This window comes from Ornithorhynchus anatinus, chromosome 14 (assembly GCF_004115215.2).
Source record: "Ornithorhynchus anatinus isolate Pmale09 chromosome 14, mOrnAna1.pri.v4, whole genome shotgun sequence".
NCBI classification, from domain to species: Eukaryota; Metazoa; Chordata; class Mammalia; order Monotremata; family Ornithorhynchidae; genus Ornithorhynchus; species Ornithorhynchus anatinus.
The window spans coordinates 39,273,362-39,345,450 of record NC_041741.1 but is presented as its reverse complement, the minus strand read 5'-3'; the positions used below and the strand labels follow the sequence as shown (position 1 = coordinate 39,345,450).

Sequence of the window (72,089 nt, the reverse complement as noted above, 5' to 3'; positions counted from 1 at the left end):
TTTCTGGAACTTTCATAGTTTTATAATGAGCTCAAAGTTTAAATTCCTGAAATTTAGAGAGAGGCTTAAAAGCAAGCTAAGAACTGAGAGGTTAGAAAACTTTCTTTGTCTTGCAGAAGTAAAATATGTTGACTGTATACACACAACACACACAAAACATTACACATGGTACATAGTCTCTCAGGAGGACATATACACCATAAAATAATTGTAACCATCTGATTAGCAAGAATAGAAATCAGCAGTATTATTAAGTGTCATTGTGTCTTCCATAAATGGCACAAGGCACAGAAATTAGGACAATAATTTCATTTTTTTTCTCACCAATAAAAATAAAATGCTGATTTCATCAAGAAAACTGCTGACGTGTTTTTTTCCCCAGTTGCTAATGTTCTCTTTCTTGGTGATTTCAGCCGGGGTCCTGTGATTTTCCTGCAATGTGTGTATATATGTGTCCCTCTAGTAAATTAATATAAGTATGCATATGGAGAAGGTAGCCATGGCTAGTCCTCCTGTTGCCATGGAAGCCATTGCAGGTCTCACTGATTGTAGCTCTACTATGGCTTTGTTTAAACAAGCAAGACCTAGAGGGGAAAAAAAAAAACCCCTTTTCAGCTATCGCTGCAATTTACATTTTAACCATTCGGATTGTTCTCATTTCCTTCCTATTTTTCATGAAATGTTGCCTTCAGAGGTGACTACATCACTCTCCAGTATAATGAAGTCAAAAAGTCTCAATGCCGAATCCAAATCGGATATATTTCTCTTATGACTTCACCTGAGGCAGCTCAGAAATACATTCAGCAGGATTCACTGAATTCACAGGATTAACCACTGAAAAACTATCCACACTTTTGGTAATTGAAAAAGAGTAGTAGAGTTCACAGAAGTTCACACAAAAATAAGAATAATGATGGTATTTAATAAGTGCTAAGCACTGAGGCGGATACAAAACAAATCATATTGGACATAATCCCTATCCTACAACAGGGTTTACAGTTCAAGAGGGAAGACGAACAAGTATTTTAGCCCCATTTTACAGAGAAGTACATTGAGGCAAAAGAAGTTAGGTGATTTGTTCAAGGTCAAGCAGCAGCCAAGTGGTGGAGCCATAACTAGAACCTGGGTCTCCTGATTTCCGGTTTCATACTCTTCCCTAGGGCACATTGGCTTACGCTAAAATGTCATTATGATTTTACTGTTCTCTCTCCCTCTATAAAAAACAGAATTTTGCATTCTGAGTCATTGTCTCTGAACACTGTTTGGCGGGGGAATGCTCTTAGTCATCCTTGTATAAGGATCTGGAGCATTAAGAAAGCAGCTATTGACTTGCCCTGTTTCCCATTATACCGTCTTCCCATTTAATATTGATCTGCACCCAGCAGGAGCAGAACTGCAGTGGAAAGAGCCTTGGAGCATCAGGGGGTTGGGGCGGGGGGGCGGGGGGTGGTGATGCTGGAAAGGAGCCTGAGAAAGCAACAATCACCAACTTTCTCCCCCATTTCCTCCCAAATGGTTGCCTCAACACTGCTGCTCCGGTCTCATCTCCTGCAGAACTGGGCTCGGAGGAAGGGAAAGTGGGAGGGAGGGAGGTGGCTACCAGATTTCCCTATCTCATTTGCCCTTCTGGCCATTACTGACTTCTTGTGGTTTCTGGTGCAAAGCAAGTAGGAGCTAGCAAAGGTAGGAACTTGGAGCAGCCGATGGTGGTGGTGGCCGTGGTGGTGACGAACCCAGGGTCGATGCCCGCAGCAGCAGTAGAAACTTCAGCCACTGGAAAAGGAATCGCTTAAAAACCTGGCCTCCATTTGCTGCTCCTCCAGGCTTTTCCAGGTTCCACACAAGGAGCTCAGGGGAATCAGTACTGACTGCTGTGTTTCTTTATCTTCCGTCCCTGCTACTCCATTTTGGTCTGAAGAAATATGTCAGAGAGAGAGATGTGTATGTGTGTGTTGCCTCTGCCCATTCCCTCTGTCTCGCTGTGGGCAGAGAATGTAATGGTTTATTGTTGTATTGAACTCCCCAAGCAGTTAGTTCAGTACTCTGCACATAGTAAACACTCAATTAATGTGTTTGAATGAATGAGTGACTCTCTTTAGAAAAGGGTTCTTCTCTTATTCAGTGATCTGGGAGCAGAAAAGCACACAGAAACACCCTTCCCAACACACATCCATACTTCTCTTCTAGACAATAAACATATTAATTTTGCATCTTTTTCCCACAAAAATGGACCCACACTTTTTCCACATACACTCGCTACTTACATGCCTACACAGAAGAAACCATAGTCACAAACATAAATGCACAAAACATATGGAAACAATGATATAAGGACAAGAGACCACAATGTGAGCAACAGAAATCTAGGAAGAGTGAGGCAGTGGTAGGAAAACCTATGAGAAAAATGCAGAGGAAGAGAAAACATATAAGATGAATGAAAAATACAGTACTTATTTTACCTTAGGCAAAGTCTGGATATTTCTGCTAATACAGTACTTACCTTTCTTCATCGATCCTCGTCTTGTGTTTGGAAAGTGTGATTAACAATTCATCTTTTTCTCTCAAAGGTTCACACGAGAAGTATTTTTAAAAAATATACATCTTTAAATTGTGTGTTATCCAAGAGTTGTCAAAATGGTTGAGGTAGACAGATGAATGAGGCAAATTGGTGATAAACACATTTATCCTTCATATTATGCTGGTAGTTCTCGGGGGAATTGTTTCTCTCTGATCCCAGTGGAAAATGATATATCTTAAAATGAGATAGCAGGGAAACTAGCTACTGGGGTTACATGCAGCTTCCTTCATATCTTCTGAAATTTAGCAGTTAATGAGACTCTAGACCCTCCAAAAGTCTCATCTTCTTTGCAGGTGGAAGGGAATGGGATTCAAGCAAGCAGGTATTTTAAGATATTTTATATGAGAGTAATTTGGGAAATGGAGTGACTTCATAGTTCAGGGAGGAAGTGTGGACAATGGGCACGAGGCTCATGATGCACCTCTTCCAGTAGACCCATCTGGAAAACCAACCCCTGTTTATAATTATAATAATGGTGATATTTGCTAAGCGCTTACTATGTGCACAGCACTGTTCTAAGCGCTGGGGTAGATACAGGGTAATCAGGTTGTCCCATGTGAGGCTCACAGTCTTAATCCCCATTTTACAGATGAGGTAACTGAGGCACGGAGAAGTTAAGTGACTTGCCCACAGTCACACAGCTGACAAGTGGCGGAGCCGGGATTTGAACCCATGATCTCTGACTCCCAAGCCCGGGCTCTTTCCACTGAGCTACACTGCTTCTCTGATAATCAGTGGGTCAGAGGTCACTCTTCAACCTAGACAAAGCCCCAGTCTTGTCTTATGCGATCGAGTTGTCGCTGACCCAATGCGATACCATGTACACATCTCTCCCAGAATGCCCCACCTACATCTGCAATCATTCTGGTAATGTATTCAGAGACTTTTCTGGGTAAAATTATGGAAGTGGTTTACCATTGTCTCCTTCAATGCAGTCAACTTGAGTCTCTGCCCTCGACTCTTTCCCATGCTGCTGCTGCCCAACACAGGTGAGTTTTGACTTGTAGCAGGATGCCGTCCACTTGCTAGCCTCTGCCCAAGCTAGGAATGGACTGGACAGGCCTCTGCTTGACTCTCCCTCCCGTAGTCGAGACTGGTAGACTACTGGAAACTCTCCAGGTGCATCCCTGAGAGGAGGAAAGCTCCAGTACAAATGTTTATTTTGGCCAAGGCTCTTGAGGCATACTCAATTCTTCAGGGAAGATAGGACAAGTCTGTGATGGAAACTCATTCACCTTTTGTGAAATGTGAAACTGGCACAAAATTATAATTAGTTGACACCATATCCCATAGCAACAGCAAAACTTCATATCAGCAGGTCCAGGGGAGCCTACATCCCATCAGTGACTCTTGTGACCATGGGAAAATAACACCAGTATAATTTTTTCGGTATTTACAAAAGGGCAGGCTGAAATGATGATCAAAGTATTTTGCAGTGGCGGTGGTATCAGTTATCATGCCAAACTTACCTCCTTACCTCTAGGTAATTCTTCTAGATTTCATTGAAAAAAGTCACTGGATTTTTCTTGTAGCAAAGAACAGATACGATGACACCAGTGTGGTTATTTATCTCCTGTTAGAGTGTAAGATCCTCGTTGGTAGGGAACATGTTTATTATATTATTATAGAGCTGGAATCAGAGGCACTTATTTGCTCCTGTCATCAACCTCCCTCATCAGGTTAGTTCTCAGTTAATGCTACGAATACCACTATTATCACTTATGTGTCTTTGCCTATTATTAACACAAAAGAGATTTAGCTATTACCAAGAGAACTGGTATTATTATAGTGCTGGAACCAGTCAACCTTCCAATATAAGTCTGGCACTGTCAACTGCCACAAAGGTAAAACAGTGAAACTTTTAAAAATTTAATTATCCAGCCTCATTCTCCATTTCGCCCCTCTTGTCTCCCTATAACTAGGATGCTGGGGCTTTTTTGTCCTATCCCTACTGGGTTGGTTCTACACACCCATCCCATATGCCTTTAAGAAAACCCACAAAACTTGCCTCGGTCTCCTAAGCCATGAAGCCATGGCAGGTGACTTTTAAAAGAAGGCATGTGGATGGGTTTCTGAGAATGTGGTGACTCTGGTTGGGGATACAGGCAGGAATGGGGAGGTGGTTCAAGGCTGGGGGGATGGACCTGATCCCAGGGGGGAGAAACTACAAGTTTAAAGGAAGTCTGGGCTAGTGGTGGAAGGGAACAGAGAGAGAGCTGGTTACACAAAGAAAAAAAGAATATTTAAATGATTTACCTGGGCAACAGTTGGTGGGAACAAGGAGATTTACACTGCACTGGCTAGCGAGAGCTAGCAAATACATCCAGCTCCCATGGGACTTTATTGTATTCTTTAGTCACAACTCAGTGAAATTTAGTAGAAGAACATCAGGAGGGGAAGGGAGGTGAGAAGGTGAACAAGAAGGTGAACAACAGAGGTGAAAAGGTGTTTGAAGGAGTGTAAAGGGTTTTGGAGCTGGAATTGAATTAAAAAATTCAGAGGATTTGTGAAATTCAAAATTGGGTGTCTCCCTTTGAAGGTGAGTTGCAGGGTTTGGTGGCATCCTAGTGCACTTATGTACATATCCATAATTTATGTCTGTTTCCCCCTCTAGACTATAAGCTTGTTGTGGGCAGGGCATGTGTCTACCAACTCTCTTGTACTGTACTCTCCCCAAGCACTTAGTAGAATGGTTTTCAGTAAGTGTTCAATAAATACCATTGATCCTATAGGTATCAAAGAGGAGAAGGTGGGGCTCACCCAAGAGTCAACTTTGTCTGAGGAAGGTGTTCAGTCGCATTTATTGAGCGCTTACTGTGGGCAAAGCACTGTACTAAGTGCTTGGGAGAGTATAATATAACAATAAACAGACACATTCCCTGCCCACAACGACCTTACAGTCTAGAGGGGGAGACAGGCATTAATATGAATAAATAAATTACAGTGTGTGAGTGTGTGTGTATGTCTGTGGAGGAAGAGTCCCTGGAAAAACCACTGTGGGAATGACTTGACTTGTGTGGTCTAATTTAGGGGAAGAGGATACCTTTGGTGGAAAGATAAGCTTTTTTTTAAATTGTATTTGTTAACTGCCTACTACGTGCCAACTACTGTTCTAAGCACTGGGGTAGGTAAAAGGTTATCAGGTTGGATGCAGTCCTTGTTCTGCTTGGGGCTTATTGTCTAGTAGGTAAGAGGGAGTAGGATTTAATCCCCATTTTGCAGATGAGAAAAATGAGGTGCAGAGAAGTTAAGTGACTTGCCCAAGGTCACACAACAGACAAGTGGCAGAGCTGGGTTTAGAACCCAGGTCCTCCGACTCCCAGGCCTGTGTTCTTTCCACTAGGCCACTGCTTCTTGTTATTAAGGAAAGTGGGTTGTGTGTGTGTGTGCGTCCCAGAGTTGGAGGTTGCTAAGGAGATTGGAAAGTGGGTTGTAACATAATAATAGTGGTTTTCAAGTGCTTACTATGGGTCAAGCACTATACTAAGCACTGGGTAAACCCAAATTAATCAGGCGAGACCCAATACCTGTCCCCCTTGGAGCTCACAGTCTAGTATTGCAATGTCTTTAAGTTTTGAAAGATGTTCCTAAGTGAACGAGATGTATTCCACTAAGATAATAATAATAATATAGTTAAAACACTTGCTTTGGGCCAAGCACTGTGCTAAACTAAGAACTGGTACTGACACACTAGAAGCAGATCAGACACATTCCCCATTCCACAGGATGCCCACAGTCTTAATGGGGATGTCTGGGGATGGAGATGGTGTTCTGAGGAGGAAACCCCAAAGTAGGACAGAAGCCCATAAAAAGCTTCTTTTCTGCCTCCTGTTTTCCTTGCAGTTTCTCACCCCTTTTTCCCCCTATTTTCTAGGGAGTCTCTGGTGCCTTTAATTCTCATGTCAGTATTCAAGTTGGTTCTTTGGCACTATGTAGACTTAGAAAAATAGGCGTGGATATTCTTTGGAATATATGCACCCATGGGATGTCACCAATATTTCAATTAGAGGTAGGTTTTTGATTTTTAAACATTTTACAGGCAATTTGCCTGTAATTTCATTTGTTAATGAATAATTATATAAGTAGATCCATAAATTAATAGGTACTACCAAGTTATTATCCTAAAATGAATAATACATTTTAAAAATGAATGATTTGTTATGCACATTGCTCAAGGCCATACTATACACCAAATGGGAAGCAAAAGAAAAAGCAAGAAGAAAAAATAAAATTACTATTTTTAAATCTCCCTCCTCTCTTTGGATCAATTGCCTCCCTTTATACTTGTGTGAGTCTTTTCTGTATTAATTACTGACCCTGCCTCAAAGATGGGAGCCTAATAAATATTATTGATGATGATGATGATGACAACATTGAGTAGATACTGGTGATTTAATGCCTCGTGGCCTAGGCCAGCCTTGTGAATGTCAGTGACACTATATTTTAAATTCTAGTCCTTGGCAGTCCAATCCTCATGGCCCATCCTTAGAGTCGTAGTTCTAACCCTTAGTCTAGTCTGAATGAGGTTTTTCGATGACTATGGTTTGAAGTTTGATTTAAAATTTTGGAAAGAGCAACACTGGAACAAGTGGATGACTGGACCTTTGTCCTTTTGGCTTCAGAAGATTTCCCCTCCCTACCTACTCCTACACTCCCCCGTCATTAGTGGGTTTGGACATCCATCTCTGAATCACCCTATATTTGTTGTGGTATTGGTGTCTTTTCATTAGTGGTTTTTCCTTCCCTGCTCTGCCACGCCTTCCTCAGCTCCCACTGCTGTTTGGAAACCTCTTGGTTGCAGATCTGTTACGACAGTTTTCATTTTCCTTCTCTGCATTGGCAGTATTCCTGGAGCTTTCAAGACCCCGGGCCTGGAACTCTATTGTTGTAGTCATCTTTCTGGTGAAGAGAAAAATTGCTTGCAATTACTGATGAACCCATTCAAGCATCCTCATTTGGGTTAATGTGCAATTTTTTTTCATTTCTTCCTGGTGCTTTTCCTTCCATTAGGACACAGCATTGAAATTATGAGGATTTACTTATAATTGGTTCATGATTGGCATTCAACTTAATCAATCAAACATATTTACTGACCACTTACTATGTGCAGAGCATTGTACTTAAGAACCTGGGAGAGTACAGTATAAGAGAGTTGGTAAACATGTTCCTCACCCTCGGGGAGCTTACACCATTCAGAGTCTGTAAACTGCCAATCGCAACAGATAAATGGCAGGGTGAAATGGCACCTTAATCTTATATGCCTCTTCCCTTCTATCCTCAGTCCTCCCTCAACAATAATAATAATAATACTTCACTTCTTCTAGAGCACTTTAAAGCATTTTTTCAAAGCACTTTCCCTTCAGTAATGTCATTTTACTCTCACAGCATCCCTGCCGGATAAGGAGAGGAAGATATTACTTCCAATTTACAGATGAGGAAACTGAGGCCCAGAGAGGTTGTCACTTGTCCAAGGTCACAGAGCAGACCAAAGGAAGAAACAGGACTAGAATCCAGGTCTTTTAATTCCCAGGTCTGTGCTCTTTCCACTTATCCATACTGCTACCCAATTATTATTATTATTATTATTAGGCATTTGTTAAACACTAACTATATGCCAGACACTGTTCTAAGCACTGGGGTAGATACAAGTCTACACAATCCATGTCCAACTTGGGGCTCACAGTTTTAATCCCCATTTTACAGATGAGCTAGGATTAGAACCCAGGTCCTTCTCACTCCTAGGCCTGTGCTCTATCCACTAGGCACACTGTTTTTCATTGAGCACTTCCTGAATACAAGAGCATTTTTCTAAGCACTTGTCAAGACTCAAAAGAGTTAATAGAGAGAATCCCTGCCCTCAAGGAACAAGCAATCTAGCAGGAGTAGTAGACACTAAGATAAATTACAGATTGGCAGAAGTAGTAGAATATAATGAGAAGGAATGTGGGCTGGAGGAAAGAGCGTGGGCCTGAGAGTCAGAGGATTTGGGTTCGAATCCTCACTCCAACACATGTCTACTGTGTGCCTTAGGCAAGTCACTAAACTTCTCTGTGCCTCAATCCCCTCATCTGCAAAATGGGATTCACTGCCTGCTCTCCCTCCTACTTAGATTGTAAGCCCCATGTGGGGACCCGATCATCTTGCTTCTATCCCAGTGCTTAGTAGAGCGCGTGGCACATAGGAAGCTCATAAAATATTATTATTGTTATTATTTTTGTTATTATTATAAATGATATGTACTGGGTGCCATGAGGCATACAAAATGTGTCCCACCTGATAAGCCTATATCTATCCCAGCGTTCAGTACACTGCCTTGCACATATTAAGCCTCAAGGCAAAAAAAAAATTAGGAAGAAAGATGAAGAGTTCTGTTTTATACATGTTGAGCTTGAGATGGTGGCTGGATGCCCAACTGGAGATGTCCTGGAGGCAGGAGGAGAGACATCAGGGCTTGAAAGTAGAGTTGGGAGCCATTCATACAGAGATGGTAGTTGAAGACTTTGTATCACATGAACTCCCCAGTGAAGTGAATGAAAAGAGAGAAGGGGACACAGAACAGGTTCTTGAGGAGCAACTGCAATAGGGAATGGGAGGAAGAGGTGGCACAAGAGGCTGAAAAAGCTGGCAGGGAGGTCAGAGTAGAACAAGAAGAGAATTGTGTGAGAAAAAAAAAGTAAGAGTTTCTAGGAGAAGGAAGTGATCCACAGCGACAAGGTTGAGAAGGATTGGGATGAAATAAGAGTCCTTTAGATCTGGAAAGAAGGAGATCATTGGTAACCTTAGAGAAAGCAGTTTCAGTAGAGTGTAGAGGGCAGAAATCAGATTGTAATCTGTCAAGGAGGGAATTGGAGGAGAGAAACTGGAAGGAGGTGGGACAATAGCTGGATCTAGTGGGTCCAGAGACTTTTTAAATTTTAGATAAGGTGAGACTTGAGCACGTTTGAAGGCAGAAGGGAGGGAGCCATCAAAATAGATACAGTTGAAGGTGGCAGTTAGGGAGGGAAAAAGGGTGAATGCAAGTGTTTTTAGATAGTAAGAGGGGTTGGAGTCAGAACTTTAGATTTTTGAAAATAGGTGGGAGATTTCTTCTTGCGAGAGGGCTGAGAAGGATGAGAGTGGATTACTGGGGGTAGAGGGAGTGGTTGAGACAAGGGGGAGATTTGGGGGAAGTCACACCTGATGATTTCAATTCAGTTTTGTCAACTAAATAGTTGGTGAGGTCATCAGGGCAAAAAACTGGAGAGGTGGGTTAAGAGGCACAGAGAAGTTAAGTGACTGGGGAAGCAGTGTGGCTCAGTGGAAAGAGCCTGGGCTTGGGAGTCAGAGGTCTTGGGTTTGACTCCTGGCTCTGCCACTTGTCAGCTGTGTGACTGTGGGCGAGTCACTTCACTTCTCTGTGCCTCAGTTACCTCATCTGTAAAATGGGAATTAAGACTGTGAGTCTCACGTGGAACAACCTGATTACCCTGTATCTACCCCAGCGCTTAGAACAGTGCTCTGCACATAGCGCTTAACAAATACCAACATTATTATTATTATTATTAATAAAGGACTCAAGAGGGAGTTAAAAGTCTCAAATGGTTGTTGGGGAAGAAGTGTTGCTGAAAGGAAGAAAGGACAGAGTGAGGATGAAGTGAGTGAAGGGAGGCATACGAGTTGATAGGCCTGTAGCACAGTGCTCTGCAGAGGGAAGGTACTTAGTACTGTTACTACTAATTAGACAACAGGCACCTAATCAATAACAGTAATAATGGTACTTTTTAAGTACTTACTATGTGGCAAGCACTGTTCTAAGCACTAGGGAAGATACAAGTTAATCAGGTTAGACAAGAGTCTGTTCCTTTAAGAGCTCACGCTCTTAATCTCCATTTTACAGATGAGGTAACTGAGGCCCAGAGAAATGGGAGACCCAGACATATGGCAGGATTAGAACCTAGGTCCTTCTGACTCCCAGTCCCATGCTCTATTCTCTTAGCCACGTGTACACATAAGCACAGAGCCACATGGCAAATAGGGATGCCATGTTAAGCATTTACTATGTGTTGAGCACTGTTCTAAGCGCTGGGGTAGATGCAGGGTAAACAGGTTGTCCCACGTGAGGCTCCCAGTCTTAATCCCCATTTTACAGATGAGATAACTGAGGCACTGAGAAGTTAAGTGACTTGCCCAAAGTCTCACAGCTGACAGGGGGCGGGACAGGATTAGAACCCATGACCTCTGACACTGAGCCACGCTACTTCTCATGTTTGTCTTCAGTGTCACCCGGCTTCTAATCCCGGCTGTGCCGCTGGCTGTTTAGTAAGCTCAGGCATGTCACTTTGTTATTCTCTATTTCACAAAGCCCTACTACAGTGCAGCACCCCGATCGGACACTCAATAAAAGCTTCTGATCTAGCTCCCACTTTTACCACCCAGATGTGTTCTACTCCATTGAAGCCACGGGAAGGAAGGGAGGAAGCCTGACTGTCCCTCTGCATCTGCTGCCTCCAATTACTCCCCCAAATACTAGGCAGGATTAAAGGATAGATGAAAAGAGTTAAGAGGAGGAGAGGTTTCTCAGAGAGGGGATCATGGATGGGGTGAAAAGAGAGGGGGAGTGTTGGATGGGGTGGTGAGTGCTGGGTAGAAGGTGGAGAGAGTGTCAGTATCCAGGACCAGGGGATACAGTTGGGATTTCCTGGATGAGGGAGGAAGGGAAAGAGTCTGTGCAGAAAAGAAAGGTGATGATGGTATTTGTTAAGCGCTTACTATGTGCCAAGCCCTGTTCTAAATGCTGGGGTAGAGACAAGTTAATCGAGTTGGACACAGTCCCTGTCCCATAAGGGGCTCACAGTCTTAATCCCCATTTTACACATGAGGTAATTGAGGTAGAGAGAAGCGAAATGACTTACCCAAGGTCACCCAGCTGATAAGTGGCAGAGCTGGGATTGGAACCCAGGTCCTTCTTACTCTCAGACCCATGCTCTATCCAGACTGGGAAGGGAGCAAGACACTTAGTTGAGCTGCTCCGCTTCCTGCTACCTCCACCTGCAACATGGCCGCCAGGAGTGACGTGGGGCTGCTGGCTGTTGCTAGGCCCTCCTTCTGGGGTAGGTAAGCCTACTGGTTTTGGCACAGTGGCTGGATGGAACTGTTACCTGGGGTAATTGTTGCCCACCTTGTTCTCTTAGAGCACCTAGTTGGGGCAAGTAGGAAGCTCTTACAGCAGCCTGATTGAGCTCACCTATCAGGGCTCTTCATGGTGGTGCAAATGGAATTTGTTTTCTACCCTTCTCTCTTATAGAGAGAGATTAATGTTTCACCTATGATATAAGCCAACATGTATCTCAATGAAGACAGTGTATTTCGATTCATTACTCATCCTAAGCATAATTACTGTTTAACAATATTGAGGATTGATGATGAAAAGCAGGTGTTTAAACATACAGTGCCAATAGATTTGACATGGTAGTCAGTTTTCTCTTTGTATCTGTTTTTAAGGTTTCCATTCAAAAGGTGAAAACAATAAGGTTGAGTACAATGGTTGCTTAGAGTGTGTTTGCTTAAAACATAAAGTGAGCATTTGGTTAACTTTTCGATTTTGTGTTTTAAAAAGAGAATATTTTATGCAGCTATAAGTGTTTTGTTCTTCATTAATGTACACATTAGGTTATTAAGTGAGAATTTTACTAAGACAGGTGCTGGAAAAATGGTCTTGCAAAAACCAGCTGAAATTCAATGGGGACACGTGCAAGTGGTACACACTTGGGTACAAAAATGAACAGCAAAAATCAAGTGTGAAAAATAACCTGTCAGAAACACATGCAGTGAATCAGACTCCGAGGTGACAGTTGACGTCAAGCTGATTAGGATTCAATCAACTGTGTGTTGCCAATAAGAAGAACATAGGCAGTATGGTAGATTGGTGTACAAATGTAGGTTTGGCATTCCTGGGCTGGAAATGAACCTTCCCCTTCACTGTTGCATTTGTCAGGCCCTAGAGGAAAGTCCAGTTTTGATGTGGAGAAACTGAAGAGTGGAAAAAAGATAAAAGCACAGTAAACCCTCTGTAAATTGATTAAAGGGATGGAGAGTAGATCCTAAGAGGAAAAAAAACTCAAGAAATAGAGTTTGTTTAGCCCCGAGAAGAGGCTAAGAATGGAGGTGACCCAAGGGCTTTAAGTATCCAAAAGGTTTTCACGAGGAAGGGGCTAACCAGATTGGCAAACAAGAGGAAATAGGGCTAAATTGAAGAAAGGAGGATTCTAGATTAAAGAACGTCTTGACTGTGAAGTTGCTAAGACACTGGAGTAGGCCATTGAGAAAGGTGGAGTCACCATCCTAGGAGATCTTATAAACAAGAATAGAAAACTATCTGGATTCATCACGGCTCCTCCTTCTAAAGACTTCAATCATGCCCACTCGGCCTGCGTACTTCCATAAAGAAGACCTCTGCGTCTTTTATTTTGTCCTCCTAAAGGAGCTTCTATAATCCCCATTTTAACTTGGCTTTCCTTTCTCCAAACCATCATTAGCTTCCCAACTCCCTCTGCAACGGGCAAAAACTCTTCACCAGCTCTCCCCATTATATAAATGAACTCTCTTCAGCTGCTTCTCCCCACTTGATTCAGTTAACCTTCTAATGGTATCTTGTTCTCGATTTTCCCTCCTCCATCCTCCTGACCACTCTGGTTCCCCAGCCTGTAATTCTCTCCATACCCTATTCAAAAAACTGTTACTCTCCCTGTGTTCAAAGCCCTCCTAAAATCCTACTTCCTTCAATAAGCCTTCCCTGGTTAACTCCCACACCCTTAGTCATTAGCATTTATGTATTTAGCGACACTCTTCCTTAGCTAACGCTTGCGTAGAATGTGTATAATCAATTGTACAGCAATATACACCAATTGTGTGCATTTGTATAAAATATTTGTATGTGTCTCCATTAAAGTGTGAGCTCCTGTGGACAGGGAATATGTCTCACAATTCAGTTTAGTGCTTAGCATAATGCATTGCATGTGGTGAGTGAGTGCTCAGTATCTATCATTACCAGCACTCTGTCCGTCTTAAGATGCCAAGACTAGAACTCCATCCAGTATTCAAGGGATGAGTATCCCCAGAACCCATACCCCACAATACATCAACCCCTTCTTCAAAGGCCTTCTAAAACCCACCTCTTGCTTGACTCCTGCCTCTGCTTAGCCCATCTGTTAATCCGGTCATTCTATCCACTACAGCCATGTCAGCACCCGTGAACATAACTAATCCTTTATGTACAGTCCCACCCATTTTTAATCAGCTCTCTTAAGTACTCTTTGCTTGGACCCAGGGAATCCCCTTAGGACTCCACACATTTTTATGCTGATACAGGGTCTGTAGCCTCAGGTCCAGGGAGAAATAAACAAGGCTGACGGAAGGGAAGTTGAGTGGCAGCAGATCCCAGGACTGGGTGTGCTAGATTGAGCTGGTTGACTTCACTTGAGAGTGGAGAAAGATGATGCTTCATCAAGTTTCAAGAGACTTCATGGTGTGCGGTCCAGCCTTCTTTAGAGGGTTGCTAGAGCAGAACCCTCCAAAGGTATATCTGAATTCTGGGGAAGAGCCACCAATATTGCCTATGTGTCATATTCAACAATAATTGGAAATTCAATTCAACTGTATTTATTGAATGCTTACTATGTGCAAAGTACTGTACTAAGCGCTTGGAAGAGTACAGTTCAAGAGACACATTCCCTGCCCACAGTGAGCTCACAGTCTAGAGGGGGAGACAGACATTAATATACATAAATGAATACAGGACCCCACAGTGCCAGTCCACCCAGTAACACTGAGGTTCTATTTATTATTAATAATAGTATTGATTATTTTTATAGTAATAGTTCAGTGCTTACTGGGTGTCAAGCACTGTTCTCAGCTCTGGCATAGATACAACCTAATTAGATTGGAGACAATCTCGGCCCCATGTGGGGCTCGCAGTCTAAGAAGAAGGGAGAATAGATATTTCGTCTCCACTTTATAGATGAGGAAATGGAGGCACAAAGAAGCCAAGTCACATAGCAGGCAATTGGCAAAGTCAGGAGTAGAACCCAGGTCCTCTGACTCCCAGACCTGAGTATTTTTTAAATTGTATTTGTCACTTACTATATGCCAAGCTTTGTTCTAAGTGCTGGGATAGATATGTGATAACCACATTGGCCACTGTCCTTGTCCCACATGGGGCTCACAGTCTAAGTAGGAGGCAGGTTTTTAATCCCCATTTTCCAGGCAAGGAATCTGGGGCATAGAGAAGTTAAGTGACTTGCCTAAGGTCACACAGCAGACGAGCGGCAGAGTTGGAATTAGAACCCAAGTCCTTTGACTCCCAGGCCTGAACTCTTTCCACTAGGCCACGTTGCTTCTCTGTGTCAATATAGCTTCACTGACCGGGGCACGGAAGGAAGATTCGTGACAACAAGTTCAATGAGCAGTTGGAAAACGGGCAACTACAAACAAGGGAGGACTGGAGGCAGAGGAAAGACACTAAAGCACAGCCTTGGATAATGTAACCTCATGGCTGAGAGACACCTGTGGCTGGCAGGCAGACTCACTTGGATTGTTAGGAAGAAGAAAGGAGTGGCTCTTTCCGAGCAGAAGCTTCCAGATGGTCCCTCGGCCAGGAATCAAAACCAACGGGCCACGGATACAACGAACGGACAAGTTGTTAGGCCAACAGGGGGCAGTGTTTGTGTGCACAATTATTTTTAGGTCTAACTTTGCCTAGCAAGTGCTTTTAGCCAGGGTGGGCATCATCCTTAAATAGGAAGGACAGCTACATCTACCGTGTGCAAATCACTGAGCTAAGAGTTCATAAAACCAGTCAAACAGTGTATTTACTGAGTGCTAACTACGTGCAGAAAATCGTACTAAGCCCTTGGAAGAGTGCAGGGCAACAAAATTAGCAGACAAGTTCCCTGACCATAAAAAGCTCAAGGAAAAGCCAAGGTCCTGAGAGTGTAAGGGGAAAGGCAAGTAAATACAGAAATATGAATGCTAGAGAAGCAGCATGGCTTAGTGGAAAGTGCACGGGCTTGGGAGTCAGAGGTTGTAGGTTCTAATCCCGGCTCTGCCACTTGTCAGCTGTGTGCCACTTAACTTCTCTGTGCTTTTTAGGTACCTCATCTGTAAATGGGGGATTAAGACTGTGAGCCCCACGTGGGACAACTTGATTACCTTGTATCTGCCCCAGCGCTTAGAACAGTGCTTGGCACATAGTAAGTGCTTAACAAATACCATTATTATTATTATTATGATTAATAGAGAAATTTCCAGAGCATAAGTAACAGGAGGCAGCACATTTGTCTTCAGTGAAGTAGTTTTGCTTTCATTTCTTTTTGGGTGTTTATTAGTCCCAGGCTAGCGAAAAATAGCCATCTACAATATGTGCTTATTAACACTAGGCCTAAGGCAGCCATACAAGGTAACACTTGCCAAGATCTAAAATAGATCAGTCGGGCTGTTGAGAATGTTAATGCATTCTGCCTTTCTTCTCTCCTGCTCTTCTCCAAATGATTCCATACCTCAATTCAGCATTCTCCCCTTCCCAAGTCACTTTTCTTTTTGAATGCCTATGGGTGAGTTTTGAGCCTTTTTGCCTGTAAGAGAATAAGTGTGTTCTTCTGGAAAAGAGCAAGAGTAGTCTAGTGGTAGTTCCACTGTAGAGGTTCATTAAATACTGTGCTAACTGTGTGACTGACAAACTGAGTGATCAGCCAGTGGAGGGCTGTTATTGGTCAGGTGAATGCACTGGGGAACTTTTTACTGAGAGAGACACACAGGAGAGAGTGGGTTTGCAGATAGCTAACCTGCCAGTGAATGAGATTTTCTTCCTGTGTATGGGGGTAGAGAGTCACCTCAAAAGATAGATACGTGACATATATTTGAGAAGCAGCATGGCCTAGTGGAAAGAACAGGGGCTAGGAGTCAGAGGACACTTAACATAACTTCTCAGAGCTTATACCTTTCTCACCTCTATTTTATAATGGAGATTAAATACCTGTTCTCCCTCCCCTTTAGACTGCAAGCTCCCTGTGGAACCTGAATATTTTGTATTTATCCCAGTACCTCCTGTAGTGCTTGGCACAGAGTAAGTGCTTAACAAATACCACAATTATTTTTATTCTGCATTGGACATATATAAAGCTCATCCTTTGCTCACCGTTGCATTTGCTAGCTGCATTGTTTAGCACCATTTTTGAGTTTTTCATTCTCATTTTCTTCTAGTAATCTCTGTTCTAAGAAGGTCACCCAGGGCCTAATTAAGGAGGCTGGAGCAAGGCTGGATTGGAAGCCCTTCAGAGCTGCACTATCAATCAGTCAACAGTACTTATTGAGTGCTTTCCGTGTGCAGAGCACTGTACTAAACACTGTACTAATCCCAGGGCTAGGTGATTCGTAGTCAAGGCTATGTCAATCCAAGGTGACAGCAAAGAAGGAGGACATAAAGTATAATTCAACAAGGTTGGTAGGCACATTTTGTGCACACAAGGAGTTTACAGACTAGAGCACAGGGGCTACGAAGGAGATTTCTACTTCCTCTGTGCTCCTGATTTTCTACCTGGCTCTGACAAAGTACAGTACACACAGTAAAAGCTCAAAAAATATGACTGACTGAATAAGTGTTTAAATTGTAATTGATATATACATATCATATATACATCAATGGTATTTATTTTTTACTGTGTGCCGAGCACTGAACTTAATGCTTGGGAGAGTGCAATACAACAGAGTTTGCAGACACTTTCCCTGCCTCCAACAAACTTGCAGTTTAGAGGGAGAGACAGATGTGAATATACATAATCTGTAATATATAATTAGTGCTGTGGGGTCGAGGATGGGGTGAATTTCAAAATGCCCAAAGGTCACAGATCCAAATGCCTAGATACCACAGAAGGGGGAAGAAACTAAGGAAAAGAGAATTTAATGGGGGAAGGCCTCTTGGAGGAGATGTGACCTTAAAAATGCTTTAAAGGTCAGACAGAGTGGTGGTTCCAGCCTAGGGGGAGGACATGGACAAGGGGTCGGGAGTCAGATAGACAAGGTCAGGACACAGTGAGTAAGCTGGCACTGGAGGAGGGAACTGTGTAGCTGGGGTGTAGTAGATCAGCGAGGTAAGGTAGGAGGAGGTGAGATGATTGAGTGCTTTAAAGCCAATGATAAGGAGTTTGATGCATTTGTGGTTGGGCAACTACTGGAGAATCTTGAGATCTTGGGGAGAGATGGATTGAACTTTCCTTTAGAGAAATGATCCATGCAGCAGAGTGAAGTATGGACTGGAATGGGGAAGAGACAGGAGGCAGAGAGGTCAGCGAGGCGGCAGATGTAGTAGTCAAGGCGTGTGTTATATTGTTGTGTTGGACTCTTCCAAGCACTTAGTACGGTGCCCGACACACGAGAAATGCTCAGTGAGTACGATTGATTAATTGATTGATCAGCGTGGTAACAACTTGGATGGAGAGGAAAGGGTGGATTTTAGCATTGGTATGAACATATAACCAAGAGGATTTGGTGACAGACTGAGTATGTGGGTTGAATGAGAAAGATGAGTCAAGGACAACCCAACAACAATAGTAGTGTTGTCTACAGTGCAACTACCAGATGCTGAATTGGTAGTTGGAAGCAAATGAGTTGGGGAAATGTGAGGAGAACAGGAAAAAGCCTAAAGGTGGAAAGAGAGGTAGAAAGGAAAATGAAGACCAAAGAGGAGGAAGAGAAAAGGAGAAAAGAAAGGCGAGATGGAAGAGGGGAAGTGGTTACTCTCTGGTTAATGCTGCCATCTTCTGCTACCTACTGCCACCCCGACTCAAACAATAGGGGATACAATGACGTGGTCCAGAAAAGAGAAGCTTAGCTGGCAATATGAGCTGCTGCTATTTCTGCTTAAAGCTGGGGGGAAGCAGAGGATGACAGTGTTGGCCCAGTTTGTCTGCCCTGGGCTGGGTGACTGAAGTAGTCAAGGCTGCGTCAATCCAAGGTGGCAGCGAAGGCAGATGACTCAAATGAACCAGACTGTACCCTGTCAAAGGGGCTGGCACTGGCAGCTAAGCACCTCAGCCCAGGATCCTAGCCCACGATGGAGCGGGTGAGTCACTGTCGCCATCTTCCGCCTTCACCATCAGGCAGAAGGGGTCATAGTAGATGGAGGCGTTGGCCGACTCAGCCCGAGCCGCCAGCGATGCCTCGATCGCTGACACCGTCCGAGCGGAGTGGCTGTAACCAAGGGACAGCCCTGGCAGTTTCCGCTGTAGCAACTTGTGCATTCAAAGGGATGTTCTGGTATAGTTAGAGACACGTAGTGGGTAGAGTCAGAAGGTCACGGTTCTAATCCCGGTTCTGCCGCTTATCTGCTGTGTGACCTTAGGCAAGCCACTTAACTTCTCTGTACCTCCGTTACCTCATCTGTAAAATGAAGATTAAGACTTTGAGCCCCATGTGGGACAACCTGATTACCTTGTATCTGACCCAGGGCTTAGAACAGTGCTTGGCACATCGTAAGCACTTAACAAATACCATAATTATTATTACTATTATTAGGTAACTGTCCAAGCTAGACACTCTCGCTGATGCCTGACTTCCTGGAGACTGAAGAGCTTCCTCCTGCCATCCCAACTTAGCTTATTGAGTGGTGGGAGGAAACCACTCAAATTTGGGTGGCCTTGAATTTACAACAACTCCTCATCTAAGGAAAATCTGGGTGAATTATGAATTGTGCTTCTGTGAATTGCTTGGGAAACAATTTGGCCTAGTGACTACAACATGGACCTGGGAACCATGAGACTTGCATTCATTTCCCAGCTCAGTCACGGACTTGCTGCGTGACCTTGCTTAAGTCATTTAACCTCTGGGCCTCCGTTTCCTCATCTGTGAAATGGGGATGAGATGGTTAGTCTTCCTGCCTTTCAGATCGTAAACCTCAAGAAGGACAGGCAATGGGTCTGAAGTGATTGTCATGTACCTAGGCCAGTGCTTGGCAACTGTGCTCAATTGTTCTTTTAATGCAATTTGGTTTCTTAAGCAAAAAAAAATAATAACGCTGAGAATCACCATCCTGGTGGTAAAAAATATGTTCCAAATGAAATGAGCTGAGACCAATCTAAGCAGGATTGCTTCTTGGAGCAAAAATGTGGAAATGATTTGCAGTTTTGGCAGATTCAGAGCTGCCTACAGCTGCAAGACTAGATAAGTGAGGTCTAAATTCCCTTGTAGGGGAACCATTTTGGTTAGGGACTACTGCCTTCCACTATTACTGTGTTTCCAAGGACAAATAAAGGAGGGCCTTTATCACTAGATAAATAAGAAGCCAGCGGGGAGGAAAATGAAAGCATTTTAGATTGTAGTTTTCATTCCTTTAAAATGCAAATTAAACGCAGAAACGTTTTTAAGAAAACTTGGTAGAATGGAGGAATTCCCACAATCACTCAAGAAAAATGGAATTTCTCAGTGTTTTCTTAAACTCTCAATACCGTGAAAAGCCCTATCTGGATCACCGAATGTACTCTTCAGTATCTTAGCAGCGCCCTCTACCTCTGCTCCACATCTCATTTAACAGCATTTCCCAAAGGCTTTCGTGTTCCCCATTAACAGCCAAGAACCTGTCTTCTCTTCATTAGCCATTAATTGGGTGTGATCTCTCAGGACCTCAGATGTGCTCCACTCTCTGGTGAACTCAGGCAGGAAATGTGCCTGCCAACTCTGTAGCGTACTCTCTAAAGTGCTTAGTACAGTACTGTGCACTTAGTCAGCGCTCCGTAAATACCACTGATGATGATGAACTCAGAGTGAAGGAACTAGAAAACTTGCCTATTTGCTGATATTGGGAGAAATGGTCCAGTAAGTGTATTTTACTGTTAAAATCCTGCTCTTACCGGGCATTTACGACTCATTTCCTCTCAATTAAAGGACTTGGCCCAGGTGTTTGTTTTTAGCCTGGTTGAAGGCCCTGGATGAAAACAGTTATGACAGTTAACTGTTGGAGTTACCCTGATTTTCAAAATAGATTCTGGGTTACTTAACAGTTTTCCCACTAGGAATTTATGTAAAAACAAATAAACCAAAAAATGTCATGCTGACATTTCCTTGCCCCGAGGCAGAAATGGCATTTTCTGGTTAAACTGAAATTTGTTAAATAGTGACCAAGAGGACAAACCTTTGAGTCTTTATTTCTTTAGGAGAGCTTCTGTGTGTAAATGAACTACGCCAGCAGAGCTGGCTTCCTTGCTTGACATAGAGGATCGCCATCTCCTCAAAAGAAAAGTGAATGCTCTTTATCATTACTTTTGTTCGATTTTCTCCAGGAACAATTTTGGGTCAGTTATCCAGTTTTTGCCATTAAAAGTAAAAAAGAAAAATGTTTGCTTTTTGGTGGGGATGCCATCGCTAGATTTAAGAAAGTTTTACTTGAAAGAAATTAGGGAGAGAAACTTGTAAGTGTGTTTAACTTCTTGCCTTTAAAAAATGATGCGTTTACATTAAAAGTTTGACTAACTGGGATAATGAAATTATCATGGTGGACTAAGGTCTAGAAATAATAAATTCAATAGTTCTTTTTTGCCTGTTGTGGCTTTTGCTATTCAGAAATTTTAGGACCCTTGATATTAGATGCACTTACGTAAGACCTAACGAACAGTAATTATCTTTTGGCTAAAGAAAAAGCCCAAACGAAGCTAAGCTGCATTATCGCTTGGCTTCTGACATGAGCTGATAATCAGATTTTCTTGCTTAAATCCATGGTGCTTGAACAATACTACCCACTGTCTGTGCTTCCCGATATTACCCTTAATTAGAAAGAACAGAAACACAAATCTGAATTATTTCAAAATCTGGTTTCCATGGTCAGCGGTTTGAAGGGCTTAACTTTATTACAAATAAACCTGGCTTTATTGGCTAATGAAATCTGAAATGTGAAGCTCGGCATAGTAGATGGTGTAATACTATGATGTTTACACGTTGAAATAACTAGTGTGGGCAAAGTGTTTTGTAATAAATCATTAGATAATTGAATATGATTCCTTCATCCAAAATGATCCCCTCCCCTCATTACCAAGGGGCCCTGCAGGAAACTCTAATTTGGATCTTCAACGTGCAGGGCCTTTACAGGGTCAGGGAGATATTTTTATTGTTATGAAGGGATTTTCTGATCTTTTTTCTTGTATGACTTTTTTCTCCTTTGGAGACTTTAGTAAAGCATAGGAGCAAAAGAGGTGTTTCTTTGTTATAAGGGTTGCCAAAACAATTATATGAAATGTGCAATTTGCCAGGCCCTTCCTGGGTGTCATTTTTTATTCATTTCAAGTCAGAATGTTTTCTCTTCTCTTTTATGCAATCAGCCCCTTTGCAGTATGGAAACACTGTTCGGACCAGGGTCTGAGGAAGAGAGATAATGGGATTTTAGATATATGTTGCATTTTTATTTATGGCCTTGTAAAAATAACCAACCCCAATATCTGCCAAGAATAGTCCCCCTTCCAAGGGTCAAATTGTTACCATGATAACCTATTTTCATAGAAAGCATTGACGTCAAAATAATGAACTCCTCGGCTCTTGCCAACAGTTGAAGATTTTATTCTATCAAATGAATATTATAAAAGGGTGAACACCGGTGGGCATAGCCACTTTGGCCAAGTGAGAAGCAGCCTGGCTTAGTGGATAGAGCCCGGGCCTGGGAGTGAGAAGGACCTGAATTCTAATCCCAGCTCTGCTGCTTTTGTGCTGTGTGATTTTAGGCAAGTCACTTGACTTCTCAGTGCCTCAGTTCCCTCATCTGTAAAATGGGCATTAAGGCTGCGAGCCCTATATGGAACCGGGACTGTGCCCACCCCCATTATCTTGTACCTACCTCCAGAGCTTAGACTAGTGCCTGGCACATAGTAAGCACTTAATGAATACCACAATTATTATTATTAAGTGTGGTTTACAGTAGAAATGTTCATCTGGGGCCTAGATTAATAAGGCCAATATTTACTCTATTGCAATAGGGTCCTGTAATGCAGGCAGCCTACTACCTCAAAGCAATGTGCACCATTTTGACGATCAGGAAGTGAGAACATTGATACCAGCCAGGCTGTGTAGGGCTGGCTTAATCTTCCTGTGGGCCTCGAGGATAATCTCTTTTCTGGAGCCCCCTCATAACATGTGGAATCAGGCGGCATAAGACATCACTGGAGCTGTCTTCTTAGCTTAGCCCGTATCCTGCCTCCTGCCTGAAGTCGCTATTCCGCTCTATAAGGTAGGACTGCAAAAGTCTGAGTTGGGTGTTTTCAAGGAGTCTCCCCCTTCTTCATTCCCTCACCACTCTTCTGGTTTACCTCACCCGTCCTTCCCCATGTCTCACCGTCTACCCCGGACAGCAGCATGTGGTGCACAGGAGAAATGGTGGCCTGGTGGAGCGTGCGGAATCCCTGCTGAACCGTTTCATCTCGTCCCATAGAGCTAGGGAGAGAGGGTTCCTTTGATAAAATATGTAGAGGCACATAATGATGTCGCGTGTTATATGGGGGCCATAGAAAATCGATTATCCCTGGACCCTTGGGGAGATTAATTTGGCCATGGCCAGGAGCTCCTGAGGTCCCAGCGACTCCTTTCAGTGGCCCCCATGGTTCCCCCATTATTAACATCTGATAATCTCCTGACCATTAGCACTTGCTAATCCTTAAATTATTACGTTAATGGATGGGCTATTCGTGGTGGTATGGTTCTGCCTGGGTACTCGCCTTTGCAGCCAAAGATTTTGGGGGCAGGGGGAGGGGAGGAGAAGTTAGGTGATGGCGTGACCCTCTGCCCTGATCCTCTCTCTGCAGGTCTGAGTGCTCCATTCTCTTCCCAATTTAAAGAAGCCGAACCTAGGGTCTTATGAACCGGGTTGGTAAGCGGTGCGGCTCTCCCATGGCTTCCACGTGTCTGGGGGCTCTGGATGCCGTGTGGCTCCTTTACATGGTCCCCAGCAACAGGCTGGAGCTTCATATAGCGGGGAAGGGCTGTCCCATGGGGAGAGATGCTTCATCCAACTATGCTTGAGCCTCACTTTTAGGGCAGGGGGAGCTGTAGTGGCAGTTTGCAAGACTGGGGATCCAGTATGGGGCTTTAGATGGGGACCCCTGGGCTTTTGCCCCATGAGACTCTCTGTAAATCTCGTCCTGACAATGGCCATTCACTCGCCTTCCATGCCCCTGCTTCCTCTGCTTCTCCCTTTGGGTTAGAGGCATCTGGCTGTGAGACAGCCCAGGGCCTGAGTCAATCTACTTCCTTTCTTTGCAAGCCAGAGTGCTCTCTCTCCCCTTCACAACTCCTTAGGAAGGGAAGAGTCCGGTGGCTGGGAGGGGTTGGCAGAACACTCAGCGGCAAAGCTGAACCCGAGGCTCCTGAGCTGGGTTAGCCCAGCTCGCGGCTCCTGTGGGGATCCCGTGACACTCCCTCAGACTCCCACAAGTCTGGTTTCCCCTTATTTAGTCCAAGACCTTGTGCTATAGCCCCTAAAGCCCCTGGGTCAATCCAGTCCTGGGCACTAATAATAATGATAATTATGGTATTTTTAAAGTGCTTTACTATGTGTCAAGGACTGTTCTAAGCACTAGGATTGATACCAGGTAATCAGGTTGGACACAGTCCCTGCCCCACATGGGGCTCACAGTTTTAATACCCATTTTACAGATGAGGTAACTGAGGCCCAGAGAAGTAAAGTGACTCACCCAAGATCACATAGCAGACAAGTGGCGGAGCCAGCATCAGAACCCATGACTTTCTGACTCCCAGGCCTTTGCTCTATCCACTACACCATGCTGCTTCTCTGCTTTACTAGCTATATGATGAGCGAAGATCAGAGGGATATATAATAAACAAGGAAGAAGCATAGCCTAGTGGAAAAACCACAGGCCTGAGAGTCAGAGGATCTGGGTTCTAATCCTGACTGCACCACTTGTGTGTTATGTGACCTTGGTCCAGTTACTTAACTTCTCTGTGCCTCAATTACCTCATCTGTTTAAAAGGGATTAAATCCTACTCCTTCCTAGTTAGTCTGTGAGCTCTGTGTAGGACAGGGAATATGTCCAATCAGATTATCTTGCATCTACCTCAGTGCTTAGTATAGTGCTTGGCCATTAAAAACAAAGCAAAAAGAAAAAAAAAACCAAAAAGGAAAGGCAGAAGAAACACTGAAGATATGTGTGTATATGTGTATATAAATATATATATGTATGTGAGTACATATTCTTACGTGCATACAAATGTATGTACACACACAAAGGCATAAACATATATGTCATCCCTCATGCCTGAAGATGACGGAATTCACTTACAGGTGCTTGACTGAAAGGAACAAGATGGCATCAATATTCCCAATGGAATTGTCACATAAAAAGCCTGTCTTGATCTGTGTTCTATATTTGTGGAGCCTAGAGGTGTCTCCATGTTTGCCTTATTGCCGAATGAGTTCCAGGCTGGGGGACCAGCGTCAGCAAGAGGAAGGAGGAAGAATAGTCGTGTGTGAGGTACAATTAGAAGGTTAATAATGTTGGTATTTGCTAAGTGCTTACTATGTGCAGAGCACTGTTCTAAGCGCTGGGGTAGATACAGGGTAATTCGGTTGTCCCACGTGAGGCTCACAGTCTTAATCCCCATTTTACAGATGAGGTAACTGAGGCCCAGAGAAGTTAAGTGACTTGCCCACAGTCACACAGCTGACAAGTGGCAGAGCCGGGATTCGAACCCGTGACCTCTGACTCCCAAGCCCGGGCTCTTTCCCCTGAGCCACGCTGCTTCTCTGAAGGTTAGTTAAGAAGGTTAGTTTGGGAGGGACAAAGAGAATGGCCTGGGGAATAGCAGGTGAAGAAAACAAGTAATGTGGTGCAAGTTGGTGGGCAGCCCTGAAGTCAGTCGTGAGGAGCTTGTTGTGGATGATCAGGGGAAACAATTTGAGGGTTTTTGAGGGGAAAAAAGATGTAGGTGGAGTAACGATTCAGGAAGATGATCCATGCAGCAACTTGTAGTATAAATTAGGAGAGGAAACCGATGAGCAGCCTAATCAATTGTCTAGTCATGTTTTGAGCTTGTACTCAAGATGTTGTGTAGGAAGAATCACCACTTCCGATCTGGTTAAAAAAAGAAGTTTGTCAGTCATTTTTATTCACTCTGTAAAAAAAAAAATGTTCTCGGTTGGCAACGTTTCTAGAAATAGATGGAGAGGCGTCATGTTTTCTGTGTGCCAGTTCCTTTGTTGAGCAGCTTTGGTTAATGTTTCATTCAGGCTTCCCTAGGCAGCTCCAGGATGGATCTGCAGTGCAACTGCCTGCCTGGCTCTGCTTTCCGTTCCTCCACCCCACCTGGGCTCCAAAGTCTGCGGGAGGTCACCCCATGCCCGGGGAGGGGGTGGGGGAAGAAGAGAGGGAGAGAGATATGGGCCGGGGGGCGGGGAGGGGGCAAGTGTGCTTTCCCAACTTTTGGAACATGGGGAGGTTTGTGGCTGTTTATCACTAAGGACTGTTTGCTTGGAATGGGGAGAGAGTCAAGGCTGTCCCCCACCTCACCAAGTACTTTGTAACCGAAATATTCTTTGATGCTAATGCTTTCGTCAGTGAATTTTAGCTTGTTTTCAGTGTACATTGTAGTCTTTTGTTCTATTGTGTCTGATCTTCCCACTTAGAATGCTAATCAGGATGGTGTTTTAATTGATTTGTGTATAATTACTCCAACTTTTAGGACACTATTTTAATTGATTTGTGTATAATTACTCCAACTTTTAGAACAATATTTTGCACAGTGTAAATGCTTAATTAGTGTTAGCAATAATAATAATAACACACAAAACATTAAGCCATGCTTCCGACTTTCTACTTCCATTGTTTGTGCTCAAGCACCTTTCTCAGTGCTCTGTTCCCATGCAAATCCCCATTACATAATGAAATTACTGATGAGCAATCACTGGCTCTGAAAACCCTTGCAATAACTGGTCCTCGCTATTATACTTGTGGTAAGCTGTACTATACTCAGCACCAGGGTCCCACATAGGGCTCACAGTAATCAGCACGGGCTTTGGAGTCAGAGCTCATGAGTTCGAATCCCAGCTCTGCCATTTGTCAGCTGTGTGACTGTGGGCAAGTCACTTAACCTCTCTGTGCCTCAGTTACCTCATCTGTAAAATGGGGATTAAGACTGCGAGCCCCACGTGGGGCAACCTGATTCCCCCGTGTCTACCCCAGCGCTTAGAACAGTGCTCTGCACATAGTAAGCGCTTAAAAATACCAACACTATTATTAATCAGGAGGGATCACCGTTTTGCAGATGAGGGACCTGAAGCACAGAGAAGTTAGGTGACTTGTCCAAGGTCAAGCAGCAGGTGCATGGCAGAGTCGGGATTATAGAAAAGCATAGATCATCCTCCACACACTCAAGATAGGAAAGGCCAGAATGACCAGACCGCAAAACTCTTTCTTTAGTTGTGCTTGGGCCACAACTAGATACCTACAGTGTTTTAAAAATGCATCATTTTAGACTCACTTCACTGATTAAACCAGTAGCTCTGGGTCCTGGCAACCCTGGATGATTGTGGTTAGTTCTGTGGCCCACTCAGGGACTACTTACTCTTGAGTGTACTTGCCCATTGGTCCACCTCCAAGGTGCTGTGGAATAAAGAAAATAGGGGAGGCCTAATGGGTACAGTACAGGCCTGGGAGTCGGAAAGATCAGGATTCTAATCCCAGCTCTGCCATTTGTCTGCTGTGTATCCTTAGGCAAGTCACCTAAATTCTCTGTACCTCACTTACCTCCTCTGGTAAATAGGGATTAATATTCTGAGCCCCCTGTGGAACATGGACTGTTCCAACCTGATTAGCTTGTTACAGTACCTGGCACATAGTACCTGGCACATAGTAAGCACTTAACAAATTCCATGAAAAAGGAGGGGGGGAGGAAGTACTAGTTTAAAACTTTTTGAAATCGATCGTTAACATCTACACTCTTATCCAGTTAATCAGAGGCTGATTTAAATCCATCCTAAATTTTGCTTTTGATCTTATTGTTCCTGTAATTCTAGATTCTGACCAAACCAAGTGGGAGGAAGTCTTCATGTAAAAATAGTGATGGAGGAGGGGAGAAGGATACCTGTAAAATAGGAATGAAATACCTGTTCCCCCTCCCCCTTAGACTGTATGCCCCATGTGGGACAGTGACAGGGTCCAATCTGATTACCTGGAATCTACTCCAGGGTTTAGTACAGTGCTTGGCAAGTAGTAAGCACTTAACAAATTTGGCAGTTATTATGATTAAAGGCAGGACCACTACAAGGTTAGTGCTTGGATGGCCTACTGGATCTTTCTGATAGGTCAAGCCACATCAAGCTTTAAATCTGGGTTTGCAGTTGATACTATGGAAGTGAAAGAAAATACATCTTTATTGGTTCCTGCACTTACAATAGTCCTGAAAACAACAAGAAAACCACAGTGATCTTGGCAAGCCAACAAATGAAAAGTACAGGTGCAGGGAGTGTGCACGGGCCCAAGACAAACACACCTTTTTTTTCAAACTAAGGAAGGTACCTTTCATTTGGAGAAATTTATTTCTTTTAAATATTTGCCATCCACAACCGATAGCGCATAACACCACTTTGCATTATTTCCCGACAAAGCAAAAGGCTTGTGGCAGTGAGCAGATGCTTGAGTGGTCTGTGTGGCTGAGGTTCACCATCAGCTAGGAAAATCAATATTTGCTGTTCTGGTATCTTTGTGGCCTAAATTTGTGCTTTTTTTTTTTTTAAAAAGGACTCTGTTTAACATATCAGGTATAGACTTTACTTGGTACTGAATTATAATTACAACCATGCCAGTTCTTCGAGTGAGGGATTTTTAACCCCGTAAATTCTATATGTCAATTCTCAAAATAATAAAAGTTGTATAAATTTAGGATCTTCTCAGCATTCACCCTTTTTTCCCAACTAGATATTATTTCCCCTCTAGTCTGTGAGCTCGCTGTGAGCAGGGAACGTGCCTACCAACTCTGTTAGATTGTACTCTCCCAAGTGCTGAGTACAGTGCTTTGCACACAGTAAGCACTCAATAAATAGAATGATTGATATGTGGAATACAGTATTTACACATAAATATTATAATTTTGTATCATTCTCTTTCTTAATCATATTAGAGGAAGAGGAACCCAAGGGGAAAGGAGATGAAGTTTGGTCATTGAGAATTAATTATTTTTGCTACCAGAGTTGCTATATGCTAGGAAGTCACTTTGTTTATCCTAGGAAGAAAATGGGCCAAAAAATAACACATAAGTGGTGCGTTGCTTTCAGCTTTTTATCATGGTTTTTAGTGGATTTTGTATTGTGCTATACCAGTCAATCATTCAAATGTACGGAGCAGCTTCTGGTTGCAGAACACCACTGTACTAAGTGCTCGGAGCCTGGTGGAAAGAGCACAGGCCTAAAGAGGACCTGGGTTCTAATCATGGCTCCACCACTTACCTGCTCTGTGACCTTGGACAAGTCACTTGACTTCTCTGGGCCTTAGTTCCCTCAACTGTAAAACTCTTCTCCCTCCTACCTAGACTTATTTTGTTTATTTTGTTTAATGAGATGTACATCACCCTGATTCTATTTAGTTGCCATTGTTTTTATGAGATGTTCTTCCCCTTGACTCTATTTATTGCCATTGTTCTTGTCTTCCTGTCTCCCCCGCTTAGACTGTAAGCCTGTCAAAGGGCAGGGACTGTCTCTATCTGTTGCCGACTTGTACATTCCAAGCGCTTAGTACAGTGCTCTGCACATAGTAAGCACTCAATAAATACTATTGAATGAGTGGACTGTGAGCTCCATGTGGGACCTGATTAATTTGTGTCTACTTCAACATCTAGTACGGTACCTAGGACTGTAAGCACTTAAATGTCATTATGATTATTTTTGTTATAGGACCCTGCTCTCAATAAGTTTACATTCTAGTAGGGGAAAGAGGGGGAAAAAAGACATATTTTCATTATGCTTTTTGCCTTCCACTTTTATACTCTGGTCATTGCCAAGAGGGACTCACATCTCCATGCCCCAGCTTCATTGCTCACATGAAGGTCTCACCTGAGACCTGTAGTAATCACCTCATGCCCAGCCGCAGGTTTCCATGCCTTCCAGGTATACAGAGAAATTGGGAAAGGAAATACATCGCTCAGGTAAAAGCACCTTGAAATTAGCAAAGATTTCCAAGGTGGTAGTTTCAGGTGGCAGCTAGTCAATGACAAGGAAGGCTTCAGGGCCTGGAATATGAGACAGAATTGTACGTGTAGGTACAATTCTACCTTTGAGGTAGAATGAACTTCATGAAATTTTGAAATTATTGGCTCATCTTACCCCTCCTTCTGCTTTTGTGGTACCATTAGAAGATAAAAGTAATGGTATTTATTGACTCTTGTTTTTTGCTGGCCACCGTACTGAGTAACAGTGCTATTTATTGAATGTTTGCTATGTGCTGAGAAACTTAGAAAAGTCTCTGGTCTATATAAAATAAGCAAATTCAGATACAGTACTTGTCCCACATGGATTTATAATCCAGGTGGGGGAACACAGACACTTAGGAAAGAAAAATAAATGCTAGGGAACAGGTCACAATCAATCAATTGTATTTATTGAGAACTTACTGTGTGCAGAGCACTGTATAAAACACTTGGGGGAGTACAGTATAACCATATAATAGATGTGGTAGACATGTTCCCTGCCCACAATGAACTTGCAGTCTAATTTAAAGACAATTGGAGTTACCTAAGGTTCCAGAATCAGTAGCAAAGGGAACAGGAAGGTGTGGGATCAAGTCAACGGCATCGAGGGATTGTTTTTTCCCCCACTCCAGATGCAATTAATCAATCAATAGTATTTATTGAGCACTTATTGTGTGCAGAGCACTGTATTAAGTGCTTAATGTGTGCAGAGCACTGTATTAAGCACTTTGGAAAGAACAATACAGTGGAGTTGGTAGACACATTCCCTACCCACAAGGAGTTGACAGTCCTGGCCTACTCAATGCCTCAGCAGCTCCAAAGGTCCTGACTTGGAAAGTCTCTTCAGTTTCTGACTTTCACCTTCTTCACCGGGGGGCTCTGGGTTCTAGTGAATGGTGAGCAGAGGGAGGCTGTTCTGGGACTGAAAAATCATCTGCCCAAAGTGGGGCACCCATGGCAAAGTCGTGCTAGGCACTGATGTTGGAGCCAAACCGATCCTGGTCCTACTAAGGAGACTCTGCCTTGGGCTGTCACCCCATCTCTCTCAGCAGGTTTTTTTAAAAGATATTGATAAGCACTTACTATGTGTCAAACACTGTTCTAAGCTCTGGAGTAGGTAACAAATTAATTACGTTGAACAGAGTCCCCGTGCCACATTGGGCTCACAGTCGAAGTAAGAGGGAGAACAACTATCTCCCTTTTACAGTTGAGGAAATGAGGCATGGAGAAGTAAAATGGCTTACCCAAGGTTACACGGCAAAAAAATTCGCAGTCAGAATTAGAACCCAGGACCTTCTGACTCCCAGGTCTGTGCTCTCTCCCCTAGGCCATCCTGCTATAGGGACCAGTTGTGCAAACCCCCAGACTTGAGTACCTCTGGACAGGGAATGTGCCTACCAACTCTCTTTTACTCTCCTAAGTGTTTAGTGCAGTGTTCTGCACAGAGTAAGTGCTCAATAAATACCAGTAATTGATTGAACTGTTGTGAAGTTCTTGCAGAATCCTAGAACTCTGTACTGTTAATGTCTGAGGACCTTATGAGACCCTCATTTAATTCCAGTTTTAGAAACAACCAAGCTCTTCAGAAAAGAAGTGTCTGGGATATACCAAGATCTTTCCATTTGGGAGTACTTTAACTTTTTCAGACCATTTTGTGGTACAGCCCAGCTTAGTAATGATGATTTTGAAAAGAATGGGCTATGATTAGTTCCAGCAAAGTGATGTGGTTCAGTAAAAATAATCACTAACCTTTCGATTCTAATTAGTTTCATTTTTTTCATGAGGCCGTATCAGAAATCAGGGAAAATAATTAATTCTGTGCCTCCTGTCTCATTGCCTAATTGCACATGTGACCTTAGAAATGTAGGCTTCACGCTTCAGTGCACCAATGAACTTGAGGTGTGAGACTATTTTTATTCCTTTACTCTTAATCAAACGTTGTTGCTTGTTGTGATCTGTTTTGGTGGCATATGGTTTTTATATCATCCTCCTTAGCGTTTACTGAGTGTTTACTGAATAAAAAGCTCTGGGGGAGCATGCAAGAGAAGTGATATAATTCCTGACTCTAAGGAGTTTCCAATCTAACGAGAGAGACAATAGATATAACTGGACTAATGTACCATAGTTAAGATTGAGAAAATAGATATTAAATAATAGACACAAGTCAAAAATGGTAAATGATGAGAAAATGCTGCCTATGTGGGCTTGTGGAAAAAGCAAAGGACTGAGAATCATGGGACCTGGGTTCTAATCCCAGGTCCTCCCCTTAACATCTATGTGACCTTGGTCAAGTCATCTAACTTCTCTGCCCCTCAGTTTTCTCATTTGTAAAATGGGGATTAAATGCCTTGTCTCCCTCCTCCTTCGATTGCCAGCCATATTGGACTGGGACAGTGTCTGATTTGATTGCATTATATCTACCCCAGTGCTAGCACAGTGCTAAGCACACAATAAACAGTGGGGATGGCATTGCTGGGAACCTAGGGAATTTATTTCTCGCCATTTCTGATCAAATTAAAAATTTATATTTTAATTCCTTCATTTACCGTTTAGTTCCCTGAAAAGACAAGACTTGGGCTTGCTTCTCCAAATGGGAAGGTTTGAAGTCTGAAAGATCTTTCTAGGTAAGAAGAACTGTCTTTTCCCAGTGGAAATCTGAATCTCCCCACCCTGGTCCTGTCAGCCTTGCAGAGGACTCAGTCTGATTCGTGGGCCTTTCGTGGATAAGCAGGAATGGAAGCTTGGACACTTTGTAAGAGTTTGGCTTTTGGGGGGAAGTGATACAAATGCAAACTCTGGGCTTAGTCCTCCAAAAAGTCCAGGAAGCATTCCCTCGAAAGGGGAGAGAGGGGGGGGAAATTGATCAAAGTCCCCATGTTGCTGGTACTCAAAAAAATGCTGTCTCTCTTTTGTTCCTGCAGGGCTGCAAAGAACAAGACCAAAACACAAAGCGATTGAATGCAACAGAGTTTTCTTAATCCATGTGGATCAAAAACATGAACGTTTTGATTCTGTAAAGAATCTTCCTCAGCATGCTGGATTAATCACATGGATTAATAAGACCCTGTTGCATTCACTGGCTAGAGCCTCCTCTGCTTTGTGTTTGCTTTTTTTTTTATTCCTTGGAGCCAGGTTGGAACAAAAGGCAGAGCATTTTAAGAGAGCCGTGGTCATTGGTACTTTGATACAATTCCTTCCTGAATGCTTTCTGATAGTATCTGGGCATACACTCATGTACTCTTAGAGCTATAAATTTAACTCTAGTGTTTTTTTAAACCCACTGAGTACCCCAGGGTTCTGTACCTCCTTGATTATCAATCAATCAACTGTATTTATTGAGCGTTTACTGTGTTAACAGTTCTGAACTAATTACTTGGGAGAATACAACAGAGCAGAGGGGGTAGATATGGTCTCTGCCCACAAGGAGTTTACAGTTTAGAGGCGGAGACAGACTGTATATAAATTATGGAAACATACATGTGTGCTGTGGGACTGAGAGAGGGATGAATACTGGGTGCAACAAAGGGCTGCTGAAGGAGCAGGAATGTGTCTATTATATTATGTATTGTGCTCTCCCAAGTGTTTAGTACAATGCCCTCCACAGAGTAAGTACTCAATAAATATGGTCGATTGATTGAATGGGAGTGATTATAAGGCTATGCAGCAGATTAGAGAGTGGTGGAAGAGAGATAGAATGAGTTTTCTCTCCAGCTTTTGCTCTGCATTTATGTTGATCTTTAATTGCCCTTTTCTCCCTTCAGCTCTCTCTCTTCTCTAATTTCTCCCTGTTGGAGTTCTCACTCCCACAGTGTTGCATGGTTCATGATACTCGGATTGCTGGTTGGGGCTTCACTTTGGACCTGAGCTGGCTTTTGACAGAGCTTTAGCAGTTCAGCTCATACAAGGCTGAAAGAGTGAATACAAGTTTACAAACCAATAAAAGCTATTTGGATCAAGTCAGTTTGATCATTTTGTACCCATTTGGGTTATTAGTGTAATGCAGTGAAGTTTAGTATTTAGCTGCTGATTTGACAAATGAACCAGTGAAGATGCCTTCTATATCTTAGGTGTTCATATCCCTAAAGATTTTCACCGATTCTTAGGAAAGTTTATTTACTTAGGTTCAGTCAGTGCAGGGCTTGACAGCTATCAAGCTCTCCCCATGCTCCAGATCCCTTAGGACAACTTCTGTGATTTTCCATTTCCACAGGCACAGTAGACAAGGGGATGAGAAAACTGGCCTGAAAGAAATTTTGAAAGGTCACTCATCCCAGCCCCTGCCCTTAGGCAAGGCTGTTCCTATACAATCTGCAAATGTCTCTGTTATTCTTGAAGATAAGCTAATTGCGGGCAGGGATGGCCAACTCTGTTATATTGCACTCTCCCAAGCAGTTTAGTACAGTGCTCTGCACACAGTTAAGCATCAATAAATATGAGTGGTTGGTTGATTGAAGGTCTCCAGGGAAGGAGCTCCATGATCACGTTTCTATGCATGGTGGTGGTGTTGGTGGGGGCGAGGGGGTGGCGCACATAGAGATATGAAGGGGACATTCTCCCTGACCCTCTCTGACAGTCTCTTTATTCCCATTCCCTACCAACTTACCCAAACTATTACATCTTCTTTCCACTCCCCACTTGCAGTTCATTTGGGACACATTCGCCCAATTTATGCCAGCAGTGACAGTGCAAACTAGCTCCACGGACTGATTCAGATCAGTTGGCAGATGGTGGGGATGGGAGGAAAAGGGGTGAACTCACTTGAGAACTCACTGGAACTCACTAGTGGAACGAGCGTGGGCCTGGAGTCAGAGGACCGGGTTCTAATCCCGGCCCTGACGATTGCTTGCTGTGTGACCTTGGGCAAGTCACTTAACTTCTTTGCACTTCAGTTTCCTCAACTCTAAAATAGGGATTAAATCTTACTTTCTCCTATTTAGACTGTAAGCCCACAGTGGGACAGGACTGTGTCCGGTCCTGATAAAGTTGTATCTGTCCAAGAGCTTAGAACAGTACTTGACACATAGTAAGTGCTTAGCAAATACCATAAAAACTCACTTCTGCTTAGTACAGACCACTCCCCCTTTTCTATCCCAACCCTGCACTCTGTCCCTACCTTAATAATAATGGTACTCAAGTGCTTACTATGTGTCAAGCACTGTTCTAAGTGCCACAGTAGATATTGGTTAATCGATCCGACACACTCCTTGCCCCATGCAGGCCTCATGGTCTAAGGAGGAATAATAATAATAATAGTAATAATAATGGTATTTGTTAAGCCACTTTACTATTTGCCAAGCACTGTTCTAAGCAGCGGGACCGGGGGTGGGTGGAATACAAGGTAATCATGTTGTCCCATGTGGGGCTCACAGTCTTAATCCTCATTTTACAGATGAGGTAACTGAAACAAAGAGAAGTTAAGTGACTTGCCCAAAGTCACACAACTGACAAGTGGTGGAGTTGGAATTAGAACCCAGGTCCTTCTAGCTCCCAAGCCTGGGCTCTTTCCACTGAGCCACACTAGGAAGAGAGAACAGGTACTGAATCCCCCATTTTGCAGATGGGGGATCTGAGCCCCATAAATGATTTTCCTGAGGTCACAGAGCAGGCAATTGGCAGAACTGGGATTTGAACTCTGACTCCTAGGTCTGCACTCTTTCCACTGTGTCGTGCTGCTTACCTTGCTGCTGCAGCACCAGAAGCTGGCCCCAGAGCTAATCTTGATCTCATCCTCTCTTGCAGCCCTCCCAAGGACTGGACCCTAAATTATGCCATCATTTGGAATCCTTGTTGCAAACAGGTTTGCTCCGGGAGCACACCAGCTGTCCATTTTAATCAACTTGAACCAAATAGTCCCACCACTGTTCTCCCATATATAACAGAGACCAGGCAACCAAAAATGTCCTCCTTTCCCATGGATGATGTGTAGGCTTTGAGCTAACGGCTAGGATCCACCTGGGTAAAATAGGGAACTGGGAGATGTGTAGCAGGACACCATCACAAAATGTAGATCCCTTGGCTACGTGGCTGGGGATTTCTGCTTCCAACCACAGTGCCCCACCACTTTTTAAATTTTATTTTTTAATTCATCCCCATCCTTGTCTTTTATGTTGTATTTGTGTTATTACTTTTTCTTTCCCCGTGTGTCTGTCACCGGATCCTTTTCCCCTCTTTATTCTTAGAGTTGTAAACCCCCTGAGCGCCAGGGACAGGACATGGGGTCTAATTCTACCCATGTATTCTTTCCCAGTTCTTAGTTCACTGCTTTGCACACAGTTAGGCTTAATAATACTATCGCTATTACTGCTATATGCTTGGGCTCAGGTGTGACTGACTCAAGGATGGGGATTTCATCCCTGGGCTTCCTTGTTGATGTGTGCATATAGCATGTGCATACACACATTAATTCTCACATTCTGATTTAAGGGATGTAAGATTGCCATATGTGTATGTGTGTTCACGTGCTCCAGCACATGTGCTGATTAACGGATGTATTGAATATGTGTTGCTTGAGTGGATTTATGGAACTAAAGCTAAAGGAGCCCTGGAGCAAAATCGAGAATCCCTTCTGTTTCCATTAGACATTATTACAATGCTGGCTTCACAAATGTCATTAAAATGCATGTCAGGAAGTATTTCTCGGCTGCCTGTACTGCTTCTTTAAGATCATTCAACTACATAATGACTTTTATAGATATTCTTTTGGAAATGGAAACTTTGCCCACGCTCTAATTGAAAAGATATTCATTGATTTCTGCCTAGCTTTCCCTCTTTCAGGAATGTTTTGATTTCACTGCACTGGTAATTTTTTGCAAAAAAAAAAGTTCGACACTTAATTTTTGTGAGACTGATTCTGAGGTCTTGTTGTTGGAAAGAATTCAAGGACGATAACAGACTTCTCTATTTCTAGGGTCAAGAGCTTTTCAGGGCATGATTTTTGTTATTCTTCTTGGGATCAGGTGTTAGTTTATTTGTGAGCAGTTGAATTGTAAAGGTTTTTTAAAATGAATTGCATTAGTTGAATATTAGTATTTATGACACTGACCATAATTCTGAATTTTAGGAATTTTGCCTCATGAGCTTAGGGGTTATTTTTCTTTTTTCTCCAGGAGGCTTCCCATAAAACCATAAATCTCAGGCTGGGCTAGTGGGCAGAGTTATGGAGTCGACAGCTATACTGTTTTTGTGCCCACAGCTTGGTCTGCTTATTTTCTTCCTGACAGTTGGAATTGGAGCAGGGTCTTGTAGTGGCTGGATGACCAGGTTTGTCTATAAATACTGACCCTTGGAAACTGATGTAATCTTTATAATTTAATACAGTTTGTTATATGGTGCATTAGCTTTTAGTTTCATAGCCACTATGGTGCATTCCTGTTTTTTAAAGAGTCCTTTACTAAAGATTGCCGAACAGGCCGAAGCTTGCTGTGTGAGGGTCTTTGTAATCTGCGTGTGTGTGTGTTTGTGTGTATGTGAGTTGGGAACATATCTGAGGAAGAGAAGGAAGTCAGTGGCTTCTAGGATTGTTTGATTTGCAACTGCTTGCTAAAAGCGCTTCAAAATGGGCATCAGTATGACATCAATCTTTTGGCAGATCTCATTCAGGGTGAAGTGATGTCTCTTTGAGCCATCCCAGGACAGGAGTTGTCTTTTTTTATGGTATTTTTAAGTGCTTACTATGTGCCAGGCACTGTTCTAAGCACTGGAGTAGACACAAGCTAATCAGGTTGGACACAGTCCCTGTTTAACATGGAGCTCACAGTCTTAATCACTATTATACAGTCCTGTCTTGATATTCTGGCAGCTCTCTTTAGACTGTAATCTCACTGTGGGAAGGAAACATGTCTGCTAACTCTGTTATATATATATATGTGTGTAATCTCTCAAGCACTTAGCACATTTCTCTGCACATAGTAAGCACTCAATAAACACCATTGATAGATTGATTCCCTCGCTGCGATCTCCAAAATGAGACATGCAGATCTCTTCTCCTTTTACCATGCCTTTGAAGGACTCTTGGCTCTCATGGCTGAAGAAACTGACATTTCTGCAGGGCAGATCTATCTCCACTTTCCTGTTGGCCCTCTACCTTGACTCATTACTTTAGACATTGAGATGTTTAAACGAAATAGAAGGCCACTTTAGGGCTCAGCACTTTAAAATACATTTTTTTCTATGAGAACATTTTAAAAATGGTATTTGTTAAGCGCTTACTATATGTCCCATGCAGGTTTATGGTTTAAGTAGGAATAATAATAATACTAATAATGGTATTTTTTAGCGCTTACTATGTGCCGAGCACTGTTCTAAGCACTGGGGTAGAAACAAGATCATCAGGTTGTGCCATGTGAGACTCACAGTCTTCACCCCCATTTTACAGATAAGGGAACTGAGGCACAGAGAAATCAAGTAACTTGCCCTAAGTCCCACAGCTGACAAGTGGCGGAGTCAGGATTAGAACCCATGACCTCTGACTCCCAAGCCTGTGCTCTTTCCACTAAGGCATGCCGCTTCCTAGAGGGAAGGCGTTCCAGGTTGCAGAGAGGCATTCAAGCACAAGAATCAGAAAGAAACTTTTAGAAACAACATCCTCTGAGAAGCAACATGGTCTATTGGAAAGAGAATGATCCTGGGAGTAGGAGGACCTGGGTTCTAATCCTGGCTTAGCCAATTGCCTTCTGTGTGACCTTGGGCAGGTGATTTAATTTCTCAGTTCCCTCATCTGTAGAATGGGAATTAAAACTGTGAGCCCTATGAGGGACAGGTACTGTGTCCAATATGATTAACTTGTATCTGCCCCAGTGTTTAGTTCAGTGCCTGGCACATGGTAAGCACTTAAATGCCATAAAAAAATCTTAGATTGTGAGATCCACGTCGAACTCGGACTGCATCAGATCTGATTATCTTGTATCTATCCCAAAGCTTAGTACGGTGTTTGGTACATAGTAAGCATTTAGTAGATACAGCTATTATTTTTGCAATTATTATTAACATATAATTGGGATTCTGGGACTAAAACATCTAAGGAAAAGTAGTTACCCATCACACATTGCATTTTAAATCAAATTGCACTTTTGGAACCCTAGACATCTTTGCCTCTCAAAGGAAATTAATGTCCCTGGGTGTCAGGACCCAAGTTGACAGGAGATTAATAACCAAGGAGTGGAGCTTCCCGAGATTTACATGGTCCGTGTGTAATGCATGCGGGTCCTTTTTAATTATCTTCTGAGAAAAGCTTCAGTGTGCAGGCACTTAGGAGTCTTAACTGAGCTTTTAATAAAGTTCACAAGGTAGGCCAGTGCTCGTAGCCCACCACTGGAGATTTGAAGAGGTGAGTGTTTACTCAGAGGCTCTGAAGGAAATCTTCAAGGAGACGGCACATTAGAGGTATAAGCCAGGCTCTCAACAAAGAGTAGAGTGGTGGGACCTGTATCCTGACTATTTACACAACGCGCCTCTCTTGCCCAAGAACAGAGGAGTCCTGTTTTAAGGGCTCTGGAATTCCAAGTCTTTCATGTGAATGGACTTCATCATTTATAAGGGAATACAGATTCACAGTTGGGGCTGTAGTTTTGTAAAATAAAAGTGTTTCACATTAGAAGTGGGAAAACTTGGTTGACGCCTTTTTTATGGTATTTTTTTTAGGGTCTTACTATGGGTCAAGCGCTGTTTTAAGTGCTGGGGTTAATCAGGTTGGACTCAGTCCCTGACCCACATGGGCCTACAGTCTAAGTGGGAGAGAGTACAGGCAGTGAATCCCATTTTACAGATGAGGAAATTGAAGCCCAGAGAAGTGAGATGAGTTGCCGAAAGTCACACAGCTGGCAAGTGGCAAAGTCAAAATACAACCCAAGTCTTCTGACTCTCAGGCTTTCCACTAGGCCTTCTGACTAAAATGCCAGATTTTTACCCAGGCCTTTAGTCTTGAAAATCTCACGTGCAAAAGGATAGAGCTGGAGGTGAATGCGTCAGAACTTCTGTTCAATGTATAGGCATTCATCATGTGCTGTTCATTAACACGCATACTGCTAATGCTTGGCAATGAAGCGGACATTTTTCTGGAGTGGGGTCGAAAAAGTAATTATTCACCATATGGTGTTCGGCTCAGCAACAATTGCTGAAGCCATGGAAGCCAGGGGAAGTTGGCTGGTTGATTTCTTTGGGTAGTTTGCACAGCGATGACTCTCTTGACACATGCCATTCATGTGGCTTCTGAAAAACAGATGGGCTAAGGCTGGGAACTGAGGGGAAATCATGGCAGAAATCTGGTGGCAGCCCCTGTCTCTTTATTCTTCAGAATGACTTTGGGTCACATGGTATGTGAAAATAACAAGTAGGGGATTGTATTCTGAGGATTTCCCTGCTTCTTTCATAAAGCCACAGCGTAATTTTGACTGCCTTTTCGTATTTTGTTTATTAAAGGGATCAGGGTTTAGATGAAAGAGATTACTTGGTTGTGGTAGGGGGCTGTGCCATGCCAATGACACTCAGCTCATTGTTAGCAAGGAAAATGCTGGCAGTTTGATAAGGGATAAGAAAATAGAGGCTTTTTAAATTAAAATTTAAATTACTCCTTATTTGTTCTTTCTCCTTTGCAAATCTCACATAGGCAAGTTAAGATAAGAGCTGGGTTAGAGTCAGAATTCGCAAACCTGAAGTGAGTTAGTGTTTTTTTTGTTTTGTTTTGGGGTTGTTTTTTCTTTGGGCCAGGGGATTTTCAGAAAGGAGGGCAAGATTAATTGGAACATGCCACACTCACAACTTGTGTGCTTTCTGGATTGAACATTGTCCAGAAGAACTAAGAGTGGGGAAGAAGGTGAAAGTTGCCAATTAGAGATTATCTGGCTTTTATAGATGTAAAAACTCAGATTAACGAGAATCTTTCAAAGTAAGCAATTTAAATTTTAATTAAGCAGCTCATGACAGTGAGGGCACAGTGCAGTTACTTGTGTTGCTGTACTTATATTTCAATTAGAATACTCACACTTGGCATGGAGGTGTTGCCCATGCCTCTGTTTTCCCTTCAGAAAGAGTTTAAAAGGTCCATCCAAAGAGGTCTTTGCCCACACCCTGCTACCGGGGCAGCCTTCAGTCAGCGGGTGAGACTGGCAGCCGCTGGAGGGGACAGCACGGGGCCCTGGAATTTCTAGGAATTTCTCTTCAGAACGATTGATGATTGGCAGTTCTGAGTCCATTGATTAAAAGGTTCAGATTATTGGTCATTTGCATTTTAACATTTGCTTTTCCTCTTATTTTAAAATCTTGACAGGGGATCAGGTGGACTTGAGCAAAATACTCCATTTGGTGTCATTACGTTATGTGGTGACAGCAGATTTTTGTCTGAATTTTTTTTTTGGAGTGTTTTTCTTTTGCTTATATGAGAAGTTATTCCAATAAGTCTTTAAAGACACATAATCGGATAAGAGTCCTCCCTCTGCTTTTGTCTTGGGAAACCCCCAAATAAAAAACATTTATTTATAAAATATCAACAAGGTAAATATGGTTTTAGGTCCCGGCCTACCTCTGATATCCTGGGTGATACTGGTGATGTCTCTTCACCATGCAAGCCCTGAGTTTCCCCCTCTCTCTAATGAAAATAATAACATTCATTTCTCTCTAATTCTCCCAGATTTTATAAGATGAAGGTGAATATATTTTGATGTATTAATCAATAGAATTTAATGATTTCCTATGGTGCATAGAGACTGTTCTAAGTGCTTGGGACAGTGAGTGTTAGAAGACACAATCCCTGCCCTCAACTTCCAGTCCCATGTTCTTTCCAGTAGGTCATACTGCTTCCCGGTCCACTTCCCTCCTTTACCCCTCCCACACTCCCTTCTGCCATAGGAACTAGTATTAGCCCCTACTACAGCCCAGAAAGGATGAAGAGATACCAGTCATCTGTGGCATGGGGCCTTCTCAACCTTGAGAATATTGGGCTGCTGCGGTCGCCCAAAGCCCACAAGTCTCCCCCATCCACCCTCTGTTGTGGGTATGCGGCTGAGTCTGTCAGGAGTGTTGGACTCTGAACCAGAGCTTTCAGTTCCTCCTCTAGATACATTACCTTATGACCTATTATAGTTATCATTTTTCTAGTATTTTTTGTGTTTTTGTTTTGACTTTCCAAATTTGTCGGTGGATAAACTCTTTCCTCCACTTATTCTTACATTCTGAGTCTATTGGGAGCTAGGGACAGTGTGAAATCTTCAACCATATATTACTTCACAATGCTTAGTACAATACTTAGTATGGTGCTTAATAAATAGTCTTACTATAATGAAAATGATGGCTACTACTATTGTAATCTTTGGTGAGCCTATTAAATATACATTTTGTGACTATATTTTCTCTCTATTAATTTTATGTACAGTTTGTCACAGGCATTTACAAATTGCAATGCTTCTTTTAATTTCTGATTGAGAATATGGGAACATCTGAATTAAAGAAATTCACTCTACCATGTGATGATAATAATATTTTTATTTGACAGGTGCTTACTATGTTCAAAATATTGTGCTAAGCCCTGGGGTAGATACAATGGAGTCAGACCAGTCACGGTGTCTACTTAGAGATACCTTTGTATTAAGCTTTGGATATGAATCTTGATACCTCAATGATGACAAATTCATTTCAGCTCCCAAAGGATAGTCTGGCTTTCCTGAATCCTTCTTCCTCCCTTTTGTTTAGCTGTGCACTGTTGTAAAGTGATATACCAGTAATCCAAATTATTTATTTTTTTCAAAGAACTTATTCAAATGGAATGAAATTTTGAGCTCTAAAAAGAATCATTAAATTATAATGTATCTGAAAAGTTGAATTTATAATCATAATAAGAATTGTTTTCTGTTGCTTTAGTTGATGTTTTTAACATATGGAGCATCCTGATAACATTCTATTTAGAAGCAGCCTCTTCTTATTTTATACTTTCCATATGGCTATTCCTTACTTCAAGATTGCTATTCATTTCCATAAAATACAGCTTTGAATTTTAAAAAATGGTTGTGCTACTGTTTAGCCATTCCTTTCATCCCCTCTCAAATTTCCAGTCATAAACCTCTAATGGTAGTATCCTAAGAAGTTTTAGCACAAACTAATTACCAAAAGGAAAGAGATTATGGACAAGAAAAAAACTAGTAGCAAACAAGCTCTTTAGATCTGAAATGCTGGCTTGTTTGTTCCACCACTAATGGGATAAAGGGTAAAGCAAATATGATGTATAAATCAAGTGACTTTTCAATTTACAGACTATTTATTAGACTGAAGATGAAGTTCTGAAAGCTATTTAAATTGTAAACCAACACCGAGATCCAAAATTTAAAGTTGGCAAACACACGTTTTGCAAGAATGGAATTCCTTGAAGTTCTGAGTGGAGTTGAGTAGAACTGGAGTAATTATCCAAACAAAGCAGTTTGCTCCTGAACTGGTTGCAATGCAGGGCACAGAGTTGAGGGAATAGATAAATATGCATGAAAATTAAATTTAGGCATCCCTTTTTGGGCCATAGAAGAGCTGATTACATATTCACAGCTGGAACTGGCGTTGGCAGATGAATCGTATTCACTGAAGCCGTAAGTGTCTCGATTTTGAGCTACCCTCTCAAAACAACTATAGAATGAACACAAAAAAACCGGCCACACTGACAGAGAGCTTTAGTTCCTTTTCCCCCAAGTCCAAACTAAGGTATAGTCTATTCCATTTGAAAAGTGATCATTTTTCTTAAATCTACACCTTTGTTGAGCCCACGATTCACAATGACACACCCACCTCTTTTCAAAGATACCATGTAAACTTGCTACTGCTATTCATATATGCCCTTCCTCTTCCCTTAATTCCAGATGTCAAGTTAAAAGACAGGTAAGGGAGAATCCTGATTTAAATTAAATTTGCATTCTTTTTAAAACTTGCAGATCCATTGGGTTAGCCAAATAAAGGTGTATTCTCATGAATAGTGTTAATGGAAGAGCGTCAAACAAAGAACAGAGGTATCCCGGTTCAAAATACCCACAAAAGAGAAAATAGCCCAAGATCCAAAGATCGGGTCTGACTTTAGGTTCATTCAGTGTAGGGAATTCAGTTTCCTCCCCAGTTCTGTTCAGTGACCCAGCTGCCCTGTTCTGATCTATCTCCCTCTCCCTCCAGATTCCTAACTCATCCCCTCCCTCACTTTTTCAATTCCAAGTCCCCCTCTTTTTAATTTTTTCCACCGCTCTGGCCACCTTCAGACCCTTCCCCAAATCATCTTCTTCAAGAGGTCTTCCTCAATTAAACTCTCTTTCTTCTGGCTCCCACTCCCTTCTGTGTCACCTATGCACTTGGATCTTTACCCTTTTACCACTTGATATTCACCTCACCTTCAACCCCACAGCACTTATGTATGTATCGGTAATTCATTTTAATGTCTGTCTCCCCATCTAGACTGTAAGGTCCTATGGGCAATAAGCATATCTACCAATTCTGTTATATTGTACTCTCCCAAGTGCTTAGTACAGTACTCTGCATACAGAAAATGCTCAATAAATACAAATGATTGATTGATCCATCACTGAGTTAGAGAGGGAGTGCAGAGAAGCAGTGCTCCCCTCTGACTCTCCAAGGCAAATGAGGGGGTGCGCCCTTCAGGAAACTTGGCTCAACCAGGTTATAATAATGGTTTCTACATACTGTACTCTCCCAAATGCTTAGTGTAGTGCTTTGCACACAGTAAGCACTCCATAAATATGATTATTATTAATAATAATAATTCATGCTTTCCGTGATCTCGACCACCATTTGGTTCTCACATGGTTTTGCCCCCTACAGACTCTAATGCTAGGCACGAGTGAAGCAGATAGTTTTAAGTTAGAAAAAAGTGACTAACAGTCAAATGTCTAAAATCATACTTGCTTTTAAAATCCATTGTGTCTGGGTGCTGCAGTACAGTTCCTTTTTTTAAAAAATGGAGAACAGTTAATGAATTATACCATTTTATTGGATATGTTTGAATCTGTCAGTTGTGTTATTGCTGGACCTCAAAAATTCTGTGGATTTTCATCTTTATTTTAAGCGCATTTACAGCAAAGTCTTGAATTATATTTTTCTAATTCGCTACCAGCTTTGATCTGGGACCTTGTAATGCTTACCGTATTGACTGTGAGATGCTGAGTAGAATAAAGCGAAAACTTGTGTGTGCTTTTCTTTTGTCAGAGGGGTCGTAAGAAAGACTGGCTAGTTGGTCTAATCATTACATATTTTTAAATTAATTTTTTAATTGGTCTGCATAGTTAGGCTAACCCCCCACAGGCAGAGAGTACAGCAATTAAATCTGGAGTCCATTACCAAAATGGTCGCTGCAGCTTCAAAGAGCAGAGAAGATATTTGCTTAAAGAATGACCATCATTCACAGTAGTTCGCTGGGTGTGTGTCAGCCGTCGGCCATATACATTTATTCTGACGACAGCGGGTTCTGACAGAATTTATAAAGTTCCTTTTCTCGGTTTTGAAATATGATGAATGCGCTATACAGGTGACCTTTACACAAGGCCACATGTTAATATTCAAGACCTCCCTTTTGTTTGTCATGAACAATGCCTGTCATTAAGAAAGCTGGGTTCGTCAATATGCCCCTCCGTTAGGACGCTGGGCCATTCCTGATTGGTCACCAGGAAGCATCATGTGCCTTTGATTGAAATGACATGGAAGATGTATGGTCAAAGTGCTGTGCTCGGCACCACTGCTGTGATGGGGAGAAAACCACTGTGACCCAAATAGACCTGCACTCAAACAATGTCGCACCATCCAAAGACAACATATTGGGAAGAAAAATGCTTGTAAACTGTGTGTGTTGGAAGATGTATTGGCCAGGCGGCCATAGGCCAATCTTTGAACTATTGAAATCTTTAGAAATATTGCTTAGTTCTGAAACAATACTTACAAACCTAATTAATCAAGCATAGATGGTTATTTTCAGGCTTTACGTAGCGCATTACTTTAGAGTAAGAATAGGGCCTGTCGGATTCTTTTGGCCGTTTCACAGAGGCGAGCAAAAACTCAGCATGAGAGTTCGTGTTAATACAAGCCGGAACTCTTAATTTCCAAAATGCTACGTACATAGGAGATCACAGATTTCAAGTGATCTTTAGAGCAAAAAGCCAACAAACAAAACCAAAATGGGCCTGGATTCTCTTTTTAGTAAATGATAGTAGTATATGAAGATTTTCTCTAATTTGATTCCTTAAAATTTTACTTGAGGATAAAAGGCAATTCCTGTTGGGCTTTCCAATCCCAGAATGTAAATAATATTTTAGATTTCTTGTGGTTAATACTGACCTCAACCTCATGACACCAGTACCTTGAGTCAATATTACCCCAGTTTTTCAGTTCAGACTTAAAAAAAAATACACTTTTTCTTTTTTTTTTAAAAAATAGATTTACTATAAAATGAGCTTAGACCAAAATAATGCACTCCCAGTCAATTAGGCTACTAACCTGCATTAAAGCATGTCAAACCGTGGTGGATAAATCTCCAGAGAGTAAGAGTTCACCTCAACAGCCTAAATCCCCAGCTCCAATCCTTTCTCCAACACCACCTCTCCCCACTCTTTGAATTTCACTTTCTTTTAAGTTAATAGTCCAACTATGATGGAGAAAGCTTAGAGATGAATAGATAAAGTCAGTTCCATTTCTCCAAATTAAAAGCAACGACGTTTCTCTGAATGTGAACAAAATAGTGTAATATAAATTACCGCAAATCTGACGATGCATGATAGTTACATCATTATTTATCAGTTAAAAAAGAAAGGCTGCAGTGAGATTGTTACATAAAAGAAATACATTTCAGTGTCTGTTAGCATAAAATAACAGTTCCACTTCAGAGAGGTAAAGGGATGATATGAGGTTCACCATCTGTAAAATTTCTGTGGTATTTTTTCCACAACAATTATAGAGTCCTGAATAAAAAATTAAATTAAGTGCAACCTTATTGTGTTTTTATATTGCATTCTCCCAAGCTCTTAGTACAGTACTTGGCACACAACAAGTACTCAATAAATACAAATGAATGAATGAACCTGACTGTTCCTTCCTACCCTTCTTCCTACATATACATATATATATACTTTTTTTTCCAATTCTCCAGCCCCTCAAACCTATCCCTCTGCCCTACTTCAGTTCCCTCCAATTCTTTGACATCTGGCCAAGATACTACTTCCTTGAATCTCTTCCCAATCCTCAATTCTTCTATGTGAGCCTTTAAGAACAGCTTCTCCAACTGACCTTATTCATTAGGCCCTAATTATTTCCAGATTCTCCAATTGCTATTCCCTTTTCAGTTCTTTCGTAGTCTGATTTGCTGAGGCTGGTGGGAAGCATGGGGTAGTTTTGGGTAGCAACTCTTTGTCTTCCCCTTACTCACTGCAGGCCTCAACTGATGAAATGACTTACCCATCAATAGAAACACAAAAATCAAAGTTCTTACTCCTGAGTTTTTTGAGGATGTAGTTTTATGGCATCTCTCCCAGTTTCTAATAATAATTGTATTATCAATTATACTACTCATTAAGTGGACAGGTAACACGTACTTACTTGTCACACATATGTGCCAAACACTATTCTAAGCACTGGGGTTGATACAACTTAGTTTGGGTACTCCCTTTCCCAAATGGGGCTCACAGTCTAAATAGGAGAGAGTAGAATTTAATCCCCATTTTTTAGATGGGGTAACAGACACAGAGAAGTTAAGTGACTCACCCAAGGTCACAGAGCAGATGAGTGGAAGAGCCAGGATTAGTCTTCTGACTCCCAGGCTCATGCTCTATCCACTAGGTCACACTGCTTCTCTACTCTTTGGAAAGCATTGTTCAATATGGATTTGGATTTCTGAAGATGTCATCACTGGGTCTCAGATTGGGAGAGTTTCAACTCCTGTAACTCTATCAGGCAAACTAGTCATTAACACAACATCTGATGGCCAGATTGTCCAGGTCCAACAGTCATTTAGTTCATTCAATTAGGAAGGGGAAGACTGTTTCATGTTGTGCATTATCTAGATCCATTGCTTCTCCTCTCGTTGCCAGCACATTGGCTCTTCACTGCTCATTAATTTCACGATTGGCGGAAGGCAGGGAAAGGCAAATAAAGTGAAATCCTGGCTAGATGATTAAAGGACTACTTGTAGCAGCATTGTAGGAGGGAGAAGAGCTTGAAATGACTGGACAAAAGGAGGTTTTAGGATTCTAATAATAATTGTGGTATTTGTTAAGTATTTACTCTGTACTAAGCACTGGGGTAAATACCAGATAAGCAGGTCAGGCACTGCTCCTGTCCCACATGGGCCTCACATTCTAAGTAGGAGGGAGAAAAGATATTCAATCCCAATTTTACTGATGAGGTAATGGAGGCATGGAGAAGTGAAGCGACTTGCCCAAGGTCATAGAACAGGCAAGAGGCAGAGCTGGGAATAGAACACAGGTTCTTTGATTCCCAGGCCCATGCCCTTTCCACTAGGTCATGTTGCTCCTAGATTTCATTTGCATACTCATCCTATCTTTTCTATGGATAATATAGAGTTAATAGTGCTGGAAAATGAAATAAAGGCATTTGGAAGAAGCAGAAGAAAACAAATCAGAAGCTACACTTCTGTTGGTTATAGCAAAGAAGTGGGTGAGACCCTGGTAGCTAGCTACAGGTGCAAGTAACCAGGTTGAATGATAGACTTTAAAATCAACCAAACCTGTAACTTGCCGGTGGATAATTGTAATATAGAGAAGTAGACAAACTGCTCAGGTAAATGAATCCCCCTGATTTGTTTCTGATTCTACCTTCAATTTCTTGCAAACCACAGTATTGTATATTAAAAAAAAGCAACAGATGTCCTGTGACTTCAAAGCAGAGATGCCCACACAGTAGCAAAACTCACAAAGCTTTGACAATTTGGAAAGATCAAAGTATTTCACGCATATCCAAGTTGCAACTTTGTGTTATTACTTTGGCCAGCAGCCCTCAGGAAAGGGGAAACAGAATTTTGTCATCTGATTATCTTGTATCTATTTCAGTGCTTAGCACAGTGCTTGGCACATAGTAAGTACTTAAAATACCATTGCTACTGATAATAATTATCATTGATTGATAATTAATAATGAGAAGTGAAGAGAATACATGCCTTAGAAAGGCTCTTCACCCAGGTGATGTGGCAGACTGTCTCTGTTTCCTTAAGTACATGATAGTCTTTTCTCCCTTTATTTGGTCAAGCACAACACTCATGGATTTCCCAAGGGATTCATCCCTCTAGGAGAATGTTGGGCAAGCAAACATGGTTTTTGTCCTTTTTTAAGTGAAGGTGACATTGATGATTTTTCCCCTTTCTCTCAGTGATGCCTGATGCAGAATTATCTTTTCTGCCTTTCCTTGTGACAAATGCTGATTTGTTTCCTTTTTACAGAAACAAAGGGTTCCGTTAAGCTCCATCCATTGCATTCCCCTAACAAAAGTATCCACCAGGGTGAATGACATTAGGACCGGCCTCAGTCAAAGTCAGTGAATAAATGCTCTTTGAGTCTTTGCTTCTCAAACTCATTATTTTCCAATTTTCAGGATCTTCAAGAAGAGGCTTGAAGCAGGTGAACAACCATTCCAAACTTCTTGAGGAGTATGAAGTTCCAAAATAACCACTTCCAACTGAGAAAAAGGGCAAGGCCCTGCTGTGATGATTATTACCACCTCTACTCTATCCAGCAATCAGATAGAGGGCCTGCTGACCCTGACAGTAAGGATAGAAATACAAAAGGAAGTTGTAGAAGGTTCTCCAAGGACATGAGCTTTTTCAGAGAGTAAAGGTCTACTAAATGACTCTTGCTGTGAGTGGAGAATGTGTCTATCAACTCTGTTACACTGTACTGTCCCAAGCACTCAATACAGTGCTCTTCACACGGTAAGTGCTCAATAAATACGATTGACTGCTTACATGCTCTTCCATAACAGAACAAATTCTTCTCCCTCAGAGGCTACAAACATAAGCTTAGACTTCAGCAGATCCATAAGCACTGTGAACAATCAAGAGCTGAGCAGCTTGGACGGAGCACTAACCGATCTGGTGGGTATGACATATTTTGCATCCCTGTCTCTTTTTGTCTCTCTATTTATTGGATTTTATGTGTGTTCACAAGGAAAGAAATCGATAGCATGGCACACCATAAGTTGGGGATGCAACAGGAACGATTCACCTGCTTTGAATTGTTCTGTCACCTGCTTTGAATTGTTCTAATGCAGAGCCATATTCAAGATGTTGTGTAGGATGATGGTGTGGGATGCTTCTCACGATTGCAGTTTGTCTATCTGTCCAGGAAACCAGTTGAGTACAGGGTTGTGAAGGCGGAATAGATTTAAAAATTAAAATGTCCACCTCAGTCTGTGAAGCATTAAGGAGAATGGAATACAATGTTTGGTACCTCATTGGAATTCCAAGTTTAAAGGAGGAAGAAAAAATAATTCATTAATACAAGTCTGTCAAAAAAAAAATCTATTTTGTCAATTAGCAATATAGGGAAGAATTGGAATCTTCACCTTCTGGATTTAAAACTGGGATTTAGGAAAAGACCCAATCCTTGTGATTTTTAGAAATGCTATTTCATATTTTTCCATGTCATTTTCTTTGAAAGGGGATAATAAAGCTGATTGTCTCTATGAAGCAGCCTAAGAATAATTGAGTTTGAATCTACCTGTTGCCTGAGACACTCCCTGGAAGCAACCCACAGCAGGGAGGCAGCTAAGGATCCCCTAACAGCCCGGAAATGACAATGAAGTCTAACTTCAGAGATGACTTGGCCATGAGAAAGAAGAGAACCTGTTAAATGCTCAGACTGCCATGAACTTTGGGAAATGCTCTACACGTGCAAGTTATGCATGTACAATTTTCAAGACATTAAGTAGGCAGGGTAGTAGGGATTTCTCAAAATATATGACAAATATTGAACACCTTTTTGGCTTAAGTAACATGAAAATATCCCCCATGTGTAATTTTTTCCTAAACAGTGTGCTTATCCAAATGTTAACTGGAATCCATATTCTTTATATGAGATAAAGAAACTGTTTGAAGTGCAAAAATGATATCTTTATCATCCCATGCTGAGAACATGATTTTAAATTTGGTACCAAAAAAAAAAATCTTTCCCATGGAACCCAATCTTTCTTTTGTTATTTTTACCCTTTTTCTTCTTAAAAGGGATTAGCAGCAGATTTAGAGTTAGTGTTTAAACAAATCCTAAATTGTGGTTATTGAAAAAGTCAATAAATACAAGAATAATTGGTCCTTGAATTTTCCAGTACTGTCTCAACAGAGCACAGCCTTGTCTCTGAGAATCTCACCCAAGGTTTCTGAAGTGAAATCACTGGGTTTTTTTTTAAGTAGAGTAGCTTTTATCCCTCCTTTTAAGGAGTTTACATTAAAAAGTTGCCATAGATGGCATATCCACAATTCTTCATTTTTCTGTTTTCTCCTCAGAAGTTGACCAGGATCCTTAGTAAGACTTGTGGTATTTGTTAAGCAATTACTATGTATCAAACACTGTACTAAACCCTGGAGGAGATACAAGATAACCAGCTCTGACTCAGTTTCTGATTCACACTGGGGTCACAGTTTAAATAGGTGGGAGAACAGATATTGAAGCCTCATTTTAAAGATGAGGAAACTGAGGCACTGAAAAGTTAAGTGATTTACCCAATTCATACAGAAGGCCAGTGGCAGAACCAGGCTTAGAACCCAGCTCCTCTGACTCCCAGGTCCATGTTCTTTCCACTAGGCCACAAATTGTGGCATTTTGTTACTGCTTACTATATGTTAAGTACTATGTCTAAGTGCTGGGGTAGATACTAAACAATCAGATTAGACACAGTTCCTGTTTCACATGGGGCTCCCAGTCTAAGGAGGAGGAAGAGCAGTTATTTAATCCCCATTTTACAAATGAGGAAACTGAGGCACGGAGAAGTAAAAGTCGCTTGCCCAAGGTAATACAGCAGGAAACAGGTGGAGCCAGAGTTAGAACTCAGGAACTCCGACTCCTAGGCCTGTGAAAATCTTGGGCCAAAAATGGGCAGATTGTAATGTCAAAATTTGGGAAGCCCTAGAAGCCAGAGGACTATGGGTAGAAGGCTCCCCGCGAGGTGTTTTTTTGTGTGTGTGCCATTTCGGTAGATAGATGAAAGTTTGTTTTAACATATATGAAATTAGTGGTTTCAGTTGCTGAAGAAGTTAGTTCAACTTTCAGATTCTCCACAAATAAACCTTTGCAAATCTATATTCAAAACACACATTGCCCATCTCACCTGCCCTTACTTTCCAGACTTTTCTCTTAGAGCACCTTGTTCCTAACCTCAACAGGGGGAGCAGCGCTGCGATTTCAGAGCTCCGCCCTTTCTCTTCAGCCATGTCTGCAAAGACTTTCTCCAGTGAACAAGGTGGTGACGCCAGGAGCAGCAACAGTAGAAACCTCAACAAAACCAGTTTGCATAAAAGCTCTCAGTGGGTGGCAAGGAATTACTGCAAAAGCAGCCCAGACCCCAATCTGAGCAGTTCCAGTTACCATGGCACTGCAGACGTTCTCCAGGCTTCTTCATATTCTGTGAAAAAATGCTCCCGGCAAACACCTACTTTTGTGGAAATTTGGCAGGACAATCTCCTCCACCACTGGCCTGTCCTTCCACCAATTTCCCCACAAAGAGGTTAATAAATGTTTACTTTTTCCCCCCCTATTTTCCATATGGTTTGTTCACAGGCTCTTGCTTGTACGTGTATGAATGCTCACTTGCATTGACTGCTGTGAGGAATTGTTCCGCTAATACTGGCCATCTTCAAATCAATGCCTGCACATAACAACGGAAAGTGCCTCAGATGTACTGGTTTCCACAGGACCATTGTTAAGCTTTTGTTAAGCATTTTTGAACCTAATAAATAATGTCAAAAGTCTCTATCGTAGCCAAAAATGTTCCTTTTGAAAAATTTCTAATAGCATTTTTGTTCCGTGATGTCTCCCAGTGTTACAAAGAATTTGTGCTGCACAATAGGAATCTAGTATATCGCGTGCCACTTCGCGATGGGCTTGGAGGGATTCTGAGATGTAACTTTTGCTACCTTTAGCAGGATAGAAGTTCCACTCCTAACTTGGACTTTGATTTATTGGTTCATTTATTCAAGCTATTATATTTTTGAACAGAACTGAAATAGAAAACAGAGTTCATTCAAAGTATCAGTCATTGTTAATAAAATGAATTACTCAATATTTAGAATACAGTCCAGTTTCTATTCCCTCTCAGTTAATCCCTCTCAGTACATTTTACTTTAACAATTAGAAATCATTTTTGAAATAAAAGCCTATTGGTGAGAAAAAATTTAATGAGGGGAAAATGGAAAATTATTTGGGATATGGAATAGCAGTTATTGAATGAACTTGTAGAAGTTTTCATGAAAACAATATGTAGGACAATATGCCTGTTCTCAGTAAATTGTTAGTTGTCTCACTTAATAGCCTGGCAACTTAGCATATTTCTATGCATAAATTTTCCCACTGCATTTCTTTTCTCTTATGAAGTGTTTAGGTTTAGAGAAAGGCAGTAGAGATCCATGGATAGAGAATGTCTAAATTCAATTTGTTCACTCAATTCTCCCCCTCTAGACTGTAAGCTCATTGTGGGCAGGGAACATGTGTACCGACTCTTATACGTACTCTCCCAAGCACTTTGTGCTCTGCACTCAATAAGTGCTCATAAGTGATTGATTTAATAATAATTTCACAAAAGAAAAATTTTGGTTACTGTAATCATGTTGCAAAATTTAATATTAAACTTCTAATATTGTGTCATGGCATTTAGTGTTTATTCAGTATGTGATATAAGGACTCAATTGAAGATTTAAAAATCACAGTTTCACTGTGACTTGAATATCGATTCTAATCACTCCTTGAATTTTCAGTGTAGGTTTACCAATGAAGACCCTGAGTGTTTTCTCCGCTACGAATGAATAGTTTAGAAAAGCATGTATATTTTGAAAAATTTATTGCCTATGTGAACAAGTCCTGGATAGCTTTGTAGGCCCTGCACCAATATGCTTTTATTATAACAAAAGACATAAGCTGTCATTGGCAGTTGCTATGGTTTCAGTGGGAAATAATGGCTTCCGCTTGCTGTGACATAGTGTGAACTGCAACTTCGTGTTACTTGGGCTGAGAAGATGAGGGTCTTTCTGGTGTTCACAAATCTCATGATTCCTGTATCCTATTGAAGTTAAGGACTTGTATTTTGTCTTCTTCTTCATTTCCAGGATCTACAAGCTTCATCTCGAGCTAAATTGTCACCGCCCTAGTCCAGAGACTTGTAATATGCTGGCTTATTTCTCCTTGATTGCCCTGCTTCCAAGCTCTCTCTCTCCCATCTATACACCTCCTTACTTTTGAAAAACTTCCAGTGGTTGCCCATTCCCCTCCTCATCAACAAGAATCTCTTCCTCCTCTTATCAATTCTCTTAATCACATATTTCATCTCTCACTCCCCTTTCTCTCAATCTAATTACTGTGCTTACTGTCATCTGTAGGGCCTTGCACTTCACAAGTGTCAAGCAACGTTGCTATATCCTCTGGGTGTGTTTTTTTGGCAAAAGCTGCAATAGAGGGTAAAGTATCAAACCATAATGGCCACAACGTTGGGTTGTATATCTAGGGGGTGGCTGTAACTTGGGGTATGGTCTTATATTGTTCAGAGGAGCACGATCTAAAATGATTGTCAGAAGTCCAAAGTATTCAGTGAAATAGGAGAACTGGAAATGTTTCAGCCCCTTTGTAGATCTGGTAGAGGTGGAGGAGTGTGAGAAGGACACTGTATTTGACCGTTTATCTTCTGTCTACCCCAATGCTTATACAGTGCTTGCACATAGTAAACATTGAACAGATACATAATTGTTATTATCACAAGCAAAAATTCTGAAGTTAGGGTCTGGAATCTTGTGAGACTTTCTTTTTTTTTCATTTAATCACATTTGTTAAGTGCTTACTATGTGCCAGAGACTTTAAATGCTTACTATGTGGCAGGGACTGAACCTTAAGCGTTGGAGTAGATACAAGAAATCAGTGGCACAGTCCCTGTCCCACATGGAGCTCACAGTCTAAATCGGAGGGAGGAGTATTTAATCTACATTGTAGAGATGAGGTAACTGAGGCCCTGAGAAGTTGTGACTTGCCCAAAGTCATAGAGCAGACACGTGGTGGAGCTGAGATGAAAACCCAGGTCCTCTGACTCCAGGCCCATGCTGTTTCCAATCAATCGTATTTATTGAGTGCTTATTATGTGCTGAGCACTGTACTAAATGCTTGGGAGAATACAATAGAATCAGCAGTCATGTTCCCTGAGTCCCTAAGGAGTTTACTGTCTAGAGGGGGAGATTTCAGTCTAGGCTCATTTATTAATTCATTCAATTGTATGTATTGAGTGCTTACCGTGTGCAGAGCACTGTACTAAGTGCTTGGAAAGTAGAATTCAGCAATAAAGAGAGACAATCCCTGCCCACAATGGGCTTACAGTATAAAAGGAGGGAGGCAGATATAATAATAATAATAATGTTGGTATTTGTTAAGCGCTTACTATGTGCCAAGCACTGTTCTAAGCGCTGGGGTAGACATAGGGAATCAGGTTGTCCCACGTGGGGCTCACAGTCTTAATCCCCATTTACAGATGAGGGAACTGAGGCACAGAGAAGTTAAGTGACTTGCCCACAGTCACACAGCCGACAAGTGGCAGAGCTGGGATTCGAACTCATGAGCCCTGACTCCAAAGCCCGTGCTCTTTCCACTGAGCCACGCTGCTTCTCAAAACAAGTAAATCAAACAGACATCAAAACAAGTAAATAAGCAAACAGGTCAAACTGCTCCTCTCTCCCACTTGTAGGGTGGAAAGAAGGGCCTTGCATTTTCTTAGCTAAGAGTCAAGTGAAAGATTAGTAGATTTTATCCTGAGAATGAGCATTTTGTCCTTATCGGCAATCGATCAATAAATCATTCAATGGTATTTATTGAGCACTTACTCTAGGCAGAGCACTGAAACATTTGGGGAAGTACATCTTCTAACTTCAGGTTATTAAAGCCCATTTCGTGATATGTGACTGAACTGATTCAAAAAACTATTGAAGACTACTAAAGACTATTGTTCTTAATATAGCAGAGGCTTGGGACTATGCAATGAAAATGAAAGATATGGTCCCCACCCTCAAAAATTTTATAATTCAATGGTTTAGCCGGGACAAAGTAAGGAATTAATTGGAAGTCCATTTCTTAAATAATTATTGACATTGAACTTAATAGATTTTGTGTCAGTAATCTTGGTTCCAAGAGTCTCCTCAAGGAAGATGTATTTGGCATTTATGACATCGCATATGTAAATACAGTCAGTCGTCTTGTAAAATGAGATTACACGTTATATTGCACGCACTATGCAAGACTCCATCATACACACACGCACCCTGTGTACATCACATCCTTTTCTATCCATATAGGCATGCACTGTGTCAGAAGTTCCCTAATTCCGTAGGTGTTCTATCCGATACAAGTTGTAAAAACATGTTTTTTGTAGCAGACCCGAGAGTATGAGGATTGATGCAGATGAACATATGCATGGCTGGGTGTAGACACTCCCCAACTGCCGGCCAAATTGCATTAAAATCATCTTTGGACTGGCAAATGAGCTGACAAATCCAAAGCCCCACCTTCTCATGTTGCTACTGGGAAAATACCAGTTGTCAGACCCCTCAAACGTCCTCCCCTGATCTTCCCCTGATAACTATTCTTACTGAACAGGAAATCTTGATCTAATCTCTCCTCTGTGCATAGGACCGCACCACTTTGCTTGAGATTAATATGGAAATAGCCTAGAACCCAGCACATCGGCTAAGTAATAGTATTTACTGAGTGCTTACTCTGTGTAGAGAAATCAATCAGCCATATTTATTGAGTGCTAACTGCATCCAGAGAACAGAATTAAGCGCTTGGGAGAGTACCAAATATCAGAGGTGGAAGACAGATTCTCTGCCCACAAGGAGTTTATAGTCTACAGCGCCATCCTAAGTGCTTGGGAGGGTGCAATAGAGGAGGTCCTGGATGTCGGCCCGCCACCTAAAACTCAACATGAGCAAGACTGAGCTCCTCATCTTCCCTCCCAAACCCGGTCCTCTCCCAGACTTCTCTATCACCGTCTATGGCACGACCATCCTTCCCGTCTCTCAGGCCCGCAATCTCGGTGTCATCCTTGACTCGTCTCTCTCGTGCACCCCACACATCCTATCCGTTACCGAGACCTGCCAGTTTCACCTCTACGATATCGCCAAGATCCACCCTTTCCTCTCCACCCAGACGGCTACCTTACTGTTACGGGCTCTCGTTATATCCCGGCTAGACTACTGTGTCAGCCTTCTCTCTGACCTCCCTTCCTCCTCTCTCGCCCCGCTCCGGTCTATTCTTCACTCCGCTGCCCGGCTCATCTTCCTGCAGAAACGATCTGGGCATGTCACTCCCCTTCTTAAACAACTCCAGTGGTTGCCTATCGACCTCCGCTCCAAACAAAAACTCCTCACTCTAGGCTTCAAGGCTCTCCATCACCTTGCCCCTTCCTACCTCTCCTCCCTTCTCTCTTTCTACCGCCCACCCCGCACGCTCCGCTCCTCTGCTGCCCACCTCCTCATCGTCCCTCGGTCTCGCCTATCCCGCCGTCGACCCCTGGGTCACGTCCTCCCGCGGTCCTGGAACGCCCTCCCTCCTCACCTCCGCCGAACTGATTCTCTTTCCCTCTTCAAAACCCTACTTAAAACTCACCTCCTCCAAGAGGCGTTCCCAGACTGAGCTCCTCTTCTCCCGCTACTCCCTCTGCCATCCCCCCTTTACCTCTCCACAGCTAAACCCTCTTTTTCCCCTTTTCCCTCTGCTCCTCCACCTCTCCCTTCCCATCCCCACAGCACTGTACTCGTCCGCTCAACTGTATATATTTTCGTTACCCTATTTATTTTGTTAATGAATTGTACATCGCCTCGATTCTATTTAGTTGCCATTGTTTTTACGAGATGTTCTTCCCCTCGACTCTATTTATTGCCATTGTTCTCGTCTGTCCGTCTCCCCCGATTAGACTGTAAGCCCGTCAAACGGCAGGGACTGTCTCTATCTGTTGCCGACTTGTTCATCCCAAGCGCTTAGTACAGTGCTCTGCACATAGTAAGCGCTCAATAAATACTATTGAATGAATGAATGAATGAATGAGGTAGACCCCATCCTGTCCTGAAGGAGCTTTCAATCTAGCAGATCTTTGTGGAAAGTTTTGTTTTTCCCCAAGCCAGTGGAGAAACAGCCATTAGTCAAATATGTGAGGGCAAACTGCATCTGAAAATGAGAATGTAGATAATAATAATGTTGGTATTTGTTAAGCGCAAGTCACTTCACTTCTCTGTGCCTCAGTTACCTCATCTGTCAAATGGGGATTAAGACTGTGAGCCCCACGTGGGACAACCTGATCCCCCTGTGTCTACCCCAGCGCTTAGAACAGTGCTCTGCACATAGTAAACGCTTAACAAATACCAACATTATTATGTGCAGAGCACTGTTCTAAGCGCTGGGGAAGACACAGGGTCATCATCATGTTGTCCCACGTGGGGCTCACAGTCTTAATCCCCATTTTACAGATTAGGGAACTGAGGCACAGTGAAGTGACTTGCTAGAGCTTGGGGCTTCTTGGAGGAACTTAATTCAAAAAATCAATTATTATTTATTCCTTTGGTTTTATTTTACCTTGACTGTGTTTTTGTGACAATCATTTTTCAGCACTTGAAGAATTTGAGAAAACCTGCAAACAGTGCCTTGGGCATAAAGTTAACCTCTCCAACAGATTAGCTCTATAAGGAAGTGCGAGTAGACTTAAAATTAATACTTTGCCCCTGCCAAAAATGGTGAGGGTTGGAGTACCAGTCTCCCTTCCTTTGTCCCCGGAGCCTGATGTCTTTTTGAGTTAGCAATGTGAGGCTATGTGAGTTAGAAATAAGAAGTACTGTGAATTTCTGAGTTAGCAACGTGAAGGAACAGGCTTTGAACCCTCTAACCTTTTCGCCAGTGGAACCATGACTTTAATATGATTAAGTGAGAGGTGGGAGAAGGGTGGAATGGTTGAGAGAGGAGGATGAATTAATGGGAAAAGTCATGAGGATCTAGTTGGGAAAGGGGCAGGCTGCCAGAACGACTTTGGAACATGGTCCCTGTGGAAGGTTTTTGTTTTTTTTATGGAAATTAAGTGGACTAAACACTGGCGAAGATACAAGATGATTGGATTGGATAAAGTCACTGTCACACGTAGGGCTCACAGTCTTAATCTCCAATTTACAAATGAGATAACTGAAGCACAGAGAAGTTGTCACTTGCCCAAGGTCACACAGCAGGTTGAGGTGGGTTGACTATCAAGTGATCAAAGGGTATCAAGAGAAGCAGCACGGCTCAGTGGAAAGAGCCCGGGCTTGGGAGTCAGAGGTCATGGGTTCGAATCCCAGCTCTGCCATTTGTCAGCTGTGTGACTGTGGGCAAGTCACTTAACTTCTCTGTGCCTCAGCTACCTCATCTGTAAAATGGGGATTGACTGTGAGCCTCACGTGGAACAACCTGATTACCCTGTATCTCCCCCAGCACTTAGAACAGTGCTCTGCACATAGTAAGCGCTTAACAAATACCAACATTATTATTATTATCCAAGTGCATAAGTGACGCATAAGGGAGAGGGAGTCAGGGAAAAGAAGGCTTAATCTGAGGAGGCCTTTTGGAGGAGGTGTGATCTTAATATGGATTTGAAGACTGGAGGGGGTGGTGGTCTGGTTTAGAGGGAGGGGGGAAGTTCCAGGCCAGAGAGAAGACATAGGAAAGGATTTGGTGGCAATTTAAACAAAGGAATATTTCTAATTTCCAGTCTGCCGTTGTTGAGCAGGGATTGTCTCTATCTGTTGCCGAATTGTACATTCCAAGCGCTTAGTACAGTGCTCTGCACACAGTAAGCGCTCAATAAATACGATTGAATGAGTGAAACCCTCTCCCCACTGCTGCATGCCAGACTGGTCTCTCTGTACCAGTGCTCTCCCATCAGTCTACCGCTATATTGCATTATTTGAGTCTGGGCTTCATTATGTCTTTATACTGCTTAGTCCGCCCTGCTGGCTTGTATGGGGCCCCATTTGCTTCTCCATGCAACAACTGCTTAGGATCCTGCCATCGTCCGTTTATCTCACTTCTTTTAAGGTATATAGGAAGCACTTTTTATGGACCAGGCCCTGTACTAGGTGCTGGGTAGGTACAAGCATTGTGGCACAGAGATGTTCAGTGACTTGCCCGAGGTCACACAGTATAGGAGTGGTGGAGCCAAGATTAGAACTCAGGTCCTTCTGACTCCCAGGCCTATGTTCTATTCACTAGGTCACACTGCTTCTCATGTCCTGCCCCAAAGAACTATGTTACTTTGAGCATTTTTCAGCCCTTTTGAGTTGACTTTTATTTCAGGAGCTCATTGTTGATCTATCTTATCAACAGAATTGTCATTTTTGAAAATGAAGAACAACTATGTGTGCATATACTGTATAAAAAGCACTTTGCTCAACAAAATGCAAATAGCAGTTTAAATTGAATAGACAAATTGAGAGAAATATTCTTATGATTAGAAAAGGCATTCTTTCCTAGTGACTACATCTTACTACCTAGTTTTCTTGGGGAAAAATTACTTTTGACCTCAGGGATCAGGGACTAAGTTAAAAGTGCCTTAAAGATACTTTTTATTATTTTTCCTTGTGTCATCAAAACAGAGGACTGGAAGAATTTTGATTTCACCCAATATATAAATACACTTCGCAGGAGCACAATGAGATTTCCTATTTGTGTGACTTTTTCCGACATAGGCCATCGGTCTCTGTGCCGATGGGATTCTTATAAGTGGGTGGTTGATCTAATCAGAGACTTGATTGGGGTTTAAAATGCTATTTCCACTGGGCCATCTAACTTCTAATCAATTCCTACCAGATTTTCCAAAGAAGATCCTGAAAATCTATTTCATTCCAATGAAAAAGCCAACATGAACTCTGAAGCTCCTTTTAATTCAGATGTTATCCCTTCCTCCACTTTCTCCGCTTCTGTCCTGCCTTTCCCTCACCTTTCTGGTGATTTAGGTGTAGACTTAAGATTGCAAAATTCACCCCTTCCTAACTGTTATACTTGCTCGTGACTTGGTTTTTCTCTTAAATTTTCCTTCTCTTTAAATCAGTGTTGCATAGTGTTTTCTTCCTTCTCACACCTCGCCTGATTTAAAGTTGAATTCTTTGAGATAGAGATTTTTTTGTGTGTGACTTTAACAATGTTTTGTTCACATTTCCTTGCCTAGGACCAACAATTGCTTGTTGACCCATTTTAACCCCTTTTGAGCATCATCTTCAAAGTGTAACTGTCCTTGACAATGAAAGAGACCTTCCCATTGTCTGGCCCTTCCAGGCAATCTTTAGCATGGAGTTAAATGGCTTTCAGATGGAGGAGTTGGCTGGAGGAAGGAGACAAAGTGGCCTGTTGTTCCTGAGTGACTTTGCTAGAGTTTCCCTTTTCTCCCTTAGAATGGTGCATTTCTATAGAAGATGACAGACGTTTTGACAGGTGCAATATGCTTTGAACTGTTGTGTGAGATAATTCTTTTGTCTTGGTTTTTCCCAGCAGAGTGGTCCATCTCCTTAGGATGCTGATATGCATATTGTTTGCTTTTCATTTAGTGTGTTGAAGCCTCCCATTCCCCTTCCCTCCCTCCCCCGCCCCCTTTTTAAGGCCCTCTGCATACACGTTGCTAACCCAGATGGGAAGAGAGTGTTGCCGGCCCCTTCCCTAACCTCTTGATCGTGACATCAGACAGTTATAAACTCAGAAAACTGTTCGGAGGAGGAGTTTAGCGTACACATGAAAGACCTAAATAAAATCACATTACTACCTCATCTTCTTCATAATGAACTAGACCTGGGCAGATGAGGCCTATGCAACAAGCAGAGTTTGAGTTCTACAGATCTATATCACTAACATCAGGTGAATCAAGCATCAGTAAGTTTAGAGCCGGCTTTAAATCGGCCTGATTTTTCTTACGTCTAATGACGTGCTTATGTAAAACTCTTGGGGTTTTTTTGGTTTTTGTTAATGGTATTTAATAAGTGCTTACTATGTGCCTGGCACCGCTGAGTTGCAGATCGATGCTTACTACGCACATACAGAAAATAATAGACCGATACCACGTGATAATCGAATTCACTTGTAAAAAACTGCCAGGCTACACGTGTTTGCTGATTTAGCTTCTTCTGGTTCAACCTAATCATTTTTCTGGTACCTACGAAATTCCAAAATCATCTGTTCATTTCTCTTAACAAATCTTTCTCGTGAACTGCAAGATGAATGAGCAGATACCATTTCAAGACTGTAATTTAGTAGTCAGGTCTTGCTAATGTAATAAACAGTTAAAACAAATCCTGAGTGGTTTATTCATGTATCTTTTAGAACCCCCTACAGCTTTCATTAGTAACAAACAGCCCGTGCTGGGTGATTTAGAATATACAGTGCTTTAACACATAAGAAAATAAAATAAAACTCAATGAAAAAAGAGATTTATCATGAATTTGACATAATGGCATCTGGTTTACAGAACATCCGACACATTAGAAATTGCTTTGCTCTGTGGGAAATGATGGAATGTAGTTTAACGTTTATGGGACTGATGGTGAAAAGGGGGAAATTCAATTAAATGATATGAGTCCATTGGAAATGACTAGCGAGGATACTTGGGATTTTAGAAAAATATTTTGCTGAGCAGACTGATGGCTCTAGAATCAATTTTAAATGTACCAGCTCAGTTTGACCTTCTCTTCCTTGGGAAAAGTTTATAGAAATTAGATTTCTTTTTGGTGACTTTCTTCAGTGTGAACAAAATCATTTGGTGCTGAAAATGAACTCTGAAGACTATATGTGTAAACTGGGCATGGATTTGAAGTCCAGTTTAATTTTAATTTTTTTAACCCAAGTAAGGTTCTGAGCCTCAGGAAGAGTGGACATATAATTGGTTGACTTCTCTCCATGTTCCGTGATTTTTTCCTAGTAACAATCAACTAATGGGGTATGGTAACTTTCAGAGCAGCTCTCACCCAGTTGCTCAGAATTCAGAGACTTTCTCTTTCTCGTCGGCCTTTCACTGTTGTCTTGGGGAGATTTTACTCACAGATTAGGGAAAGTCCTCTAAAAGAAAATGATTTTCAGTTCTTGGTTGTAGAAGAACAGAAGGTCTGAACAATCACTACCAAAAGCCTAAAGACTTTACTCTGTGAGCATCATGTTGGACAGGGACTGTGTCCAACCCGATTAGTTTGTTTCTACCCCAAGGCTTGATACAATACTTGGCACATAGTAAGTGCTTAACAAATACCATAATTAACTTATTAAGAGGATTTGGAAGACAGAAGGCAAATTACAAGCCGCTTCCCCTAATGTTAAAAATATCATTATTAATAACAATGGCATTTGTGACTCAGAGGATAAACTGGTATAAAATGAATTATTTTCTGTCTATGATTATTGTTATTATGATTATGATATTTGGTAGGTGCCAGGCCCTATACAAAGCACTGGAGTGGATACAAGTAAATCGGGAAGGACACTGTCCCTGTCCCATGTAGGGCTCACAGTCTCAATCCCCATTTAACAGATGAGGTAACTGAGGCACAGAGATAACTGTGGCACAGAGAAGTGAGGTCATACAGCAGACAAGTGGCAGAACATGCCAGGATCCAACAGTCATTCTGGTAATTGTTGATGAATTTCACTTTCTTATGTTGCTCTGGCGCAATAGCGGCACTTTAGCTGTAAATGGGGCCTACCTGTAAAAATTCTTGTGTGTGTTTTGCACTCTGTCTCTAAAGTGGAGATTACGAGTGATTATGGCACCACCTTGAAATTATATTTCTAGATAGGGATTCAAGTGACTATTTTCTTTTTTATATTAGTCAATTTTGCTCAGAGCAAACCCAGACAGGTGATTTAAAGACTTAATTTGATTGCTACGTAGCATCTTTTTTAAATATTTCAGCAGAATATATAATTCATGTGGAAATTCATCAAGGACCCAATATCTTATGACCTTGTCCAGCATATACACTTTTGGTGAATGGATTTTCTAGAATGAGGAGCAAGGCGTTTAAGAAAGATTTTCATGCTCTGATAATGAGAAGCAGTGAGGCAATAGAAGAATCACTGGTGGGTGTCACTGTCAAAACTTGATTCCTATTTTCTTTCATCCAGTCACAGATTGGTTTGTTGAGAATCCTTAGTAATTGCACTGTTACCACAGAAATTATCAAAAGATCTTAAATAATGTTTTGGTCTCCGCTACTCTTGGTTTTCTCTAGGATGTCCTAGTAAATCCCTTGAGATTTTGTCTGGTAACTATGCAATTACATATGTCAACACTGTATAAGGATAATGTACAGGTTTAACTTACTGATCCAATTGATAGATTAAAAGCAGACCTAATATTTTTTCCTTTCAGAGTATTTGGCATTTAGGATCAATACAAGCCTATACTACGAGAAAAGTGGTCTCGTTCTACATGAAATTACACACATTCAAGAATTAAAAATATAAATTTACTGGTGGTGAGTCCAATTGTCCCAGGAGCTAGATTTACTCTCTGGTAGAAAATTTACTTCTGGGGAGGAGCATTAACTTTTTCAGATTGCTTATAAATTCCCTAGGGATATTAAGCCTTCCCAGCGGCCTGACTCTATCAAGGAATAAACTTAGCCACCGAAAGAATGGGACTTAATTTCATTCTTTAATCAAAAATGAGTTTAATTCTCTGAAAGATCATTTTACATGAGTAGGTACTAGAGAATCATGCTAAGGTTTGAACACCTAGTTCACCTATAGCGTGTTGCCTGCATGCATTCTGACAAAACCCCATATTAAGGAAAATCTGTACTCAATATTCACCTGTCACCACATTGCTGGTGTGCATGCAAACCATTTCTCCTGACATCTCCCTGTGGCGAATCCAAACAACTTTGCATTGTCCGACAAATGTTCCCTGATTCCCTAACGATATTTGAGCGAAAACATGTATCGAAAGCAGCATGTCCTAGTGGAAAGAGTATGAGCCTGGGACTCAGAGGACCTGGGCTCCAATCCTAGATCTGCTACTTGTCTGCTTTGTGACTTTGGGCCAGTCACTTAACTTCTCTCTACCTGTTTCCTCATCTGTAAAATGGGGATAAAATTTCTGTTCTCGCTACTGCGACGGGGAGCTCCATGTAGGGAAGGGATGGTGTCTGATTTGATTATCTTATATCTAACCCAGTGCTTAGTACAGAGCACAAAATAAGGACTTAACAGATGCCACCGTTATTATTTAGGGCAGAACTGAGTGCCCTTTTGAGACGCTATTGGTGCGCTTTGATTTTGGAAAGCAGATTTCCTTTATTTGATTTGCCTGATATAGTAGTTGCCTAGTCCATTTGTTGATGTATGTTATATATTGAACAGATATGTCCATCTGTCAGTAGGACTGGGGAGACAGCCAGGCAAGGGGAGCTTTGGGAAGGCATGTCTAGCAACTCTATTTTATCACATTCTCTCCAGAATTTACAATAAACAATAAATACCATTGATTGATTAATATGGGAGGTGTGGGAGGGAGGTGTGTGTGGGGGTTCTCCCAGTCTTTGAAATCTGGGAGGAAGGTGGGTCTCCCATCATCCCTGTTATCACTCTTCAATCAGTCAATTAATCAGGCATTTATTGAATCCTTACTATGTGCAGAGTACTGAGTGGTTGGGGGAGTACAATGCGACAAAATTAGCAGACGCTTTCTGTGCCCGTAACGAGCTTACAGTCTAGAGGGGGAGACAGATATTAATTAGCTCTGGTTCTCTCGAGCTACCTCTCTTGCAATCCCCACTGGGGCCGATGCCACCCTGATCATAATTCCCCTCCCCACACCACTGCTGCTTGTTCCCCTGCCCTTAGACCAGTGAGAGAATGTTTGTAAAACACTATGTATGTCACAACTATTTGGGGCCAAACCCTAGATGTTGCTTGGGACATAACCTTTCTGTGCTCAAAACGTTGTCCTCTTTCCCAGTGTTACCCCTGCCTTCCGGTGGGATTTAAACAATGAAAGCTGTAAAAAAAAAACCCAAACTTCACACCGTAGACTTGAAACATGCCCTTTTAATTGCATTCACATGCTTAGAGTCACCAGAGGATGGTGGCTCGCAAGTGCCCGGTCACAGTGGTGAAACTCAGCAGGCATTGGGTGACCTAGAAGAGATTAAGTGGAATACAGGCTCCTGTCTGTTGCAAGAGTGTCTCCAGGACTCCTCTGATGACAACTGTTCAACTCTCTCAAGTTGTTGTTTTATGTTTTTGGACAGCTGAGCTTGCTTCTTACAAGATCTTTTTTCAAGCTTGCTTAACTCCAAAGCTACCAAAATAACTAACCTGAAAAATAGATGTGAATCAAGTAGTGGTCTTTATCTCTACTATACTCGACTAGTCTCCTTTTTACTAGATTCTAAACTCCTTGAGTCTACCTACTCTGTTGCCCTCCCCCAAGCACTCAGTACAGTGCTCTGCATTCAGTAAGTGCTGGATAAATGCCACTGATCGATAGATTGATTAAATTCTCACCTCCTTCGCATAATTACAGACTTGAAAGAGTGGAAGGCAGTGTGGTCTAGTGGAAAGAGCATGGGACTGGGATCCACTGCTGGTCTACTGGATGTCCTGGGACAAGTCATTTAACCTCTCTGGGCCTGAGCCCCATATGGGACAGGAACTGTGTCTGATTACATAACCTTGTACCTACCCCAGCACTTAACACTTAATAAATGCTAGGTTTATTATTAATGAATGTCATTATTATTATTGTACTTCTTATATTTTACTGCCAAGAGTGTCACTTAGTGCTTTCATCTTGTACCATTTTGGTGAATCGGCCCCGGTATATTCTATTGTAATTAAAAATGCCGTACGTATTCATAGATTGGGGCTGGATTCTTATGTTTAAAAATGGTATACCCGTTGGGGGTTATTGTTTTATTCCTTTTAAATGTGATGAGGATAGGAAGGCCTTAAGACCTCAAGAGTGAAACTGGTGCTGAATAACTCATTATAGTGCCTGTGGTTTGGGCAGTCCCATACACTCTCTCTCAGCTCTGCCACTTATGAGCCCACTGGGACATGAGTGCAACAAGCCTATAAGCAGACAGGGGTGCTGCCCATTGCCAGATGGATGTGTGGTCATCTCCCACATTAGCCAGCTATCAGCAAAACTTGGACAAGGACCCAGCCCTGCTGTTGGACTTTTGATGGGGTCAAGAGAGCTGGAGGCTATCTAGGCACACTTGATTGAGTTCTCCATGAAGATCAGCATGGAGATGTTGCTGCCCTCTTTACAAGAGTGATCTGATTAAGTTGGGACTCTTGGTCAAAGTCAAACCCAGTTTCATGCCAGATCCCAGTAAATGAGAAGCGCTACGGTCTGGTAGAAGGAACAGAGGACCTGGGTCCTAATCCCAGCACCTTTCCTTACCTGCTGGGTAACCTCGCACCTGGAGATTTTCCAGTACTCTAACAGTCTCGACTACAGGAGGAAGAGTCAAGCAGAGGCCTACCCATTCCATTCTTAGCTTGGGCAGTGGCTAGTAAGTGGAAAGCAATCTGCTATAAGTCAAAACTCACCTGTGCTGGGCAGCAGCGGCGTGGGAGAGCGTCGAGGGCGGAGACTTGTTTACTGCGCGGAAGGAGGCAGTGGTAAACCACTTCTGTACTTTTACCAAGAAAACTCTATGGATATGCTACCAGAGCAATTGCGGATGGAATGGGGCATTCTGGGAGAGATGCATCCATGGCGTGGCTATGGGTTGGGCATGATAGCATAAGACAACAACAACAATAACCTGGGACAAGTCACTTAACTTTTCAATGCCTCAGACTTGTCAACTGTAAAATGGGGATTAAATAGTGTCCTTCCAATTTAGGCTGAGCCCCAGGACAGGGACTGTGTCTGACTTGGTTATCTTGTATCTACCTCAGCGCTTAGTACAGTGCTTGACATAAAGTAAGCGCTTAATGAAATATGCTAATGGTCCACTTTGAAGGCAGCAATTCAATGAACTGAATTGAGTGACTCCTTGAGGTTCTGGTAACTCTGCCCTGCCCAAGACTTTTACCATTTACCTGGTGGCTGACCAGGGAGTGGGGGTACCACATGCTCTAATAATAATAATGTTGGTATTTGTTAAGCACTTACTATGTGCCAAGCACTGTTCTAAGCATCGGGGAAGTTACAGGGTAATCAGGTCGTCCCATGTAGGGCTCATAGTCTTCACCCCCATTTTATAGATGAGGTAACTGAGGCGCAGAGAAGTTAAGTGACTTGCCCAAGGTCACACAGCTGACGAGCGGCAGAGCCGGGATTAGAACCCATGACCTCTGACTCCCAAGCCCGGGCTCTTTCTACTGAGCCATGCTGCATTGAGGCCCATAGCAATAATAATAATAATAACGATAATTATGATACTATTAATTATAATAATTGTATTTGGTAGGCACTTACTATGTGCCAAGCACCTTTCTAAGCACTAGGGTAGGTACGAGATATTCAGGTCCCAGATGCGGCTCCTAGTCTAAGTAAGAAGGAGAATGGATATTGAATCTCCATTTTGTAGATGAGGAAACTGAGGCACAGGGAAATTAACTTGCTCAAGGTCACACAGCAGGTAAGAGGCATAGCTGGGATTAGAATCCAGGTCCTCTGACTCCTAGGTCCACACTCTTTCCTTTAGGCAGCTCTGTTTCTCTAGTAATAGCCTGGAATCCCTGCTCGTGGTGTAGGAATTCGGACACCATATCCTCTGTCAGTGCCTTTCAAACCGCAATACTTTTATTTCAAGACTACAGGAAATATTCAGTCCAACCCCTTCGGGTAATGTGCCGCTGTGTTTACCTGGAGAAAGACAAAGACACCTCTTTTAATTTATACGACTTGTTGGGTCTCCTTATCGTTAACGGTTGTTTACTGTTGAAGTTTCTTGTGTCATAATCACTGGTATTTATTGAGCACTTAATGTGAGCACTATACCAAGTGCTTGAGAGAGTTCAGAATAATAATAGTAATACTAATCATATTTGTGAAGTGCTTACCGTGTATCAAGTACCATTCTAAGTGCTGGGGTAGATGCAAGGTAAACAGGTTGGACACAGTCCCCGTCCCACATGGGGCTCACAGTCTTCATCCCCATTTTTCAGATGAGGTAATTGAGGGGCGGTGATGTGACCTACCTAAGGTCACACAGCAGACAAACGGTGAAGGCCGGGATTAGACCCCATTACTTTCCGTGGCTCAGTGGCAAGAGCACGGGCTTTGGAGTCAGAGGTCACGGGTTCGAATCCCAGCTCTGCCACTTGTCAGCTGTGTGAGTGTGGGCAAGTGACTTCACTTCTCTGTGCCTGAGTTACCTCATCTGTAAAATGGGGATTAAGACTGTGAGCCCCACGTGGGACAACCTGATTTGCTTGTGTCTACCCCAGCGCTGAGAATAGTGCTCGGCACATAGTAAGCGCTTAACAAATACCAACATTATTATTATTATTATTTCCAAGCCCACGCTCCATCCATTAAGGCCCGCTGAGTTGGTAGACACGATCCTTGCCGTCAAAGTGCTGTTTTGGTTCTCCTTTCTCTTCTCCACCAGAGGGCCTCTCGGGGTACAGGATCGGGGTCCTGGCTCTCTAAATGGTTGCAACTCCCCATCTTTCTCTCTGCCTTTGAGGAGCATCGCAGTGGCAAACACCAGCCCGCCCAGACACAGCGGCCATATAGACCCGGCGCACATGTGCAAACAAAGTCTCACTGCTGTTCAGAGGGGAAGTGTCTGACTCACCCTATGGTAAACACAGCTGATTGATTTCCATTTCCATTAAAATGTCCTAACTTTTGGATAGCTACTCTTTCAATGGCAACGCTGTAACTAGCACAAACCGAGTAAACAAACATGCCGATCCACGGAGGAAATTTCGAGCTAGAATACTAAACCTCTTTGTTTCGAGTTTGGCTTAAACGTGAAAAATATTCTGGCTTAAAGATAACTTGAAAGTACCTATTTTCCGTTTGCCCGGAGCTCTCTTTTTAACCTATCAGAACGATGTTAAATATAGAAAAAGCTTCTACATATATGCGAGGTCCCCAAAGCAATAAATATATTGTATTTATCAAGAAACCCAACTGATCTGCGGTCTCTCTCAGAGTGAAACCAGGGTGTTGAGTGGCATGGAGAATGCTTTTTTCTGTCATTGCCTTTCATATCACACCTTTACTATAGGAAAGTTTGCACAGCACCAGTAAATAGAAACATTCTGCTTTTCTACCTCTGAGGCAGGTAAGGGATTACTGATGGCTTTAACCACAGGTCTTCAAAAAGAAGCTCTAAGTTATACCTCCTTTAATTTCATCCCCCTCTCCATTCCTCTCAGAACCCTGGGCTCTCCAATGAAGAGTTTCGATTTCCCCCACCTGAAAGTGACAAGACGGTTTGGATCAGTGGTCCTCAAACTTGAATGGAAGCTAAAGAGAATGAGACCACAACTGTAGTGGCCTGAGGAGCTGTTTGAATGTGTGAGCTCAATGTGGGCGGGGAAAATGTATACCAACTCCATTATATTGTAGTTTCCCAAGTGCTTAATACAGTGCTCTTCATACAGTAAGTGCTCAATAAATGCAATTGAATGTTGGATTGGCAGTGGCAACAGGAAGAATGGGCTCCTTTCATTTCAAAACCCTTTTTCTGTCATCTCTTCCACCCACCCCTCTCTCTCTCTCTCTCTCTCTCTCTCTCCTTCTCTCCTTGCTTAGGTCTGAAGGCAGCCTCGACTGACTATCTCATCACCCTTGTGAAACTAAGGCCACCAGGTTCATTTGAGGAGAAAGTCTGAACAAAGACCAGTTTCTCTGATTGTTGGTTCTGTGGAAAGTGATCATTGCCACACTGAGCAGCCAAAGAGGTGAAGAAACAAAGGCACATAAACAAATTTACCTTCCTTAGTAAATGTATTATTTTGTTGTTGTCGTTGTAATAGGGGCAGCAGTATTTATTGAACACCCGCTTGGTGCAATGCAGTGTACTAGGCATTTGGGAAGAGCACGCAGGCCAAAGAGAAAACAGAGACCAGTGGCTCAACCCATCTCGTGATAGAACTTTTGGTTTCTCTCCTGTGCTCATCCTTTAACTAGCATCCCTTGACAGCTATGTTACCTAAGACAATTACTGGAAAGTCCCCAGATGTGATGCTTTACTTCTTCCTCTTAAATCCTGGCTTTAAAATTTTTAAATAAGTCAAAGACGCATTTTTTTCTCTCAAGAGGTGAAGACATTACTTTTAGAACTGTATTTTAGAAGTGTACTTTTAGAAGATGATTTTCTTTGTGTTTTTTTACCCTTCTCTCAAACAGGGAAAAGTTCAAACTATGCTCAGCTCTGATTCTGAAAGTTTCTATGATCTGGTCAAAACCTCTAACAGAACTGCTGAAATGATTAGATTGAAGTGTTCTTTTTATTCTTATGATTAATACCAAAATATCTATCGACTGCTTATAATATGCAAAGCATTGCACTGAGGCCTGATGTAAATATAAAAAAAAAATTAAAACACTGTCTTGAGCTCTGAAGGGGCTTACAATCTAAGTTGGAGAGCATAGACACAGAAAAGTATAATCCAATCAGGAAAGCAGAAAACTGCACTATTAAAATAAACATAATAAGCAGAAGGAAGTCAGGCAATCAGTCTCTGGTTACTGTGAGGTTTTGAGGCCCAGAAGTCTCTGCCTTTCCTCCATTACAGGCAGTTTCTCTGCCCCTTTAAAGGAGTGACTCAATTTCCTAACCTTCTTTGGTATCTTTGCCCACAGAGTGATCATTCCACTACAGTTTCCTTTGGGGTTCTCTTTGGGGTTCGCTCACCACTTGGTAAGATTCAGTGCAGAGTGTTGAGTGTACTGTATTCTCCCAAGTGCTTATGACAGTGCTCTGTACATGGTAAGCAGTCAAAAAATGTCACTGATTGGTTGATTATGCAAAGATTATGTCTTTATGTCCACTTATAACAGGTCCTGTGAAATTGTGAGATGCAAGAGCAGACCCTGGCTGAAGCTATATTTTTGTCTTACAGCCTTTATCAACTGACACCTTCGTCTACCCGTACATTCGACACATCTAATCATATCACTCCGCCGTTTCAAG

At 42.2% G+C, this 72,089-nt stretch overlaps 1 long non-coding RNA gene across 1 annotated transcript; it reads left to right on the top strand.

The window, feature by feature from the left end:
- The first annotated feature begins 32,328 nt into the window (after window positions 1-32,328).
- LOC114816629 lies at window positions 32,329-51,429 on the top strand. Its single transcript, XR_003764429.1, has 3 exons — window positions 32,329-32,400; window positions 49,337-49,835; window positions 50,401-51,429. It is a non-coding gene; the product is annotated as an uncharacterized LOC114816629 (long non-coding RNA).
- The last annotated feature ends 20,660 nt before the right edge of the window (window positions 51,430-72,089 follow it).